Raw genomic sequence first — 70,086 nt, forward strand, 5'->3', positions numbered from 1 at the left:
CACAGGCAGGCAGCACCAGGCCTGGACATGGTGGGATTTTAACTGGACTATAAATTACATTTCCTGAGGAAGCCGGGCGCGGTGACGCACACTTGTAATCCCCGCGCTTGGGAGGCGGAGACAGGAGGAGCACACAGGTTCGAAGCCAGCCTCAGCTACTTAGTGAGGCTCTCGGCAACTTAGTGAGACCCTGTTTCCAAATAAACTATAAAATAGGTCTGGGAGTATAGCCCGGAGGTAGAAAAGCCCCTGGGTTCCACCCCCGGTACCACACACACACACACACACACACACACACACACACACACACAAACTTCCTGAGGAATTATAAAGGTAAGACTTGAAATTTCAAGACATAATAATGCTCAGTTGCGTATTAGTTGTATATTGTATTAAAGCAATGACTCACTTGTTGAGAAATGAAATTTAATTTTGCTGGCACTGGCAAAAATCTTCCTACTAAAGTAGTCATTGGTTTAGGGACATCTATAAAGAAGACAAATATAATTAATGGCACATATTGTTCCTTTTCCACTTTTCAGGTAAGAAAGTACAAAAATGTATATGGACTAACATATACAAAGTTACTTAAGCGTCTCCTGGTGTGTGGGGATTGGGCCTGGGGGCGTTTTTCACTGAGCTCCGCCTCTAGCCCTCTTTAATTTGTATATCTTAAATAGGGTCTTGCTAGGCTAAGCCTTTCAGGTCAAGGTGGTTTTGTCTTTTGTGTGTGCTTTTACTTGTGTCTTTTGCTGCTTTTTCGTCAGAAGCTACTTGCTCTGAGTCTAAGGGATAACTACTATGCTAATTTTGTTTTTTACTGCCCAAATTTCCAAACTGTGCCAAGGTACCCTGGGTGCCACAGAAAATTTACCGGGGTATCACTGGGTGTGTTATATTTTACTTATTTATTTACGTATTAGTACTAGGGATTGAACTTGGTGATTCCTCCTCCTAGCTACATCCCCAGCTCTTTTTATTTTGAAAGCAGGGTCTCATTAAGTTGTTGCTGGTTTTGCTAAGTTGCTGAGGCTGGACTTGAACCTGTGACTCTCTTGTCTCAGCCTCCCAAGTACTGAGATTGTAGGCATGTGCCACCACACTCGGCTGCATTATTATTATTATTATTATTATTATGAGGAGGAGGAGGAGGAGAAGATTGAATGCAAGGACATTCTACCCCTGAGCTATATTCCCTGCCCCAATTTTATTTTTTATTTTGAAATATGGTCTAAGTTGTAGAGGGCCTCACTAAGTAGCCGAGGGTGTCCATGAACCACAATCCTGGTCTCAGCCTCCCGAATGCTGGGATTACAAGTGTGCGCCACCATGCCCACCACATACTATATATATATATTTTGGTGGTACTGGGGTTCCTGGAAGCCCTTCTACCTCCAGGCTACACTCCCAGACCTATTTTTACATTTTTATTTGGAAACAGGGTCTCCTGAGCCAGCGCGTGCGGCTGGCTTTGAACCTGCGCGATCCCCCTGTCTCCGCCTCCCAAGCGGGGGGATGACAAGCGTGCGCCACCACGCCCACCACATACTATATATTTTTAAATGGGATCTCATTACGTGGCTGAGGCTGGCCTCAAACCTGTGATCCTCCTGTACAGGCCCCTCGCCCAGCACATGCCTGCCCTCGAGGACTCTGCGTCCTCAGAGCAGACTTCGGCAACAGGACGTGTTATTTTATGGCGATTTTCACTAGGTACACGGAGTAACCACGGAGACCCGGGAAGAGGCCACGATTATATGATGCAGAAACGGAACTGGGAAGCATTAGCTAAGCTTTCTTTGTAAATCTGTGTGTGTGTGTGTGTGTGTGGGGGGGGGGTACTGGGGATGGACCCCAGGGGCATTCTAACTCCGAGCCCTATTTTTTATTCTTTAATTTGAAACAGGATCTCCCTGAGTTGCGGAGGGCCTCACTAAGTAGCTGAGGCTGACCGTGAGCTGTGGTCCTCCTGTCTCCCAGATGCTGGGATGACAAGTGTGCGCCACCACACCTGGCCTTCTGCAAATCTTAAAGGCATTAGGATTTTGCCATAAGAACAAAGACCTCCTTGCCTGCAGAGAGCACTGAGGAGGCAACACTAGCCCACAGGAGATAAGACCCCAGAACCCGGGGCTTCCTGGGGTGAGGCCCACCCCAGCTCTTCTACTCAATATCATGTACAGAAATTAGCTGTGAAGATCTATTTTGGCCCAGTGTAGTGGTACATGTAATCCCAGTGCTTGGGAGGCTGAGACAGGAGGATCACAGGTTTGAGGCCAGACTCAGCAACCTAGTGAGGTCCTGTTGCAAAATAAACATTAAAAATGGCTGGGGCTGCCGGGCGTGGTGGCGCACGCTTGTAATCCCCGCGCTTGGGAGGCAGAGACAGGAGGATCGCGCAGGTTCGAAGCCAGCCGCGTGCGCTGGCTTAGGAGATCCTGTTTCCAAATAAAAATGTAAAAATAGGTCTGGGAGTGTAGCCCGGAGGTAGAAGGGCTTCCAGGAACCCCAGTACCACCAAAAAAAAAAAAAAAAAAAAAAATGGCTGGGGCTGCCAGGCGTGGTGGCGCACGCTTGTAATCCCTGCACTTAGGAGGCAGAGACAGGAGGATTTTGCAGGTTTGAAACCAGCCTCTCTGGCTTAAGAGATCCTGTTTCCAAATAAAATATAAAATAGGTCTGGGAGTGTAGCCCAGAGGCAGAAGGGTTCCATCCCCAGTACCACCCCAAAAAAAAAAAAAAAAAGGGCTGGGGCTATAGCTTGGAGGTAGGCTGTGCCTGGGTTCAATCTCCAGCACCGAAATAAACAAATAAATCTGTTCTGTGCCGTTTCTAGGTGCTGTGGGCCACAGACGGAGAGGCCACACTGCCTGCTTAGTCCCGACGGCCTCTGGCTCTCCCTCCGTGTACAGAGCCCACGCACACTCACCGACGCGCGTGTTACCATTTGCACGCGTGGACTCGTACCTGGCTGCAGGTAGCTGCTCTGGTCCTGATACTGAGGAGCCAGGTGAAGCGCCTTCAGCTCCCTGGGGCTCTCTATGCACAGCACCTGCGCGCCCCCTTTCAGCTGGCAGAGCACCTGCGGGAAGGCAAGGGCGCGCCGTCACCGCGGCGCCCAGAGCCAGACCACAGCGCCTAGCTCGCAGCTGCAGGGAAAGACGGGAGCAGGCCGGGCCGTCTCCCTCCACTGCTCCCGAAGCCCTCCTCCTCCGCGTGCGCTCGGGGCGGCCTGCCCTCTCCCCGTCTCGACCTGAGACTTGGGTAAGGACCGGGTACCACGCGGAGCTCCCTGAGCCCCGCCTCAACCCCGCGGTTCACGGATGGGGAGCAGGCTGCTCCCCAAACCCCGGCCCCACCTGGCCCTGATTCTGCCCAACACCCTCTCTGGCCGGGCCAAGACCACCTTCGGTCCTCCCTCTCTTTTTGTCAGGTACTCCTATTAGAATTAGCACCTGGCTGCTTTTCTGTCAAGTCCTTTTATTTTCTACAAATGTAGCTTAGAAAGGTTGACACAAGAAGATTCTAGAAGCCCCACGGCCCTCCCCAGGCCTGATCAGTGCCTCTGATCAGCGCTGTCTGGGTTCCGACACTGACCAGTGTTCGGAGCCAGGTAGCCCATCAGTCAGTCCCACGAACCACGCAAGTCCCAGCGGCGCTCAGGAGCGCCCGTGCCCTGCCAGGCCACGAGGCCGGGCACGGGCCCAGGGAGGCCGCGGCTCCGCCCGACAGCCTCAGTTCCCAGCGCGGCGTGCGGAGCACACAGGTCAGCGCTGGATTCTGGCTCCCAGTCTAGACAGGACGCCCAGGGGAGCGAAAGGCCCAGCGCCATGCCATCCAAGCGCCACCCGGGAGAGCTCAGAGCGGCTGCTCCAGTCCCAACATGGCTCCAGGCCAGGGGGTCTGAGCGTCCCCGTCCTGCGGGCCTGGTCCAGGGTCCAAGAGACACTCTGGGGCAGACCAGGGCACTGAGCTGCGGACGACGGCGGGCCGTCCTGTGTGCCACAGCTAAGGCAGATCCGTGGGGAGCTCGTGTTCAAGCGTTTGCGGGGCACCGTAGGCCTGGGCCTTAGGGTCAAGGCCCGTCCTAGAAAGCGCTATGGAGGGAAGACCAGGGTGGTTTGGACTCGAAGCACTTGTTATCGGGGTGCTGGAGCAGGACCCCTGACTCCCGCAGGCCGGCCTCACAGCGGGAGAACGGGAAGGCCGGCCACGCGGCTCGCAAGGGCTGCCTCTAGCACAGGGATGTCGCGCCCTCTGCCGCCTTCCCGGGGAAATGGGGATAAAGCCAGTGCCCGCGCAGGGCCTCGGACAGACACAGCTCCACCGTGCCTTCTGTGGTCACAGAAGCCGCAGCCCCGCTCCCACCCCATGCAAAGCACAGGGGCGCCGCCGTCCACGCCCGCGCCCGCCCTGGGCTCTGCGTGGACGGAGGTGGCCATGGCTATTCTCTTTAAGGAACACAGCGCTCCCTGACCCTGGCAGCCGCCGTCTAAGGTGGAGTGGGACTGAGGACCTTGGGGGCAGGGGCGGAGCTGGGACGACATACTTACCATCGGGCCCGCGTCCTTCTTGCGAGTGCAGCCAGGCGCGTCCTCCGCTTCTGGGGAGGACAGGAAGGTGCAGCAGGACTCCTGGGCGAGGGCGCCGGGGAACGCCGCCTCTTCGGGGCCCGCTCTCGAGCCGGCGCCGCCCGCGTCCTTTATCTCCATCTGGAAAGGCAAGGGGCTTCAGGGAGCTCCTGGGCAGCGGCCTTGCTTTCACACACTGCAGAACTGAGAACCGGGCTCTGGCCCCCAGGCCCCCTGCCCGGCGCTGCTAACACCAGAAGGGCCTCACCAGCCTCGCGGGGGCCCAGGGCCTGCCACAGAGCCACCCGCCTGGGAGCCGGGGGCTGGCGTGGATGCGGTGCTTGGTGCTTGTGCTGTTTCAAAAGTGGACGCTCAGCGGAGACCGAGGATCGCGGACAGCCTCGGCTACTTAGCGAGGCCCTGCGCAACTCATGAGGCCGTTTCACAAAAAGACTAAAAAATAGGGCTGGGGGTGTAGCTCGGAAGTACAATGCCCCTGGGTTCCAGCCCCAGTACCAAAAGAGAAAAAAAAAAAGTGGAGGCTCAGCAACTGAGGGTCCCGTGGCCCTGTCCCTGCTGCCCGGGGGGGGGGGGCAGCCTGTGCACCTGCCGCCCCCAGAGTGACCACCTCCATCACATGTCCTTGGAGCACGCTCGCTGGGTTGGGCTGAATGTTCCAGAAAAGCGTTTTATTTCAGCGAGAAGCCACATCCTGGGTGATGTCCTGGTATTATTCATAATGGGACGTATCACTGATGATGCGTTTAAAATAATATCCGTAATTAAACACCTGCCCTTCCTGATGTAATGGCCACAGTTAATATAGAGCGGTGACGGTAGGGGCCGTGCCCGGCTTTGCATGTGTGCAGTTCTGGGGACGGAACCCAGGGCGTTCTACCTCCGAGCTACAGCCTCAGCCCTATTTTGTTTTTATTTGGAAACAGGGTCTCACTATGTTGCCGAGGGCCTTGCTAAGTTGCTGAGGCTGGTCTCAAATCCGTAATCCTCCCATCTCAGCCTCCCAAGTCCTGGGATTGGATTACAAGCCTTTGCCACTCCGGCCAACAGAAATACAGAAATTTACATTTTTTTTTTGTGCTGGTGGCTTTGGGGAGCTGGCCGTGCACATTTCATTCAAGTTTAGACTTCTCTCTCTGGAACCAACAAATATTTGTATAACAAATATATAATTTCCTCAGCCCTGTGCAACTTAATCTCTGAGCTATTTATACTACAATAAAACCCACCTTTACAGAGCAAACCTAAGTGAAGGTCAGAGCACAGAATGAAGGGTTAGGAAGGTCAGCGATTCATCCCGAGCACTTACTGGGACAACGTCACTCCGCTTATGATAAGCAGCCCCTGCTCCCTTTCACTTTATTGGGGGAGGTCAAGGCACTATTGTGTGAGGCCAGCAACCTGTGAAGCCAGATCACGTCGAGAGAGAACACGACCGTCTTTAAGGATTCGGTCAGAGGGGCCTGGCTGGTGGCAAAACACAGCTGCTGACATCTGGCGCCATGTGCAAGTCGCTGAGGCTGGGCTGCAAGGACACAGGAGGCCTGGGGAGGCCCAGCCTCCGCCCACCTTTTCCTGTGCAAGAAAGAGCAGGTGGGACAGAAGAGAACCAGAGAGGCTGGATCTGGGCTCCCGCTGCCCGGCTCATGACACCCGGGTCTGGCTCCTGCACCTCAACACAGACTGAAAGACCTCCCAGAGGCCTACTCTGGGGCTTTAGGAAAAGCAACGTTTGCTGGCATGAGTAGCCAGGGCTCCAGGCTGGATCCTTCTGGAGGACCAGCACACATTTGTTTCCTTTGAAAAAAAAAACGGATTCTTTTAGAGCCAGGCGTGGCGGCGCGTACTTGTAATCCCAATACCTGGGAGGCTGACACGGGATCGCGGTTTGCGGCCAGCCTCAGCTACTTAGTGAGGTGCTATGCAACTTAGGGAGACCCTGTTTCAAAAGAAAAAAATTGGGCTGGGGGTGTAGCTCGGAGGTAGAATGCCCCTGGGTTCCATCCCCGGTACCACAAAATAAAATAAAAAAACAAAAACAAAAACCAAAAAACAGCTTCAGCAAAAAGAAAGCAGAAAATTACCATTGGTTCTGCATTGCTGAAGAGGGGAGTCAGATCAGTAAGAATGCACTCAGTGCATTCAGTGAGTTTCAAAAGAATAAAAAGACTAAAAATAGGGCGGGGGTGTAGCTCGGAGGCACAGTGCCCCTGGGTTCCATCCCCAGCACCGCAAAAAAAGAAAAAAAAAAAAAAGAAAAAAAAAGAATCAGCTCTGTCAGTTGCGCATGTAGAACTTGACATCAGGATGAGCGCTTCCCTGGAAGAACAGAGGTGCTCTGGAGGCACCAGTGACAGGGACCACCTATTTTTGGTCTTTTTACTTTATTGAAACTGAGTTGCAAGGACCTGCTAAGTAGCTGAGGCTGTCCAAGAACTGCGAGCCTCTGTCTCCGCCTCCCGATGCTGGGATTACAGGTGTGTGATAGCTTTGGCCAGCGCGGCCAAAGCTAATACATATAAAGAACCTAAGCTGGACCTGGGGTGAGGCTGTAGCCGAGCACTTCTCAGCCGCAGGATAAAACCCAAACAAAGCCTGGCATGGTGGCGCGTATCTAGAGTGAGTGCTTGGGAGGCCGAGATAGGAGATCTCAAGTTTGAGGTAAGTCTCAGCAACTACATGAGACCCTGCTTCAAAATAAAATAAAAAAGGAAAAAGGAAAAGGGCTGGGGGTGGAGCCCAGAGGAAGAACCACCCTTCCTGGGTTTTCCCGGGAATTCAAAAAGAAAGCAACAGTAACAGTAACAAGAAACAAGCACACAGAAAAAGTAAGCCAGGGACCTGAAGTCTCTGCACCCCCGTGTGAGCAGTGCGAGCCAGGACGGTCAACCTTGTGGCTTCCCTGTCTAGTAAGCGGACTGCACCAGGGGCCAGCTGGGACCCGGGACCCAGGACAGGAGTCTCTGCACGTCAGGGACCTGGGGGGTCCAGCTGGGACCCGGGACCCAGGACGCCAGTCTCCGCAGGTGGGGGCCTGGAGGGGGTCCAGCTGGGCTCCAGGACGCCATTCTCCGCAGGTGGGAGTCTGGGGGGGGGGGTCCAGCTGGGGCTCAGCCGCGCGTCTCCGCAGGTGGGGGCCTGGGGGGGGTCCAGCTGGGACCCAGGATGCCAGTCCCCGCAGGTGGGGACCTGGGGGGTCCAGCTAGGACCCAGGACGCCAGTCTCTGCAGGTGGGGGTCTGGGGGGGGCCAGCTGGGATCCAGGACGCCAGTCTCTGCAGGTGGGAGTCTGGGGGGGGGGGTCCAGCTGGGCCCCAGGACGCCAGTCTCCGCAGGTGGGGACCTGGGGGGTCCAGCTGGGACCCAGGACGCCAGTCCCCGCAGGTGGGGGCCTGGGGGGGGCCAGCTGGGATCCAGGACGCCAGTCTCTGCAGGTGGGAGTCTGGGGGGGGGGTCCAGCTGGGACCCAGGACGCCAGTCTCCGCAGGTGGGGACCTGGGGGGTCCAGCTGGGACCCAGGACGCCAGTCTCCGCAGGTGGGGGCCTGGGGGGGGTCCAGCTGGGCCCCAGGACGCCAGTCTCCGCAGGTGGGGGCCTGGGGGGGGTCCAGCTGGGCCCCAGGACGCCAGTCTCCGCAGGTGGGGGCCTGGGGGGGGTCCAGCTGGGCCCCAGGACGCCAGTCTCTGCAGGTGGGGACCTGGGGGGGTCCAGCTGGGCCCCAGGACGCCAGTCTCTGCAGGTGGGGGCCTGGGGGGGCCAGCTGGGATCCAGGACGCCAGTCTCTGCAGGTGGGAGTCTGGGGGGGGGGTCCAGCTGGGACCCAGGACGCCAGTCCCCGCAGGTGGGGGCCTGGGGGGGGTCCAGCTGGGCCCCAGGACGCCAGTCTCCGCAGGTGGGGGCCTGGGGGGGGTCCAGCTGGGCCCCAGGACGCCAGTCTCCGCAGGTGGGGGCCTGGGGGGGGGTCCAGCTGGGCCGGCCGCGCGTCCCCGCAGTGGGCGGGCGGGGGCCTGGGGGCGCTTACGGGGATCACGCGCACCCCGGCGCCCAGCGGCACGAGCGGCCGCAGCGCCGACAGCAGGTGCGCGCCGTAGGCGGGCGGCGCCTCGTCGGGGGGCCCGGGCGGGCCGGGGCGGGCGGCGTCCAGGTAGGCGTCGGGCAGCCCGGGCAGCGCGGCCCGCTCGGCGGCGGGGCTCAGGGCCAGGCCCTCCGGCGCGAACGCCCGCTCGGGGCAGAAGAGGTCGGCCACCATGTCGTCGTCGGGCCCGGGCAGCGCGCCGAGCAGGGCGCCCTCGTCCATGGCCGCCGCGGGCCCGGCCAGCGCCGTTGGCCGTTGGGACGGGGCGGGGCCTCGGCGCGGAACGGGGCGGGGCCAGGGCTCGTGGGCGGGGCCCGGGGCAGGCCGGCCCCGGTGGGCGGGGCTGGGGAGAGGCGGGCCCGAGCGCTGATTGGCGAGGCCTACGCCGCTGGGCGGGGCTTTGAGGAAGGGGTGGGCCCTGGACGCCAGGCCTTGGTTGGGTGGGCGGGGCTTCGGGGAGGCGGAGCCCAGGTTGGCCCAGGGCTCTCGGTGGGCGTGGCCCGCGTGGGAGGGCGGGGCCCGGAGCGGATGCCTGGGTGTAACCCAGGTAGAGGGTGTTGGAGCCGGCCAGGCCTCAGCCGCTGCTGGCTCGGGTGGGGAAACTGAGGCTCCCAGAGCGTCTGAAGCAACAACGCTAGACGGGCTCACTAGCTCGGCACCTGACCTCAGTTTTATGCTTTTGGTGCTGGGGATGGGGATGGAGCTCAGGGATATTCTACCTCCAAGCTACACCCTCAGACCTATTTTTATTTTGAAGCAGTCTCCCTAAATTGCTGAGTCTCGCTAACTTGTGAGGCTGGTCTCAAACCTGCGACCCTCCTGTCTCAGCCTCTCAGGTACTGGGACTAGAGGCGTGTGCTACCTCGCCCAGCCGTCAGTTTTTAAATACCTTTTTTTTTTTTTGCAGTGTGAATTTGCAGGTCGTGCCTACACACACACACTCCCCCAGTAGTGTGGACACGTGTACTCAGGGCCCGAGGCTTTTGCGCCCGCACATTCCAAATCTCTCGGCCATTTCCCATCTTTGGCGTAGGAGCTTGGTCCTTAGTCAAATATTATACACGAACTCAACAACTTAACATTGGCATTTGGGATTGGGGAAATTGGTCAAGCAATACCAGCCACATATAAAATTAAACTCTCAAAATTTGGGCGAGAATCAAGTTAGTTAGCCCGTCTTTCACAGATCCAGAGGTAATAGGCATTATCACGGCTTCCAGAGGGGAAGCCAGGTGTGTGGCACCCATCTGTACTCCCAGTACGCGAGGGGCAGGAGGGAGATTGCAGGTCTGAGACCTGCCTCAGCAACTCAGTGAGACTGTCAGCCGCCTGGCGAGACCCTTCCAAAACAAAACAAAATTTTAAAAAGGGCTGAGGGTGAGGCTCAGGGGTAGCATGCCCCTGGGTTCAGTCTCCAGTACCAGAAAGGAAGAGGGGTGTGGCCAGCTACCCCGCAGAGCTCAGAGCGCCCGGGCTGGGTGCCGGTGGTGCAGGCGCATACCCAGTGCTCAGCTATTGTTTTTGTGTGCAAACGTCTTGGTTAATGTTAAAAATATTAGCTCTCGGGGCTGAAAATATAGCTCAAATGGCAGAGCGCTTATCTAGCCTGCCTAAGGCCCTGAGTTTGAGCCCCAGCACCAATAACATACATACATAACATACATACATGCATAACGTACATGCATAACGTACATACATACATACCACACGTACACACATAACATACATGTGTACACCGCTTCCGAATCATAGTAAAACCAAGCCCGGCAATCCCACTGCTGGGTCTGCTGAGGGAGGAGGGTCACAGGCTGGAGGCCAGCCTCAGAAACGTAGTGAGACTGTTTCAAAATACTAAAAAGGGGCGAGTGTACCTTGGAGGCAGATTGCTCCTGGGTTCAATCCCTAGCACCAAAAAGAAAAAGAAAAAAGAAAAAGAAACGAAAACCTGCTAAGAAAATGAATTCATCACTCACTCAACACGCGTTTACTGGTCAACGACTGTGTCAGGCCCCGGGCAAAGGAACGGAGGAGTAACGACGTCGGGGGAACGCGGCCGCTCCTGCTTCGAGGCTTTCCTCTCCGCTGGACACGAGCGCCCGGCGGTGTCCTCCCGGCCTGGCCACGGCCGCCACCTGCTGCGTGACCCCTTCCTTAGTATAACAGAGCCGGCACAAACGAATGGCGTAGTAGACAGGGATTAATGTTTTATTAATGATACCCTACGTCCACACCATGCACTTCTAAGATTTACATCCAAAGAGCATACACCGTATTTACAGGCGCTGGACAGACTAAGGTAACGAGAGCCAACCCTGGCTACGTTAAGACAACTGCTTGTTCCAAGTTAAATTAAACGCATAATACTCTGGCCTCCGCCTTTTGACATGTACAATAAAAAGCCCCTCGTCCTCCTCTGAAGGGATATAAAATTGCATTGACAGCTGCACGGATTAGCCACGATTACATGTGAAAGATTGAAAACCTGAGAGCAACCCACGTGGGTCTGAGCGCCAACGCGTCTACGCTCGGCTTCAAGGGTAACGGATGGCAAATCTGACTGGTCAGTGGTCACTAGTGGGTTATTTAGGGGACTCTGAAAGAGGCTGCCACCGGCTGTAGCCTTTTAGCTGGAAGCCACACTCGCCTGGGAAGAGGGGACCACTGTCGCCCACATCCCCCTGTCTGTACTCTGCGGAAGACAGGGCAGGTGTTACAGTTGCGATTTCTTGTTTTTACACACACACATATATATATATATATAATCTTTTGTCTTTTGTTATCATTCCTTCTTGCTTTTTATTTTTGGTGCTAGTGGGGATTGAACCAGGGGGCATTTTATCTCTGAGCTACGCCCCCAGCCCTATTTTATTTTTATTTTGGAACAGGGTCTAAGTTGTGAAGAGCCTTGCTAAATTGCTGAGGCCGGCCTCCAGTCTCAGCCTCCCAAGTACGGGGATTACAGGCGCGCACCGCCACGCCTGGCTCCTTCTTACTTTTAAGAGGAAAAAGATCTTTGGCCCGTGAAGGTGGGATTTTTGCATGACAAAATACACAGAAATAAGACAGGCGTGTGACGTTCGGCGAGCACCCTTGTCTGCCCCAGTGGCTCGGCCGTTAGGAGGGAGGGGGTGAGTCCGGCATGGACGAAGCGGTCAGAAAAATAAATACACGATTTAAAAAACGGACAGCTCAGCTTGTCACCTCGGGCCGGAGGCGGCGGAACACCCCTCCACGGGGCTTCCGGTCTACGTCAAGTACTGAAGCTGTCTCAGTGCGGACTGGGTCTGTGCGGCGCTTCTCATAAAGGCACTCTTAGCTGGAGGAAGGCTGGGGGGCCTAGCACTGTCCGCTGGGGACACTGGGTGTTTCCATCAAGATGGCCCAGCCCACCCACTGTTTCCCGCCCCCATTTCCTGGGAGCAGCTCTACGCTCTGCCCAGGTAGGACGAGAAAGCAATCCTGTCCGGGCCCGGCCTGCGAGTCCTGCACTCGACGCGGCTGCCTGCCCCCTCCTCGAGTGCTGGTCCTTTCTGAGTGGGCAGGGTCTTGTTCTCACAGCAGCCCGAGGCGGACTGACATTTCCCCCTCAGCCAAGACTCCGGACATACAGATCGTGAACAACAATCAGATATGAGCGTGCATATGTGCACATGTATCTGATTGTCGTATCTCTTTTCCCCCTTTCTAACACACGTGCATTCCTTTTCTTTTCTTTTGGGACTGAGGATTAAACGCAGACACAGCCTATCTCTGAGCTCCACCCCCAGCCCTTTTTATTTTGAAACAGCGTCTCGCTAAGTTGTTGAGGGCCCAGGTGGCTGAGGCTGGCCTCGAACCCGTGACCCACCCATCTCAGCCTCTCAAGAGCTGGGATAGCAGGCGTGCGCCACCACGCCCCATCTTCACTTGTTCTTTTTCTGCCTGTTGGTGACAGCCAGCTGTGGCAAGGGGGTCCAGAGCTGCTGTCCTGTGAGGCGTCTGGCCTGCTCGGGGCGGGGAGATCGTAGCAAGTGCTTATATAGGGTCGTCCACGCCCAGTAAACTGAGAAGAGAACGACATTCCCACAATTCTAGCCAAAGACATCACAAACTGAATCTGTCCCATGGTCCCTAAACCCGAGCGCCTCTGGGCTTTAAGGCACTGGGGTTTGTAAGGTCAGGAATGCTAAAGCAGGCGGCGCAGGACTCGCTTCGAACGCGGAGACGCAAGTACACACCAGCGAGCCGGGCTTCGACGGGTGCCCGCGACAGAGCGGTCCCCGCATGGCGTCGCCGTGAGCACTACGCGGTGTCAGCTGTGACTGTCACCGCCGCCAACCTGAACGACTCCGTTCCCACGGGCGAGGAGGTGAAAGGCCCTGAAGTCCCAGGTCTGCGGCCGCCATGCGGACGCTGCCGTCTCCACCGCTGCGCGCGTGAGGTCGCAACCCCGCCAGCTGCTTCATTAACTCAACATGTTTTAATCCCTTAAAACTTACGAGGCAAGGCAAAGACTTCAGGGACCGGATCTGCGTTCCCGGAGGGGCCGTGCCGCGCATGCAGAGCCCTCCTCGGGAGACAGAAGCCACAGACCCTTTTTGGAAGGAAAACTTGTGCGTTCTCTAAGAGTAATTTTTTTCATCCCGAGCCATGGCCAGGATGGATCCTATTCTTCGTTTGGTTTGTACAGACGAGTCCGCCTTCCCTCGCAGTGGCGCCACGCGTGGCCTTTACTTCTTTTTGGAATTAGAAGTGAGGCTGAACAGGGTGAGAATGTCCACCATGGCTTGTTTCAGGTGCCTTCCGAATCGGTGGGAGTCCTGGGGTTTGGGAGCAGAGAGCGAGGCACGTGAGGGTGCGGGGACGCCACGGCCCCCCTCCGCCTCCCGGACCTTCATCCTGATGCTTCTCTAAGCTCTGAGGGCCGAAGGGCTGCCAGCACACCGCCAAATGGGCTGGGGATGAAGAGGCGCGGCGACGGCGTCCGGGGCGCCTGCAGCACCAGCTCTTCGCGGCCGCGCCTGCCTGCCAGCCAGTCCCTCTCTTGGCACTGAGATCTGGACCCGTGGCCGCCACGCCTCCAAGCTGTATGCCCCAATCCTTCTGTCATGTTTTATTTTGAAACAGGAGTTGCTAAGTTTGCCAGGGCTGGCTGGCCCCAAACCTGTGATCCTCCTGTGTCAGCCTCCCAAGTACTGGGATTCTAGGCATGCAACACACACACACACACACACACACACACACACACACACACACACACGCACGATAGCATTTAAAATTAGGTTAAGACCCAACACTTGGGAGGCTGGGACAGGAGGAGCGCATGTTCAAGCCAGCCTGAGCAACTTAATGAGACCCGTTTCAAAATAAAAGTACAAAGGAATGCTGGGCGTGGTGGCGCACACTTGTAATTCCCAGCGCTTGGGAGGCTGAGACAGGAGGATCGCACGGGTTCGAAGCCAGCCTCAGCTACTTAGTGAGGCTCTCAGCAACTTAGTGAGACCCTGTTTCCAAGTAAAATATTAAAAAAAAAAAGGGTCTGGGAGTATAGCCCGGAGGTAGAAAGTCTCTGGGTTCCACCCCCAGTACCACCAAAAAAAAAAAAAAAAAAAAAAAAAAAAAAGTACAAAGGACTATGGGTGTAATTCAGAGGCAAACAACCCTGGGTTCAATCCCTAGTGCCAAAATAAAGAAATCAAATTAGGCTAAGAGAATTTCAATGTTCTTTTATGCATGCCATTCAAAACAAATAAAAGTAGGTAAATGAACTGAAAATGTCTGTTAAAAGCTGGGCATGGTGGCACACGCTTGTCATCCCAGTACTTGGGAGGCTGAGACAGGAGGATCCCAGGTTTGGCCAGCCTCAGCTCCTGAGTGAGGCTCTTAGCAACCTAAGGAGACCCCGTTTCAAAATAAAGACATAAAGGCTAAAAAATATAGAGGGAATGCCCCATGGGTTCAACTGAATTCTGTTAAAGGCACGTTCCTGGTTAGGGAAGGAGTCTCTTTGCACACTTACCGTCTCAGGGCAGGAGTACTTGGAAGAAATATGGAAATGGATAAAGTTCTCTCCCACGATAATGTAGGACACGCCGTAGCCATCATCAGCCACCTGGAGAGCCAAGGACGTCCACGGTCACCAACGGGCACCGCGACCGCGGGAGGAGGGGCGCCCTGACACGGAGACGCAGCCCCCGCTGGGCAGGACTCGACACTTACCGGCCCGAAGCCGCCGCCGCTGGACACGAGGTGGGGGTTTCTCTCAAAGTCAAACAGTTCCACCTGCTGCTGAGGGGTCTGGCTGGTGGACAACCTCCAGGGCTCAGATAAGACCTGGGATGGCACAGGCAGATGTTCAGATGCCGCGTCCCCACGCTGGTCCTCACCGGCCCCCAGGACCACCCGAGGCCAGGCCAGGGAAGACCTGCTGGCCAACAGACGGACCCCAGGCGCCCGCGCTCCCGAGGCCCTCAGGAGGTGGGAGAGGGCCCCCCCGGGGGGGATTCTACCCGACACTGTCTCAGAGATGGAAGCAGACACGTTTCAGAATGGGACCATGGGAGGCTTAGACCTGCCTCATTTTCTGAGATTTTTTCAAGCTGGCTGTTAAATACAGCCACTATTAAAAATTAGAAAGTTCAGAGCCAGGTGTGGTGGCGCACGCTCGTAATCCCAGCATTCGGGAGGCAGAGACCAGAAGACTGAGGTTCACAGACAGCCTCAGCTACTTAGTGAGGCCCTCCCTCCACAACTTAGAATGAACCCGTTTCAAAACTAAAAAGACTAAAACAAAAATTAGGGCTGGGGGAAGCCGGGCGTGGTGGCGCACGCTTGTAATCCCCGCGCTTGGGAGGCTGAGACAGGAGGACCGCACAGGTTCGAAGCCAGCCTCAGCTACTTAGTGAGGCTCTCAGCAACTTAGTGAGACCCTGTTTCCAAATAATATATAAAATGGGTCTGGGAGTATAGCCCGGAGGTAGAAAGCCTCTGGGTTCCATCCCCAGTACCACCAAAACAAACAAACAAAAAATAGGGCTGGGGGTGTAGCTCGGAGGTACAATGCCCGGAGTTTTATCCCTGGTACTGCCAAAAAAGAAAAAGAAAAAAAAGAAAAAAAAATTAAAAGTCCAAACTTACAATTAAATACGCCAATTAAAATTATAATTGAAATCAAGATGGCGTGTGCTTGGAGCTCAGTGCTTCCTGTTTTCATACATTTGCTGCTGCCCCAGCCCCACCCTTTTCGTGTGATATTGGGGGTTAAACCCAGAGGCATTATGTCTCTGAGCTGCCTCCTGGCCTGATTTTTTTAAAAATAAAATCTAAGTTACTGACGCTGGCCTTGAATTTGTAATCCTCCTGACTTGCCCCACCCCAGGGATTACAGTGCTGGGTGTGCGCTACCAAGCCCAGCACTGCTGCCTTGGGGTTGTTTACATCTGTTAAGTCAGAACAGTAAATCTGATACCAAAGTGCTGCAGTTATTAAACTTCAGCTCAAATTATCCTTTTTTGTGTGGTACTGGGATTGAACCCAGGGCATTCTACCTCTCAGCTCCAGCTCCAGCCCTATCTTATTTGGGTACGTGCGTGCGTGCGTGCGTGCGTGTGTGTGTGTGTGTGTGTTGCTGGGGGGTGAACGCAAGGGTATTGTACCTCCAAGCCACACCCTCAGCCCTATTTTTATTTTTATGGAACAGGGTGTCACTAGGTTGATGAGAGTCTCGGTAGTAGCTGAGGCTGTCCTCCACCTGTGAGCCTCCTGTCTCAGCCTCCCACGTACTGGGATTACACGCGCGCGCCACACGCCCGGCTACGCTGTTTAGTGACAGCTTTGCCTGCAGCCAGTCCCTTTCTGCCCACGTGGAATTGGGAGGCTGAGCTAATCACTCGGAGCCCAGCCAATGAAACGGAGCGAGCGGCACCAGTGGGGGACTCACTTCCTTGAGGAAAGGGGAGTCCACGGCGAGGTATTTGGACACCACGTAGAGGCAGAAGAAGTGGCGATCGATGCCCGCGCCCGTCATGGCAAGGCGGTACAGGTGCTGGTGCTTCTCGGACGCCAGCTTGAATAACTTGAGCCTCTGCTCCACCTAGGCGACAGGGGGCAGGAGGACGCCATTGGGCACGTCCAGCGTGTGACACGGGCCCACTGCCCAGCGGAGGGTGATGGTAAATTCCTTCTAACCGACCAGACTGTCAAGAGTGCTCGTGCCAGGGGTGCCTGGCGAGATGCAACCCTACCAAGCAGCCAACCAATGGACCCTGCCCTGGATTTCTGCCACAAAAGGGCTGCAGGGGGCGCCGTGGGAGCCAGACTCCCGGGGCAGGGCTGCGGGGGCGCTCTGGGAACCTCATTCCCAGGGCAGGGCTGCAGGGGGTGCCGCGGGGGCCGCACTCCCAGGACAAGGCTGCAGGGGGCGCCATGGGAGCCAGACTCCCGGGGCAGGGCTGCAGGGGGCGCCGTGGGAGCCATATCCCCCACGTTCTCAGGGCCAGAGGTGAAGCTGTTTCTCAGTCCCCAGAGCACCTGAGTCTGGCCAATGATTCTGTAAAATGACACTTCCGGAGCTTTAGATCTGACCCAAGAGGGCCGCTTGTGTTCTTTTGGGCTCCGTGGTGCTGCGAGGGGAGTGGGCCGCACATGCCCTTTGAGTGGAGACGTGACTCGTCACGTGGGCCCGGCTGCCAGCTCACTCCGGGACAGGGTGCAGCCGCCCTCTGATCCCGAGTGCCTTCTGCTCGCGGAGCTGGACCCGTCCAAGAGGAAGCTGTCCAGACAGCGCGGGGCAGGGTGAGCCCCTGCGAGAGGAAGTCAGGGGTCTGGCCCGCCACCTGCCGGCCGGGGCTCGGCAGCCGGCTGAACCCCTCTTTCTGCACGAAGATGGACAGATGGTCCTTGCAGACAGCTCGGGTCCCACTGCGCGCCCGGGCCTGTGCTCCTCCGCCTCTCCGCTTACGCCCGTCCTCTGCCTGTGACGCTCAGATGGGGGATCTGGCGGCCCGTGACAGTCCCCACTCCCACCTTAGCACCTCCTGCCCCTGGGAGGGGAAGGAGACGGGTCTGATGACAGCGCCTGGGCCCGAGGGGGGCACATGGCACTGTGTCTCGGCGGATGGGTGGACGGACGGCACTCACCGTCTGGCTGGGGTCCATCATGGCCAGCACGAAGTTGCAGGACTCGGTGGTGCAGGAGCGCACGGTCTCCGTCCTCCCTTCTCGGAACAGCCGGGTCATGGAGGCCTCGTAGGTGAGGGAGAACTTGCCCATGTCCTGGGAGAAGAAAAGCGTCTCAGCGCGGGGCGGGGCAGGGCGGGGCGGAAGGAAGGCCGGAGGGGGCAGTGGGGAGCTGGCTCCCAAGGGCTGGGGAGAGGCGGGTGGGGCTCTGGGGTCCACTTCAAGATGTGGCTGAGGCTGGGCCCACCTCCCAAGCCAAGCCCACCTCGGCTGGCCTAGCCACAGGCCACCTAGGGGGGGGGGACGGTGTACGAGACTCATGAACGACGGTCAGAAAGGAGCTAGGGAGCCTGGCGGGTGGCGCACACCTGTAACCCTGGTGCTCGGGAGGCTGAGACAGGAGGATCGCAGGCTTGATGACAGCCCGGGCAAATCTGCGAGGCTCTTAGCAACTTGACCGAGACCGAGACCATGTCTTTAAGAATAAAACGGGGTCGGGGTTAGAGAAAAATAAAGAGGGACTAAGGGATTGGCAGGAGCTACTCCTTGTGTTTGGAGGCCGGGGAGAAAGGTCCAGGGGGAAGGAGCAGGTGCAGGGGGACAGCCTGCAGCTGGAGGGGCTGGCGGGCGTGGACGGCCCACAGCTGGAGGGGCATGGGGCTGGTGGGCGTGGACAGCCCACAGCTGGAGGGGCATGGGGCTGGCGGGTGTGGACGGCCCACAGCTGGAGGGGCATGGGGCTGGAGGCCGTGGACGGCCGTCCCTTGGGGACGCTCCTGCTCTCTGGGTGGAAGGGAAGACGGAGGAAGCGCTTGCAGGTGCTGTGGGCAGGTGGGCTCCCCAGCCGAGCGAGGTAAGCACAGGAAAGGCAGGGTGCAGGGGCGGGTGCAGCTGAGGGTCCCTGGAGTCGGGGACAAGAGGACCAGCACGGAAGTGGGGGGCACCTGAAACTGAGCCGGGGGTGGGCAGGGTCGTGGCAGGGCAAGGCTCCAGTGGCAGGAGCAGGTGGGGAGGACGGCGGCCGTGCTGGGAGCACAAGCACCGGCCCGTGTGCAGACGTCCTGGGCGGCGCAGTGGCCGCTAACCCGGCTCCGCGTCGGCTGGGTTCCGAGGAAGGCAGTCTATGGACCCAAGTTATTCCTGACAGACATATGCGGGCCTCAGGGGTGCCGGCCGCCCGGCCACCGAGCAAATCACGGTGCCTGGCGTCCCCGGAACGCGTTCCTGTGAGCCCTGTCAACGGGCCCTCCCTCTCCTGCGGCCAGTCCTTCTACCCAAAAGCACAGCTCTCTCCTTCCTCTAGAATGCTGGGCCTTCTGCAGAGTCCTCTGCTTTACAACCCGGGCCTGGGCCCCCCCCCCCCCCGCACTAGGGATTAAACCAAGGGGACTTGTACCTCTGAGCTACGCCTCCAACTCTATTTTATTTTGAAACAGGGTCTTGCTAAGTTGCTGAGGCTGACCTCAAACTGTGATCCTCCTGTCTCAGCCTCCCAAGTACTGAGTGTGTGCCACAGCGCCAAAACAGGTTTAAATAAAATTGGGTTTCTTTGTTGTCAGTGTGTGTGTGTGTGTGTGTGTGTGTGTGTGTGTGTGTGTGATCTTGTGGTATTGGGAATTGCACTCAGAGGCTGTCTACCTCTGAGTGCCACCCCCAGCCTTTTTTATTTTATTTTATTTTGAAACGGGGTCTTGCTAGGTAGCTGAGGCTGTCATCCGACCTGTGATCCTGTCTCAGCCTCCTGAGTCCTGGGACTAAGGCGTGCGCCCCCACGCCTGGCTGGGCCTTCATTTCTGGCCTCCGTTCCTTTTTCTAATCGTTTATGCTTGTTATTTGTGACAGACGTTGGTCTAGGTGTAATTCTGCCCGGGCCTGTTGACGCGCACGCGTCGTGGCTGTAAAGCGTTCCGCTCTGTCCATCTTCTGGACAGACAGAAACGCTTTTCCCGCGAGTATCCTGCCAGCGGCCTCGCGCATCCTCCCCGTCTCGCCTTTCGGAGCTGCCTCCATGGGCTCCCCTCGAGGCAACACCTTGAGGGCGTTTATCCTGTTAAGCAAAAAGCCCCCATGACTACCGCCCTCCAGGGCCTCAGGAATGCACGTGGAACCCGCGACAGCCTTTAGCACGGGTCAGGGGCGCTCTAGTGTCTCTGTGCCCTCGTGCTGTGCGGTGTACATCTGGTTTACTCGAGCTGGGCCCCCGCCCCGCAGTGCCTGCAGTAGGCCCCAACAGCAACTTTTCCAGGTGTTCGGCTTTTGGTTGTTGTTATTAGGGACGGAACCCAGGGGCATTCTACCTCCGAGCTACATCCCTACCCTGTTTTTTTATTCTTTATTTTGAAACAGGTCTCACTAAGTTTTGGAGGGCCTCACTAAGGAGCTGAGGCTGGCCGCGAACCTGCGATCCTTCTGTCTCAGCCGCCCAGATAGTGGGATTATAAGCATGTATGACCACGGCCGACTGTTATTTTGAGACTGAGTCTTAATTGCCGAGCCTGGCCTCAAACCTGCGATCCTCCTGTCTCAGCCTCCCAAGTACTGAAATTACAGGGGTGCGCCACCACCCCCGGCTTCGCCCTTCGTTTTGTGGAAGGGGGACGGCCAAGCCTGAGTGTTCGGTAATTGGTTTCCCTGAATATTTCCACCCTATCACAATCTAGGGTTTGGGATGGTAAGGTTTAAAGGGCCCTCCCCCTCCGCAGAACAACGGGGTCTCACTTTCCTTATCCCCCAAACCCCCCCTTCTCCTGGGACACACAGCACCCCGCTGCTTCCTGTGGGGCGTTCTGCTAACCTCACACCCAGCACCGCACAGACCTGCCAAGCCCACAGGACGCCGAGGCGGCCTCTCCCTCTCCCTGTCCCGGCCGGCCTCGGCCTCCCGCCCTGCCGGAGCGACCCACCTTGTAGTGCGCGAGCTGCAGGGCCAGCTGGATGAAGGCGTCGGGGCTCGTCCGGCATTTCTTGATCAGCCCTTTGCCGAAGGTGTCGAAGGGGAACGAGAAAATGTCCACGTCGTTGGCCAGGAGATTGGCGCTGCTCAGGGACGTCTCTATGACCTCCTGGCACTGGGGAGGGGGGGACAGTCGCGCTCAGCCAGGGGAGAGGTGCGCACGTGCGCTGGGGGGGCGCGGGCCTGTGGATGGAGCCCCCAGGCGCAAGGCCGCCACCCAGGAACCCAAGAGGTGGTGCTCGTGGTCCTCGAGAGTCGGCACAGGGCGCCTGCCCGCCCCGAGCGGCGGGCCGGGGTCCAGTGAGACCCTCAGGGGCACGTCCAACCATCGGGTTGGGGGGTTTGTGTTTTGGTCCCGGGAACTGAACCCGGGGGCATTCTACATTCAAGTTATACCCTTAGCCCCTTTTATTTATTTATTTACTTACTTATTTTTGCAGTACTGGGGATGGAACCCAGGGGTATTCTACCTCTGAGCTACGCCCCCAGCCCCTACTGAGTTTCCTTCCTTCTTTCCTTCCCTCTTTTGCAGGTCTGGGGATGGAACCCAGGGGGGCATTTGACCCTCAAGCTACACCTCCTGCCCTATTTTTAATTCTTTATTTTGAAACTGGGTCTCACTAAGTTGCGGAGCCCCTCACTAAGTAGCTGAGGCTGTCCGCGAACCGTGATCCTCCAGTCTCAGCCTCCCGAATGCTGGGATGACCAGCGCGCGCCCCCACGCCCGACTCCTACTCCCTTTTACTTCCTAAGGGGGGTCTTGCCAAGTGGCAGAGGCTGGCCTCGAACCTGTCATCTTCCTGTCTCAGCCTTCCAAGAGCCACGCTTTCAAATGTGGGCCACCCTACGTGGCCCCCAAATCACTTCCTGAGCCCCAGGACTTCCTGCCTGGGCCAGATAAGCTAGAACTAGAATTTACAAGCCTAAGATCCCCTCCTCAGCAGGGCGCGGTGGCAGATGCCTGCAATTGCCGTATGAGAGGCTAAGGCAGGAGGATCCAAGTTTGAGGCAGCCTCAGCAACTTAGTGAGAACTTGTTTCAAAATTTAAAAATAAAACAGGGCTGGGGTGTAGCTCAGAGGTAGAACCCCTACTGAGTTCAATCCTCGGTACCAAAAAGGAAATTCCTTCCAGCACGCTCCTCCTGACCAGCTGTGCTTGAGAACGTCTAAGGGGGGCGATAGTGGATTTGTTCTGAAAGTTGTAAGGAGCCAGGTGGGGCCCTGACTCCAGGCAATTTTGGTTTTTATTCTGCGTCGTGCAGAGTCTACAGAAGTCTGGCTGGGTCTGAGCAGGAATTTCAACAACCCTGGCCCACAGACACAAGCAGACCTCCTCCCTGGGCCCTCACGGCGCCCGCCTCTGCGGGCTTCCCCGGGGCTCGGGCCGCTTGGGAAGCGCCGCTGGGAAATGAGGTCTCAGTGCGGGGACGCGCTCCCCACCCGGGCAATGCCCCCGGGCCCTGGGGACCCACCTCCTGTGGGATGTCCCACTGCAGCCTGGCGGGGGAGGGGATGCTGGAGCTGGTGTCCCCTTTGCAGTGGCCGTCCTCCGTGTACCCCAGGTTGAAGTAGTCGGTGGCCATGACATACTGTGGAAAGTAAGCAGTGGAAGGTTAGCCAAACCCGGTCTCCCAGTCCACGCTCGGCGCAGAACACCCCGCACACCGGCAGTCATGCATTCCGGGGTGGACGCCAGCTGGGGGTCCCCTCATTCGTCCGATCCTGACACTGCCGGCTGAGGGCTGCAGTCCGCTTGGGGTGTCAGCTGCCAACCCCAAGAGGGATGTGATTTCTGACCAACCGGCTACAAGCTGGGGTTTAATTAACTCCCTCCCTGGGTTTGATTAATTTGGGGGCAGCCCACGGGGCTCAGGAAAACACCTGGGTTTGGGGTTTACTATAAATGGCGACGGAGGAGGCGGGGACACAGGAAGACACCCACAGGCGCCGCCCGGCACGGGGCCTGGCGCCCTCAAGGCGCCTCCGCAGGCCCAGCTGTCGGGGAGCCCGGGCCCTGTCCTTTGGGTTTATGGCGGCTCCGTGACGTAGGCACGAGTAACCACATCCCTGGCCACCGGTGAGCAGCGCGGCCTCCGGTCCCTCTGGCCTCCCGGGAGGCCGGGGTGGGATGGAAAGTCACTGCCCTGTAATCGGGCGGTGGTCGCCCCATGCCGAGCCCCTTCCTGAAGCTGCCCGGGGCTGCCGGCCATCGGTTTCAAATATAAAAGAATAAAACCGGGTAGGGGTCTCGTAGCTCAGAGGTAGAGTGCCCCCAGGGTTCCATCCCCTGTATCACACAGAAAGACTTGATTTAGAATTTTACTTTAATAGCTGTGAATACAGCTCTTGTGTTTAATTGCTTTTAATATGTAACCCCAGTCCCCGCTGGCGTCCGGAGCGCTGGGCTCCACCCACTGGCCCCTGGAGGCCCGGGCCACCGTCGGCTGGACGGCATCAGCTGCACACCACTTCTGACTGGCCACCTGCTCTCAGACTAAACCCCTTTATCCTCATCTTAGAGAATCTGTCCTAGTCAGGCGTGGGGGCGCACGCTTTTCATCCCAGTGCTTGGGAGGCTGAGACGGGAGGATCGCGGTTCGCGGACAGCCTCAGCTACTTAGTGAGGCTCTCAGCAACTCAGTGAGACCCGGTTTCAAAATTAAGAATAAAAAATAGGGCAGGGGGTGTAGCTCAGAGGTCAAATGCCCCTGGATTCCATCCCCAAGACCTGCAAGGAAGAAAGAACGAAAGAGAGAAAGAAAGAAAGGAAGAAAGAAAGGTCTAAAATGTCTAGCTCAAAGGCTTCCGGATCCACAGACAAGAGGGTGGGGTACAGGCTGAGCACCCCTAATTCCAAAATCCACCGTGCTCTAAAATCTGAAACTTCTGGAACACCCTGCTGGTGTGCAAAGAGCTTCAGACTCCAGAGCATTTGGGAGGGCGATTCTCAGACGAGGAATGCTCAGCTGGTGAGGTCCAGGCAAACATTCCCCAAATCTGAAAAACTGCACCCGAAACTCTTCCGGGCCCCAGCATTTGGGATTAAGGAGGCTGGCCCTTAGTCCATCGAGATGCCATTGCGAGCCAGGTGTGGTGGCCTGTCATCTCAATCCTCGGGAGGCCGAGGCAGGAGGCCTCAACAACTCAGTGAAACTTTCAGCAACCTGCCAAGACCCCATTCCAAAATAAAATATAAAAAAAAGAGCTGGGGGTGTAGCTTGGGAGTAAAATGTCTCTGAATTCAATCCTTAGTAACACACACACACACACACACACACACACACACACACACACACACACACGCTTTAAAAAGGAGAGCGCCTCACACGTTTACACCACTAATTCGACGCACACCCCGGCTCCGGGCACCGTACGGGACGGACCCAACCGTGCTGCTCCTCTGGGACGGAAGGCCCCAGTGCGCGCAATTTAGTGACTCGGCTCCGCGCGCAATGCTGACCCATGGTGCCAACTCATTTTACGGGTCGGGCAAACCCATGCCAGGCTCGAGTCGGCCCGGCGGGCTCGGGAGCAGGTGGCACGCTGTCCGCGGGCACCACGCCGGCTCACCTCCCACAGGTGTCCCACGATGGGCGCGTCCGCCCAGGAGTGCTCCGCGTTGATGCCCATCTTGCCGTTTTTGAAGATAACGAAGGTGAAGGACTTGTCGAACCACCTGCGGGGCGGCACGGTCAGGCGGCGGTGTTCAGAGCCCCCAAAACGACCCCAAGCCGCCCCTTCGGCCGAGCGCCCTGGGGACGAACCCAGAGGCAGCCGCCTCCAAGTTTCACCCCAGCCCGATTTTATTTTTTATTTTTTGGGCACAGAACTGGGGGATGAACCCAGAGCCATTCTACCTCTAAGCTCTAACCCCAGCCCTATTTTTTTATTCTTAATTTACTTATTTTTATTTTCTTTGGTACGGTGGATTGAACCCGGGGGCATTCTAACAGGGTCTCACTAAGTTGCAGACAGGCCAAGTAGCCGAGGCTGGCCGTGAGCCTGCGAGCCGCCTGTCTTAGTCGCCCGAGTACTAGGATTTCAAGCGTGCGCCACCACGTCCAGCTCTGACTTTATTTATTTGAAAACAGGGTCTCACTAAGTTGCCAAGGCTGGCTTTGAACTGCGATCCTCCTGTCTCCGCCTCCCAAGTGCTGGGATCACAGGCTTTGAGTGGGGGCCAAGGACTCTTTTGAGTGGGCCTCAGGTCCCAGACGGCTCCCGGTAAGTCATGATAAAAACAGAAAGGCCTGGAGGCCGAGACACGAAATCACAGGTTGGAGGCCAGCCGCGGCAATTCATCAAGGGTCTCAGAAACCCATTAAGACCTGTTCCAAAATAAAAAGAATGGCCGGGCGTGGCGGCGCACACTCGTCATCCCCGCGCTTGGGAGGCAGAGACGGGAGGATCGCGCAGGTTCGAAGCCAGCCGCGCGCGCTGGCTTAGGAGACCCTGTTTCCAAATAAAAATGTAAAAAAATAAAAAAATAGGTCTGGGAGTGTAGCCTGAAGGTAGAAGGGCTTCTAGGAACCTCAGTACCACCAAAAAAAAAAAAAAAATGTATGATAGGTCTGGGAGTGTAGCACAGAGGTAGAAGGGCTTCCAGAAACCCCAGTACCACCAAATTAATAATAATAATAATAATAATAATAATAATAATAATAATAATAAAAAGAAGTAGTAAATAAAATAAAAAAAAATATAAACCAGGTGTGGTGGCACACGCTTGTAATCCCAGCAGGAGGATCACGGTTCGTGGACAGTCTCAGCTACTTAGCGAGGCCCTTCGCAACTCAGTGAGACCCTGTTTCAAAAATAAAAAAACTAGCCGGGCGTGGCGGCGCACGCTTGTAATCCCCGCGCTTGGGAGGCTGAGACAGGAGGATCACACAGGTTCGAAGCCAGCCTCAGCTACTTAGTGAGGATATTAGCAACTCAGTGAGACCCTGTTTCCAAGTAAATTATAATAGGGCTGGGGGTGTAGCCCGGAGGTAGAAAGCCCCTGGGTTCCCTGCCCCAGTACCACCAAAAAAAAACTATAAAAAACTAAAACAAAAAATAGGGCTGGGTGTGTGGCTCAGAGATACAATGTCCCTGGGTTCCATCCCAAGTACTGCAAAGTAAATAAATAAAAATAACACAAATGAGAGTTAGCGTGGTGGCGTACGCTTGTAATCCCAGCATTTGGGAGGCTGAGACCAGAAGATCATGGTTCACAGACAGCCTCAGCTACTTAGTGAGGCCCTCTGCAACTCAGTGAGACCCGGTTTCAAAATATAAAGACTAAAAAATAGGGCCGGGGGTGTAGCTCGGAGGTGGAATGCCCCTGGGCTCCATCCCCAGTACCACACACACACACACAAAGAAAAAAATGATAAAAAATTTTTAAAAAGAATATAAAAGCCAGGTATGGTGGCGCACGCTTGTAATCCCCACACTTGGGAGGCAGAGGCAGGAGGATCGCGCAGGTTCGAAGCCAGCCGCGCTGGCTTAAGAGACCCATTTCCAAATATAAAAAAGTATAAAATAGGTCTGGGAGTGTAGCCCGGAGGTAGAAGAGCTTCCAGGAACCCCAGTACCACCAAAAAAAAAAAAAAAAAAAAAAAAAAAATATATATATATATATATATATATATATATACACACACACACACACATAACAGGGCTGGGGTGCAGCTCGGAGGTAGAGCGCCCCTGGGTTCCACCCCAGTTCCGTGATGATGAGATGATGATGATAATAATAAAGTAGAGCTGGGTATGTAGCTCTGAGATAGAATGCCTTGGACAGAGGGAGGGAGGGCAGAGGAGGAAGGCGGGTCGTCCCGCTGGCTGGCGCAGGGCGCTGCAGGGGAGCAGGCGGCGGCCGTAAGGGCTAAGCCCTCCCTCCGCGCGCCCGTGGACAGAGCCCTGGGCGCGGGGCAGGGCCCGGGGAGGCCGGCACCTGTCGAAGCATTTGCCGTGCAGGAGGGACTTGGCGTAGCTGTCCATGGACGCCTCCGGGTCCTCCTTTTTGTACCCCTGCTCCGTCTCGTCCAGCGTCACAAAGAACGCCGCCTTCTCGATGGCGTCCAGGGACTGCTTGTTCTTCCCACGCGCGAAATAGGTCTGGCGACACTTGGCCCAGGGCACTCTGCGGTAAGGAATCAGAGTTAAAGCGCTCGGAGCCGGGCACGGGGGCACTCAACTGCAATCCCAGTGCTCGGGAGGCTGAGACGAGAGGACGGCAGGATCGAGGTCAGCCTGAGGAGCTTAGCCAGGCCCTCCGCAACTTGGTGAGACCCTGCTTCAAAATAAAAAATAAAGCAGGAGCCGGGCGTGGTGGCGCACGCTTGTAATCCCCGCGCTTGGGAGGCTGAGACAGGGGGATCACGCAGGTTCAAAACCAGCCTCAGCTACTTAGTGAGGCGCTCAGCAGCTTAGTGAGACCATTTCCAATAAAATATATAAAAATATAGGCCTGGGAGTATAGCCCAGAGGTAAAAAGCCTCTGGGTTCCACCCCTAGTACCACACACACACACACACACACACACACACACACACACACACGCAAGCAGGGCGCGGTGGCGCACGCTTGTCATCCCAACCTTTGGGAGGCTGAGACTGGAGGATGGCCTCAGCTACTTAGCAAGTCCCTCTGCAACGCATTGCAACCCTGTTTCAAAAATAAAAAGACTAAAAAATAGGGCTGGGGGTATAGCTCGGAGGTAAAATGTCCCCAGTACTGCCGAAAAATAAAATAAAAATAAAGCCAGGGACGGTGGCACACGCCCGTAATGGCAGTACTTGGAAGGCTACGGCAGGAGGATCGCAGGCTCGAGGACGGCCTCAGCAACTTAGGAAGCCTCTCGTCAACCTAGCGAGACCGTATTTCAAAATAAAAATAAAATAGGGCTGGGGGTGTAGCTCAGAGGTAGGATGCCCCGGGCTCAATCCCCAGTGCCACCCCCCTGCGAAAAAAAACAAAGAAAAGAACAGGGTATAGAAGGCTCTCTCTGGACAGCGGGCACGAGGAGGCTTGTGAAGGGGACAGGTTGTCCGAGGGCAGGAACCGGAGCGCCGCAGGCCCAGCGGGCAGGGAAGTCACGGAGGGACACGGGCTTGTGGCCCCGAAAGACTGCGGTGAGGCTCCTGCGCCCGGGGCCCTCTGGACCCCGGCCTCTGTTCCGTGCGTGCCAACGTGTGCTCCCCTTAAACAGAAGCTCGAAGCGCGCTTCCTGGAGTTCGGTGAGACGCTCTCGCAAATTCGACTAGAACCGGGGCCTTGGTTTAAGTCTGTTCTCCTTTCTACATTAATAAAGTTTTGGGGTGGGGTGCTCAGGATTGAACCCAGGGGCGTTCTACCCCCAGCCCTATTTCATTCTGAAACAAGAGTCTCACCAAGTTGCTGGGGGCTTTTGCTTAATTGCCGAGGCTGACCTCAAACCTTCAATTCTCCAGTCTCAGCCTCCCAAGTTCTGAGATCACAGGAATACGCCGCCAAGCCCAGTTGTCCTACATTAATAAACCCACCACGCTGAGCGCCGTGGCGCACTCCCGGCATCCTAGTATTTGGGAGGCAGAGGCAGGGGGATCGCAGGTTCAAAGCCAGCCGCAGCCACTCAGCGAGGCTCTCAGCAACCTAATGAGACCCGGTTTCCAGAGAAGAAATAGAATTGGGCTGGGGGTTTAGCCTGAAGACAGAATGTTTCTAGGTCCAATCCCCAGTACCCCAAAAATAAATGAATAACTACGCCCCAGCCCTCTGAGAAAGCCGGAGGTCGTGTGAGCGCCGGCTCTGACGATGCGGTGACGCGGCCTGGGCCCAGCCCCGGGCGCCGCCGCACCTGTCTGCGGCCGTGAGGGCGGCCAGCTTGGCCTCCCCGGGCTGCGGCTCCGACGGGTCGTCCAGGATCTTCTGCATCTGCTGCTCCAGCTCGCGGGGCCTCAGCAGCCGCCCGCCGTGGTACACCCACACCTTGAAGTAGCGGCCGCGGTGGTACACCACGATGTGCCTGCTGTCCCTGGTGTGCTGGAGGGTGTCTGGCGGGGAGACAACACCGGGCACGGTCAGAGGGGAGGCCGGGACGGAGTCCCAACCCCCGACTCGGCGTCACCGCTGCATCACGAGCCCGTCTCCCAAGGCTTCGTTTTTTGTTTTATTTTTTGTTGCTGGGGATTGAACCAAGAAATCTCCTATCTCCAAGATACACTCTCTGCTCTATTTTATATTATTATTATTATTATTATTATTATTATTATTATTATTATTATTGTGGTACTGGGGATGGAACCCAGGGACACTTCTACCTCCGAGCTACACCCCAGTCCTATATTTTATTCTTATTTTGAAACAGAGTCTCATTGAGTCGCAAAGGGCCTCGCTAAGTAAGATCAACCTGTGATCCTCCTGTCTCAGCCTCCCAATGCTGATTACGAGCGTGCGCCACCAGGGCTGATTTATAGCCTTTATTTTTCAAACAAGGTCTCACTAAATTGCTGAGGCTGTCTTTAAACATGTGGTCCTCCTATCTCAGCCTCCCAAGTCCTGGGATTATAAGCATGTGCTGCCAGGCCCCGTCAGGGAGAAACTAAAAAGCAACCTAGCAGGACCAGGTTTCAAAACAAAGCTACAGTAGGGCTGAGAGTAGAGCTCAGAGGTAAAGCTGGGTTCAACCTCAAGTTCTATAAAAAAAAAAAAGACAAGTTTCTGGGTGTGTGATCCCAGTACTTGGGAGGCTGAGACAGGAACAGGTTCGAGGCCAACCCTCAGCAACCTCATGAGATCCTGTTTCTAAACAAAAATACAGCCGGGCGTGGTGGCACACACTTGTAATCTCAGTATTCGGAAGGCTGAGACTGGAGGACAGCGGTTCAAGGCCAGCCTCAGCTACTTAGGGAGACCCTGTTTCAAAATAAAATAAATAAATAAATAAATAAATAAAATAAAATAGGGGTGGGGATGTGGCTCAGAGGCAGGAAGCCCCTGAGTTCCATTCTCAGTACCACAAAATAAGTAAAACATAAAAATAAACAAATAAACAGTTTGGCACCAGGATAAGATAAAAAGGTGGGAAAAGAAAAGGGCCCAGAAGGAGCCCCACGCGTGCCTGAAGCCGGCCTTGGCTCTGCGGGGACAGCCGCGGCAGCCGCTGAGACGGTGAGCCAGCCCGGGCTCACCAAGTGTGAGCAGCGCCTCTGGACAGATTCAGGATCCTTGAATAAACAAAGCCAAATAGAAATGCTTTTAAAGAAAGTAGGAAGAGCTCCTTAAAGAAAGCCCAGAGGAAAGACTGATAAATCTGATTATTAGCAACTTCAATAGTAATGTATGTTGTTTATTTATTTATTTATTTATTTATTTTTGCGGTACCAGGGATAGAATCCAGGGCAATTGTACCTCCAAGCTATTTTTTAAGTCTTTTTTATTTTTGAAACTTAGTCTTACTTAGTTACAAAGGGCTTCACTAAGTAGCTGAGGCTGTCCACGAACAGCGATCCTCTGGTCTCTGCCTCCCGAATGCTGGGATTCCAAGCGTGCGCCACCACGCCCGGCTTAATGTACATTATTCTTAAAGACTGTGAAACAAACGTGCTCCAAAAAGGAGTCAACTGTGGACTAAGACAATGAACCTGGAGCCCTACCTGGCTGCTCAAAGCTGGATATTTAGCCGGGAATGGTGGCACATGCCTGTGATCCCAGTACTTGGGAGGCTGAGATAGGAGGACTAAGGTTCGAGGCCAGCCTCAGCAACTTTGCAAGACTTGGTCTCAAAATAAATAATCAAAAGGCCTGGAGGTGTAGCTTGGAGGCGAAATGCCCCTGGGTTGAATCTCTAATACGAAAAAAGAAAAGATAATTCTCAAAAAGAGATAATTCTCAAAAAGACAGCCCAACCGAAGAGAAATTAAAGTTTGGAAGTACGCCCAGGGTCGGGCGTAAGAGGAGGGGAGGACCCTCAGCAGCGGAGCCGTCCCTGCGCCCGAGCTCTGGGGAGGCCCCAGGTCAGCGTGGCCCTCGGCCCTCCTCGGCCATCTCCTCCCCGTGAGCAGGGGGACCGACGGACAGAGGCCGGACGGCGCTGCCTCCCCACGGGCCCACTCACCCGTCTCCTCCCCCGGGATGCGGGAGGTGTTGAACAGCCGCTCCCACTGCGCGGAGCAGAGCGGGACGGTGGAGCCCAGGAGGCGGATCTGTAACAAAAGCGGTGTCAGCTGGACAGGCTCACGGTCCGTAGGAAACAGGGCAGGCGCCGTGCCGCAGGGCTGTGTCCACGGCTCGCTCTGACTCAGTCCCGCTGTCCTGGGGGCACCTGCCGGGTCCTCCAGGGCACAAGTTCCTGCAGCTACAGCTAAGTAACACACGCGACCCATCAGCGACAGACTGACACGGAGACCAAAGGCCTTGCTCCTCTTGGACGGCTCGCCGCCTTCGAAAACAAGGCAGATTCCGGAGCTAACACATAATCCAGTGCACATCTATTTAGGATACCGGAGAATGAGACTTCAAAACAGTGATGCTGAGCTGGGCGCGGTGCGCCGGCCTGTGACCCCAGTACCTGGGACGCTGAGACTGGAGGATCCCAGGCTCAAGGCCAGCCCCACAATGGAGCAAGGCCCTCTGCAACTTAGCAAGACCCTGTTTTGGGTTAAACAATCAAATAGGGTTGGGGGCATGCCTCTGCAGTAGAATGCCTGTGGGTTCAATCACCAGTACCACACACATTAATAAAAATACTGGATGAGTGAAAAAAATAGTAACAGTGCATGCCAGGTACCGTGGCACACATCTGTAATCTAATACTGGGGAGGCTGACACAGGAGGTCAGCCTCAGAAATTTCGCAAGACCCCGTGTCAAAATCAAAAGGGCTGCCGGGCGTGGTGGCGCACGCTTGTAATCCCCGCGCTTGGGAGGCGGAGACAGGAGGATCGCGCAGGTTCGAAGCCAGCCGCGCGCGCTGGCTTAGGAGACCCTGTTTCCAAATAAAAATGTAAAAAGAGGTCTGGGAGTGTAGCCCAGAGGTAGAAGGGCTTCCAGGAACCCCAGTACCACCAAAAAAAAAATATAAAAAAAATCAAAAGGGTTGGGGTAGCAGAGCGTGGTGGCACACGCTCGTAATCCCAGTACTTGGGAGGCTGAGACGGGAGGATGGCAGGTTTGCGGCCAGCCTCAGCTACTGAGTGAGGCCCTCTGCAACTTAGTGAGACACGGTTTCAAAATAAAGAATAAAACATAGGAGCTGGAGTGTGTAGCTCAGAACAGGACGCCCCTGGACTCAGTCCCCAGTACTGCACGAAAAAAAGGCTGGGGTGGAGTTTGGAGGTAGAATGACTCCAGATTCAATCTCCAGTACCAAAAGAAAGAAAAGAAAAGAGAAAAATAAATCCATCCATACCATCCCACGTACTGTATAGCTTTCATAACTAAAAACTAGTTAGAATAACAGAGAGTCAGGGGCCACCACCGGGGTGGGGTTGCAAAGCGATAGACCTGTAGGGTGCAGCGGGACTCGCTCCCTCCTGTACCGATGGCCATGGGGTGTACGGAGCTCATCAAACTGTGCACTTTTTTGTGGTCCTGGGGGTGGAACCCAGAGGCTTTCTACCCCCGGGCTACACTCCCAGACCTATTTTCTATTTTATTTGGAAACAGGGTCCCACTAAATTGCCGAGAGCCTCACTCAGTGGCTGAGGCTGGCTTCGAACCTGCGATCCTCCTGTCTCCGCCTCCCTAGCCGGGGATGACAAGCGGGTGCCACCACGCCCAGCACTTTTAAAGCGGCTAAGCGGGGCGTGGAGGCGCATGCCCGTGATCTCAGTACCAGGGAGGCTAAGATGGGAGGATTGCAGGTTCACAGCCAGCCTCAGCAGCCTAGTGAGACCCTCTTTCAAAATAAAAATAAAATAAAATAGGGCTGGGGTTGTAGCTCAGAGGTAGAGTGTCCCGGGGCTGCATCCCCAGCACCAGGAAAACAAAAGCAAAAGCCAAACAAGCAGCTGGCGTACCGGCCTGATTTCCTCCCGGTCCACCTGGCGGCGGTACAGCAGGATGGCGTGGATGGTGTTGCCGGCTCTGGCCGCCTGGATGTGAGTCGGGGTGACGTAGACCATGTCCTGGGGAGGAAGGGCATGACGGTGTGTTCGGGAGAAGACGCGCTGGTGTCAAGAAGGGCTGAGCACCGCTTCCCGCTGCAGCGTGTGGACAGACACAGGCAGTGGGACCGGCTGCGCCACCGCCCCGGCCTGACCGCGCACCTGCCGCATTCGGTCCTTTGACTTTTTTCCCCCCCCGCAGGTCTGGGGATGGAACCCAGGGGCATTCGACCTCCGAGCTATATCCCCTGCCCTATTTTTTATTCTTTATTTTGAAACCGGGTCTCGCTGAGTTGCAGAGGGCCTCGCTAAGTAGCTGAGGCTGTCCACGAACCACGATCCTCCAGGTCTCAGCCTCCCGAATGCTGGGATGACAAGCATGCGCCACCACGCCCGGCTCCCGTTTGACTTTTTAATACTTTGAAGGGATGCAAGTCCCGGGTGTCCTTGGGCTACTAAAAGACGACAGTCATTTGCCCCAGGTGTCCTCACGGAATGCACAGGACGGAGAGCAGAAGTAAAGCTGACTTAGAGGACCAGACGACTGGCAGAAATTCTGAACAAGAAGTAGCCAAAGGTTAAAAGAATCTGAGGATCGCGAGTTCAAGGCCAACCTCACCAACTTAGCCAGACCCTGCTTCAAAAGATAAAAGAATTGTGTGTAGAGATCTGTGCCTGAGACTACGCTGTAAGATATTTATAAACGGCTCATTTCTCCACAGGAGGAGAAGACTGAGGGCTTCAGGTGTCAACATCCTGGGAGCCTCTGTGTGCAGGAGGTTAACTAGGACAGTCCCTAGGGCTAAGGACACCAGAGAGAAAGTTCTAGATACTACACTGACGATTTTTCTCTTGTTCTGTGACTATTTCAGAGGGGGAAAGAGAAAGGAAAATTTTGAAATGAGAGAGAAAAAAAAAAAAAAAGCCAGGTGTAGCCGGGCGTGGTGGTGCATGCTTATAAACACAGTACTTGGGAGGCTGAGACAGGAGGATCGGCGGGTTCGAAGCCAGCCTCAGCTACTTAGTGAGGCTCTCAGCAACTTAGTGAGACCCTGTTTCCAAATAAAATATAAAATAGGTCTGGGAGAGTAGCCCGGAGATAGAAAGCCTCTGGGTTTCATCGCCATCCCCCCCCACACACACACACAAAAGAGCCAGGTGTGGTGGTGCACACCTGTAATTCCAAAATTCAGAAGGCTGAGACAAGAGGATCCCAGCTTTTGGAACTTAGTGAGGCTCTCAGCAACTTACGGAGACCTTCTTTCTGAACAAAAAGTAGAGCCAGGCGTGGTGGCGTATACCTATAACCCCAGTACACGGGAGGCTAAGATAGGAGGATCACAGGTTTGAGGACAGCTTCAGAAGGTAGTGAGACGCATCAACCTAGCAAGATCCTGTTTCAAAATAATAATAAAGTAGGGCTGGGGGTACAGCTCAGAGGTAGATGCCCCTGGGTTCAATCACCAGTGCCAAATTAAAAAAATTAAAAATAAATAAGTAAAATAAGGCTAGGGATATAGTTCAGCGTTAGATGCCCTCTGGCCTCAAATCCTAGTACACACACACACCAAAAAATAAAAGTAAAATAGAGCTAGAGGTGTACCTTAGAGGTAGAATGCCTCTGGGCATTTTTTTAGTATCACTAAAAAAACAAAAATAGAGACAAGGAAAAGTGGGAGAAATATACGTAAAGAACAAGCCAGGCATGATGGCATACGTGTGCAATCCCAGTACTTGGGAGGCCGAAACAGGAGGATCTTAGGTTCGCGGCCAGCCTCCGCAACTTAGTGAGACCCTGTTTCAAAATAAAGAATAAAAAAGCAGGGATGTGGGTGTCGCTCAGAGGTAGAATGTCCCGGGGTTCAATCCCCCCGGTGCAACACACACAACAAAGAAAGCATAAAATGTGAAGAACAGAATGAAAAGGAGAGGAAGAATCTGATTACTCATTGAACAGCGACTGAGAAGTCATGCTAAGCAGCCTTGTTAAAAACCATCAACGTGTAAAAGCCACAGGCTGGGGACCGGAAAAGGACCCCCGCCGTGCGCAGCCCCTCGGCCTGGCGCTAGGGCACGGGGCACCCAGGGCCCGGGAGGGTGGAGCCGAGCCCGGCGGCATGCGCGCCTCCCGCGCTCGGGTCAGGCAGCGGCAGGAGCCCCAGGGCCGCAGCGGGGTCACGTCACGGCCCCGCGTGACGGACGCAGAGGTGTCACAGGGCTAGTCCTGCGGCCGCGAACCCGCCGCTGCCTTCCAGATGCCTCCGCGGCGGCCCCCGGGAGCACACGGGACCCGTGTGCGGCGGGCTCCCTCCCGGCAGCGCCCTCGAAGGCCCGCCCAGGCTGAGCCGTCCAGGGGGACTCACCATGGCGTAGTAGTTGCTGTTGACCATCAGGGGGCCTCGGCCCCGCAGGTAGACGTATTCCTCCCACCAGTCGCTCACCTGCAGGCGACAGGGCAGACCCGGGGCTGAGCAGGCCCCACGGCCCTTCTCTCCACGGCCCGCACCTCCCCGCAAGAGCTCTCAGCTCGACGGCTGTGGAGACGCGCGCTTGCGGCCCCGGCTTCTCGGAGGGCTAAGGCAGGAGAGTTGCAAGTTCAAAGCCAGCCTGGGCTACTTAGTGAGACCCTGTCTCGACATAAAATAAAAAGGGCCGGGGGTGCAGCTCAGTGGTAGAGCTCTCCTTGGGCTCCGTCCCTAGTACCCCTGAAAAAAACAAAAAACAAACAGAAAAAACAACTTCTCGTGTCAGCCAGAGCATGGCTAAGCCTCAACGATGACCCATGAGCCAAGACATTACCCTCTCCAGGACGAGTGTCCCAGTGTCACCCGAGAGCTCTTCCCCACAACACAATTACCTGTGCACATAGGGACCGCTGCTCTGTTACTGTGTGTGTGTGTGTGTGTGTGTGTGTGTGTGTGTGTGCGCGTGTGTGTGTGTGTGTGGTGCTGGGGATTCTACCTCCGAGCTATGCCCCCAGCTCTATTTTATTTTTTATTTTGGAACAGGGTCTCCTGTCTCGGCCTCCCAGGTACTGGGATTACCGACGAATATCACCACACCTGGCTCTTCCTTTTCTTACGGTACTGGGGATGGAACCCAAGAATATTCTACTTCTGAGCTACAATCCGGTCCTATTTTATTTTGAAACCGCGTCTCACTAAGTTGCTGAGGCTGGCCTTGAACCTGCGATCCTCCTGCCTCAGCCCCCCAAGCTCCATCTGGATAATGCCTAGCACCTTTGCTTCCATGTGAGTTGGTCTCCAAAACCCAGGTTCCCCTCCCTCGCTTCATCCCAGCAACATGTCTTCTTGCCGCCCCCACGCCCCGGCACGTGGACGCCTGGCTGGGCTGTGGCACAGGTGGTATCGCCGTGACGCTTCACTGAAGCCAGTGCCGAGACCCTGAGCCAAGCTCACCCTCAGGAGGAGATCACACTGTGCTGTCAAGCACCATCGGAACACAGTGCACAGCCGGGCGTGGTGGCGCACAATTGTAATCCCCGCGCTTGGGAGGCGGAGACAGGAGGATCGCGCAGGTTCGAAGCCAGCCGCGCGCGCTGGCTTAGGAGACCCTGTTTCCAAATAAAAAATGTAAAAATAGGTCTGGGAGTGTAGCCCGGAGGTAGAAGGGCTTCCAGGAACCCCAGTACCACAAAAAACAAAAACAAAAAACAAAAAAACAAAGCCAGCCTCAGCTGGTTTAAGAGACCCTGTTTCCAAGTAAAATATAAAATAGGTCTGGGAGTGTAGCCCGGAGGTAGAAGGCCCCTGGGTTCTACCCCCAGTACCACCAAAGGAAAAAGAAATAAAGAAAGAAAGAAATTAAGAAAGAAAGGAAGAAAGAAAGAGACGACCGGGATGTGCAGGCAGAGCCACCCAGGCCTGGGCCGCGATGCTCCTCCCTGGGGCCCGCCTGCCTTCCCACAGACCCATCGTCTATCTGCACAGGGGTCCTCCAGGGTGGCTGTGCTTAACCTAAACTCTAATTTCATTTCTGTTATCTCTGGTTCACAAAATTAGTACTTTCATATAGAAAAGCAATCTCATCGATAAGTTACGGGTAAGCCACTGCATGGTGAGACATGCCTGTCGTTCCAGCACTTGGGAGGCGGAGTCAGGAGGACCAAAGATTGGAGGCCAGCCTCAGCCATTTAGCAAGTCCGTTAGCAACTTTGTAAGACCCCGCTTCAAAATCAAAAAATAAAACAGGGCTGGGGGTTCAATCGCTAATACTACCCTCACACACAAAGGAAAGTTGTGTGTCCAGGTACTTACGTAATTAGTGGCCCACCAGGATTTTAACTTCAGATACCACTGCAGTTTGGGCCCCAGGTTGACAGCAAAGTCCTGGGCCAGCGCTGTCATCCGCTGGAAGTCACCCTCCTTCATGAGAGGCCTCACGGAGTCCAGGTACTGGGCAAGCGAAAGAAACGTCCAGTCGGACACACGCGTCCGAGCCGTCTCCTCGCCGGGGCGGCGGAGGAGTTAGGCCGGTCTTAGCCAGTGCGCAGGTGACCGCACTCGCGCGAACGCGGGACGGGCGCACGTCCCGAGAACCACGCTCGCCGCGTGGTTGGGTTTTTTCCTGTGGTGCTGGGGACCAGGGGCGTTCCACCTCCAAGCTCCACCCCCAGCCTGATTTTTTATTCTTTATTTTAAAACAAGGTCTCACTAAATAGTCGCGGAGGGCCTCACTAAGTAGCTGAGGCTGTTCGTGAACCGCCATCCTCCCGTCTCAGCCTCCCGAGCGCTGGGATGACAAGCGCGCCCACCGCGCCCGGCCACATTGCCTTGTTCTTAATCGCCCTAAAAAGTGTAGCCTGGAGGTAGAAGGCCCCTGGGTTTTATCTCTAGTATTGAAAAAAAGAAAAAGAAAAAAAAGTGCCCCAAACCCTCCACTGCCAGAAATTCACCAAGTAATTTCTCAGTATAAGAAAGATTTCACGAGTCTGTCTCGGGCCGGGCACCGCGGCGGGCACGCCTGCCGTCCAAGCACCTGGGAGCTACAGACAGGAGACTCGCATGAGGTCCCAAGCTCAATCCCCAGCACTGGGAAAATAAATTGGCATGCTCTGTGCAAAGCACCAAACAGAGCCGGGCGCGGTGGCGCACGCTCGTAATCTCAGCATTCGGGAGGCTGAGACGGGAGGATCGCGGTTCTCGGCCAGCCTCAACTATTTAGCGAGGCCCTTTGCAACTCAATGAAACCCTGTTTCAGAATAAAGAATAAAAATTAGGGCTGGGGTTGTAGCTCGGAGGTAGAATGCCTCTGGGTTCAATCCCCAGTACTGCAAAAGAAAAAAAAGAAAAAAAATATATATATTGAAACATTCTCCAAGTAGTTTGTCTAAGAAACATGACCTTTTTCCGCCTTTTCCTGGGGATTAACCCAAGGTCTCGCACGTGTTATGCAAACACTCAACCACTGAGCTATATCCCTGGCCCAAAACTAAAAATTGATAAAAAAAAAAAATTTTGACTTGCAATGAAGCCAGGTGTGGTGGTACAGACCTGTAATCGCAGTACTTGGGAGGCTGAGGCAGGAGGATCACAGGTTCAAGGCCAGCCTCAGCAACTCAGCGAGGCCCTGTTTCAAAGTTAAAAAGGTAAAAATAAAAAGCGCTGGGGGTATAGCTCAGGGGTAGAATGCCCCTGGGATCAATCTCTAGTACTGCAAACAGACAGACAGACAGACAGACAGACAAAAAGATCCAGTGATACATTAGAAACGATTATGCCAATCTTCCCAGGTGTATTTCCGAGCGCTAATTAGGAGAAACCCCAGATCGCCACTTGTATCAGAATTAGACACAGGCTGCATGCGGACGCTGCCGTACCTACCCTGCTCATGGTGTCTTTGATGGCTGGGACGGGCAGGCGGGGCAGAGCCGCCTGGAAGCTGTACAACATGGGTTTTCTTCGGCCAGAGAAGATCTTGACCATGCACTGCCGAGGAAAAGTTACGTCTCAAGACGAGGCCGCTCCGTGGCGCATCGCCGCCGGCGAGCCCTGGCGCTGCGCGCTCACTCCTGCTTCCCACAGGGAGGTCCAGGTGCCCGGCCCCGGGGCCAGGGCAGAGCACGGCGCCCGCGCTTTCTGGCCAGATGGCCTAGGCCTGGTGTAGGAGCTGGCCACCTCGTGGTGAGGGAGCGAGGGCGTTCCTGGGCCCGGGCTCGGGGGCGGTGGTGACTTACCAGCACCCAGGGGTGCTAAAACTCGGCTCAGAGACACCAGCCTAAGCTTACTTTGTGGAAAACCATCTCCGCTCCATGTAGGAGTCAAATTGTGCTGCTCTAGACATCAGAAAATAGCAGGAAATGGGTTTGGGAGAAAGTGGAGCCCGGGGCTGTGTGGCACCGCGGTGACCCCGGAGGCCCGTGGCCAGGTCGGCACGCCTCAGCGGCGCCACACGGCACAGGGCGGCCGCAGGTGCAGACGGGCTGCTCCGTCAGGGTCGACAAACCGACCACGTGCACTCAAATGACCAAGGAGGAGCCCAGAAGGAAGAGGCTTCAGGGGAAATCTCAGCATGCCTGGGTTCCTAAGAATCATTTAGGACTCTTCATAAATGGGTTACTGCCAGGCGTGGTGGCGCACGCTTGGAATCCCTCTACCTGGGAGGCTGAGACAAGAGGATCACACAGGTTCGAAGCCAGCCTCAGCTCCTTAGTGAGGCTCTCAGCAACCTAGTGAGACCCTGTTTCCAAATAAAGAATAAAAAATACACCTGGGGGTGTAGCTCGGAGGTAAGAATGCACCTGGGTTCAATCCTCAGTACTACAAAAAAATAAAAATAATAAATAAATAAATAAATAAATAATAAAAGCTGGGCACGGTGCAGTGCACTCTTGTAATCCCAGCATTTGGGAGGCTGAGACAGGAGGATCCTGGTTCATGGACAGCCTCAGTCACTTAGTGAGGCCCTCTGCAACTCAGTGAGACCCTGTTTCAAAATAAAGAATAAAAAATAGGTCTAGGGGTGTATGTAGCTTGGAGGTAGAATGCCATGGGGTTCAATCCTTAGTACTGCAAAAAAAAAAGAAAATAAATAAATATATAAAAAATAAAAGCCGGGCATGGTAGCGCACTCTTGTAATCCCAGCATCTAGGGGGCTGAGACAGGAGGATCCTGGTTCGTGGACAGACTCAACTACTTAGTGAGGCCCTTTGCAACTCAGTGAGACCCTGTTTCAAAATAAAGACTAAAAAATATAGGGCTGGGGGTGTAGCTAGGAGGTAGAATGTCCCTGGGTTCCATCCCCAGTACCAAAAAAGAAACAAAATAAATAAAACGTGGGTTAACAGAATTACTTTTCCTTTACAAAATGCCCAGCTCCAAAGACCCAGGTGGGTTTCCGAGAGCCAAGGAGAGCCAGAGTCTCCGCGGCTTGGTTGGCGGGCACAGCGGGGCCCGCTCCAGGCCCACAGGGGCTCACAGGGGCCGATCCCCACGGACGGCAGCCCATGAGGCCCAGAGACGAGCCCCGCCCTGGATGGTGGACTTTCCAGAAGATCTGAGCTCGTAAAAGCAATTAAATGATGCTGGGAGCCGGGCGTGGGGGCGCACGTCTGTAAGCCCAGCACTCGGGAGGCTGAGACAGGAGGATCACGGTTCCCAGACAGCCTCAGCGGCTTAGTGAGGTCCTCTGCAACTCAGTGAGACTCGGTTTTAAAATAAAAAATAAAACTTAGAGCTGGGGATGTAGCTCAAAAAAAAAAAAAAATGGTGCTGGGTACAGGGGCACATGCCCGTAGCCCTGGTTGTTGGGAGGCGAAGACAGGAGGATCTCAAGTCAGGGGCCAACCTCAGCAACTTAGGGAGGCCTCGACAGTTTAACGAGACCCCGTCTCAAAATAAAAAATAAACAGGGCTGGGGGTGGAGCTCAGAGGTAGAACGCCCCTGGGTTCCATCCCCAGTACAGCAAAACAGCAATTTGATTTAGACAAAGACCCACACACAGGGCGCCACCTTTAGCCCTCGGCGCAGGGCTCTTGGGCTGGGCCCACGCAGCTGGGGGACGCGGGGCAGGGGAGGGGGCTGCCAATCAGCTGATGGCGCAGCTGAGGAGAGTGCCAGGGCCTGGCCGCAGGGTGCTCAGAGGAGCTGCAAACCCCTGGGTGACGGCACCTCTGTCTGCAGGGCCACAGCTGCCAGCCTGGCATGTCTGAGTTCTCTGGATCACCTCTCCAGCAACCAGAGAAAGGGCCAAGCGTCAGAGGCGCAGGGGTCCTGGGGCGCCCCCACTAGGGACACGCGCTCACCATCCAGATCCTGGTGGCGCGGCCCATCTTGCCGTGCTCGGCGAACATCCAGCCGTGGTAGGAGAGGAGGGCCTTGAGGGAGTACCGCATCGTGAGGACGAGCGCCACCCAGAGGCCGGTGCCGAACAGCACGCCGCTCACGGCCTGCTTCGTCTGGCTGGACAGGTAGCCGCCGCTGGGGAGACAGACAGAGGACAGGTCCAGCGAGGTGCATCACAGGTCAAGCAGCAGCCCAGGGCAGAGAGGAGACAGGGTGCCCAGCCGTCTGCTCTGGCCGCATCAAGGGGAGAACTGAGGAGTCCAGAGATCCCGCACCCAGAGGCTCTCCTCCGGCTGCGAAATACGCCAGCCCGTGGCCAGGCGGTGGCGTGCGCCTGCGGTCCACCCTAATTGGGAGGCCGAGGAAGGAGGGCTGCAGGAGCCCAGGAGGAATTCGAGGCCAGCAGGGTGACGCGGTGAGACCACACCTCTTAAAAAAAATACACGGCCGGGCGTGGTGGCGCACACTTGTCATCCCAGCATTCGGGAGGCTGAGACGGGAGGATGGCAGGTTTGCGGCCAGCCTCAGCTACTTAGTGAGGCCCTCTGCAACTTAGTGAGACCCTGTTTCAAAATAAAGAATAAAAAATAGGGGCTGGGGTGTAGCTTGGAGGCCGAATGCCCCTGGGTACAACCCCCAGTGAAAAATAAATAATAAAAATGAAACAACCCGATCTGCCATTTTTTCTGCTCTTTCTGATATTCTTTTCTGCTTGAACGTACCTTCATGGGTTACACTTACTCATAAGAAATTCAAAACAAGCAAGACCTTGTTTAAAAAGGAAAAGTAAAAAGGGTCGGGGTGTCATTCGGAGGTAGAACACCATTGGCTTTAATTCTCAGCACCGCCACCAAAACAAAACAAAACAAAACTTGTGTGTGCCCGTGCCCTTGTGGTACCAGGGATGGTACCCAGGAGGAGTCTGCCTTTGAGCTGCACCCCAGCCCTATTTTATTCTTTTATTTTCAAACAGGAATTCACTATGTTGTGGAGGGTCTCAGCAAGTTGCTGAGGCTGTCCTCGAGCTTGCGATCCTCCTGTCTCTCCCTTCAAGTACTGGGAATACAAATGTGTGCCACCACCCCGGTTAAAATGTAATTACTTTATTTACGTATTTATTTATTTTTATAGTCCTGGGGACTAAAGCCAGAGGCGTGCTAATACTACGTTCCAGCCGCAGCCCTTTTTCATTTTGAGACAGGGTCTCACTAAGCTGCTGAGGCTCAATTCTTCTGCCCCTGCCTTCAGAACAGCTAGGATTACAGACATATGTCACTGTAGTGGGCAGTATGCCCAGGAGTGTGAGTGTGTGAGTGTGTGAGTGTGTGTGTGTGTGTGTGTGTGTGTCTGTTTAAACCCAGAGGCATTCACCTACGACCTATACCCCCAGCCCTTTAACATTTAAAAAAAAATTTTTTTCAAACAGGGTCTGGCTAAGTTGCTGAGGCTGGCCTTGAACTCGAAATCCTCCTATCTCAGCCTCCCAAGTGCTGAGATTAGAAGCGTGTACCACTGGCCTGGCTCAGAATTTTTTATTTATTTTTTTTTTATTTTTATTTTTTGATGGTACTGGGGTTCCTGGAAACCCTTCTACCTCCGGGCTACATTCCCAGACCTATTTATATACTTTTTTATTTGGAAACAGGGTCTCTTAAGCCAGCGCACGTGGCTGGCTTCGAACCTGCGCGATCCTCCTGCCTCCGCCTCCCAAGCGCGGGGATGACAAGTGTGCGCCACCACGCCCGGCTTCAGAATTTTTTATATATGCCTATCTGTACTTGGGACAGTCAAAAGCTTTCTTCTAAAGAACATGGTTCTTATGACGTTGTAGGAACAGATACAGAGACGGCCCCACACAGTACAGATGACTCTATGGCTTCAGCTCCATGGTGGAGGCCTCGCCTGTCATGCGTGGAGCCCTGGGTTCCAGCCCCAGCACAGGGAGGGAAGGAAGGAAGAAAGGAAGGAAGGAAGCCAGCCAGCCTTGCAGCTTAGGGATACTGGAGCTTCTCCCCAGGCGACGGCTCCAGAGCTGCCCTCGAGACTGGAAGAGGCTAACCCTTAGCCCGGCCTTTCTAAATTTGGGCCAAGGATGGCCCCATTTACCAAAATAGGCTCAAAGAAACAAATCTTATAAAGACCCAGATTATAAAAGCTTTAAATAGCCCGCACGCCTAAACAGAACCCAGTTGTGAGAGACAGCCACTGCAGAGAATAAATTAAGTCGGTGCTAAGCCCGGGCTGGAGGGCAGTCGGGGCCGCGGAGGGGAGCTGGCCGGGCCGCTGGCTCTCAGGACTGAAGACGGGGACAGCCCTGGCCCGGGCCACCACACCTGCCACCTGCGTGGTTTGGGTTTTGTTTTTACTTTAGGCGGTGCTAGGGATTAAACCTGGGGCATTTTACCACCGAGCTACACCCCCAGCTCTTTCTACTTTTTATTTTGAAACAGGGTCTCGCTAAGTTGCTGAGGCTGGCCTTGAACCTGCCAGTCTCCTGTCTTAGTCTCCCAAGTACTAGGATTACAGGTATGAGCCACCAAGCCTGGTTTGCCGTCTGGGTTTTTGTTTTGTTTTGTGGCACTGGGGATGGAACCCAGGGCCATTCTACCTCAGAGCTACACCCCCAGCCCTATTTTTTATTCTTTTTGAAACAGGGCCTAAGTTGCTGAGGGCCTATGTTTCTGAGGCTGGCCATGAATCTGTGAGCCTCCAATCTCAGCCTCCTGAGTACTGGGATTACAAGTGCGCACCACCATACCTGGCTTTTATTTTTATTTTAAAACAGGGTCTATGCCGGGCGTGGTGGCGCACGCTTGTAATCCCCGCACTTGGGAGGCTGAGACAGGAGGATCGTGCAAGTTCGAAGCCAGCCTCAGCTATTTAGTGAGGCTCTCAGCAACTTAGTGAGACCCTGTTTCCAAATAAAATATAAAATAGGTCTGGGAGCATAGCCTGGAGGTAGAAAGCCTCTGGGTTCCACCCCCAGTACCACAAAATAAATAAATAAATAAAACAGGGTCTAACTGGGTCGACGAGATTATCACTACTTGCTAAGACTGTCCTCAAACCTGCAGTCCTGTCTCAGCCTCCCAAGTAGTGGGATTACAAGCGTGTGCCATCAGCCTGGCTTTTATTCTTTATTTTGAAACAGGGTGTTACTCAGTAGCTGCGGCTGGCCAGGGCCTGGGATCGCTGTGCCTCCGCCTCCCGAGTCCTGGGAGGACACGTGTGCGCCACCACGCTTGGCCTTCCCACCTGCTTCTGATGACAAGGAGATAGCGGTTCCTGCCCCGCTTCTCAGTCCTGAGGCAGACAAGGAGGTTGGCGGACGCCCAGACCCGGCGTGCTTCCAGCAACATGCCTGGGAGTGTGTATTTCATCTCCTGCGGACACCTATAAGGGCATGAGCCAGAGTGCGGCCAGCACAAGGTCCCGAGGAAGTGGGTGTCCTCTCTGTCACCCCAAGCGTCCTGCTTGGGGAGCGGGGTGCAGAGGATCCTCTGTAAACCCTGGAAAATAAAGGTCCAGGAGTAGGGGCACCCACTCAAGTAGTCTTAAGAAGAATCACACTGCTCACGGCGTGGTGGGCACGCTGGCAATCCCAGCATTTGAGAGGCCGAGACAGGAGGACCTGGGTTCGCGGCCAGCCTCAGCTACTTAGTCCAGCCCTTTGCCACTCAGTGAGACCCTGTTTCAAAATAAAGACTAAAGCCGGGCATGGTGGCGCACGTTTGTAATCCCAGCGCTTGGGAGGCTGACAGGAGGATGGCACAGGTTCAAAGCCAACCTCAGCTACTTAGTGAGGCTCTCGGCAACTTAGTGAGACCCCGTTTCCAAAAAGTATTAAAAAAAAAAATAGGTCTGGGAGTACAGCCCGGAGGTAGAAAAGCCCCTGAGTTCCACCCCACTACCACCAAACTAAATAAATAAATAAATAAAGACTAAAAAATAGGGCTGGGGGTGCAGCTCAGAGGTAGAACGTCCCTGGGTTCCACCCCCAGTACCGCATAGCCACATGCTAAACTAAAGCCTCCCAGCGGTTTCAGTCACCAGAACTCAACCCAGTTGTCAGTTGTGTGTGTAGTTTTGCGCCACTTTTCAATTTTTTCTGGGTGCTGGGGCTGAACCAGGGCCCTCTCGCAGGCACCCAAGGCACCTCCCCGTGGGTGCCCAGCCTGTTCTCCAGAAGAAAGCGCCTGCAAATCGCAGGGGGCTCGCAGCGCGGACACGGAGGACGGGGAAGAGGGCCGGGTGGGAGGGGCAGCGAAGGCTCGGACGCCGGGCAGGACCGCAGCCCTGAGGCCCCTGGGAGCACGGTGCGGTGCGCAAGGACGGCAGGAAAACCCGCAGCTTCCCCGGCGGGGGCAGCTCGACGGCCCTACTCACGTCCTGTCCAGGGTCCGGCTGATCCTCGCGATCATCCCCAAGGAGGGGTCCACTCTGGTGTAGGTGGACGACACCACGCCCACCACCACGATGAGCCAGCTGGAGGGGCTCCCCGGAAACACGCCGGTGAGGACGCCATTCTAGAAACAGACAGGGCGGCCGTCAGCAGCGCCAACCCGCAGCACGCTGCGGCCCTGCTGCGCCCCGGCCGGGAGGAGGCGCCGGCTGCACCCACATGGGTGACGGGACCGCGCCACCGCTGCCGGTGACAGGCACAGCTGCCCAAGCACATCCGGCCCCTCCCCTTCCTCGACCTCCCCGCCGAAATCTCCCTGCCGCGTTTCCCCAAGAGCGTCCCAGGACACCGGGACGACTTCAGGTAACCCCGCGCCGTGCAGATTCTCAGGCTGCACCCGTCTGGCTCAGGACACCTGCAGGGGAGGACATCCCTGGGCCCCCCGACGTCCTGCCCAGCTGAGACCAAGTGCAGAGCGGTACAGGTCGGTGCTCCGCTTTGTAATCTGGTCTCTTCCCTTTCCTGTATGTTTGAAAACTTACAGTTCAAAAAAAATTTTAAACTCAGCCATCGGGGAGGCTGAGATAAGAGGATCGCAGGCTCGAGGCCAGCTTCGGCAATGTGGCGAGGACCCTCAGCAATTCAGCAAGACCCCGTTCCAAAATAAAAAAAGGGGGGGGGGGCTGGGAGTGTAGCTCAGAGCTAGAATGCCCAGTACAAAACACACAACCAAACAGGATTTGTCGAGAATTCCGTGAGCTAATATACATGTGAAGGGGTCCCACGGGCCTTAAGCGCTGAGGAACCGTGGATTCTGAGCCCCCTGCAGGTCTGAAAAGCTCCTTCACAGCGCGCAGGCGGGGAGACAGGGCGCAGGCGGGGAGACGGGGCGCAGGCGGCCACCTTGAATCGGATGAACTTCTTCTTCCAGGAGTGGAGGCCCGAGAGGCAGATCTGCTTGAGGGCTTCGTGGCTCAGCCGGAGGTCGATCCCGTCCGGGGTGACGGTGAACTGAAAGGCCACGGCTTGGTGCGCCTCTGCCATCTTGGGGGAGTCCCTGGAAGGGGAAGAGGAGAGGGAATCAGGGCATGGCACCAGGGGCCGGGCACATGCCTCCTGCCCGAGCGCCGGTCTTCTCCCCCACCCCCGCTCAGCTGCCTTAATGCTTTTCATTACGGCTCCTGTTTTTGGCGCCCTCGCCCATCGGGGCCTGGGTGATGCGGAGGCCCTTGGAACCCCGGCGTGCCGCAGCCCTGCACCTGCCCGCCACGCAGGACCCGGGCAGGACCGGGGCGCCACGCTGCGGGGGCCAAGGCCGTTCTGAGATGCCAGCTCCCTGGCTTCCCTAAGAGGACACGCAGGAAGTTCCGGAGCGGCTCACGGATCGGGCTGCGGCTTCCTCCTCAGGGGCCAACGCTGGTGCCCGTGGGCCCTGGTCATGGCGCCGAAGTGTGCCGCCCGGGCAGGCCGCTTCCGCACCGGCTCACCCTGGCCAGCCACAGGAAACTGCTCCCAGAGACCCCCGCGACAGCTCGGGGTGCAGGCCAGGCAGACAGACAGACAGACAGACAGACAGGAAATCTACCTGTGGTCTGTTCTTCAGTGTTGGGGAGGGGACCGGGGATTGGACCCAGCCGTGTTCCATATCCAAGCCCTCATTTTTTTTTATTTTATTTTGAAACAGGGTCTTTTTCTGTGGTGGTACTAGAGATTGAACCCAGGGGCATTGAGCCTCTGAGCTAAACCCCCAGCCCCAGTGTTTATTCTTTATTTGGAAACAGGGTCTCAGTAAGTTGCGGAGGGCCTCACTAAGTAGCTGAGGCTGGATGCGAACCTGTGATCCTCCTGTCTCGGCCTCCCAAGGACCGAGATTATAAGTATGCGCCACCACGCCCGGCTTGAAACAGCATCTTGCTAAGTTGCTGAGGGTCTGACTAAATTGCTGAGGCTGGCCTCAAACCTGTGATTCTCCTATCTCAGCCTCCCAAGTACTGGCATGTCAGGCATGGGCCACTGCACGGAGCCTAAATGGGTTTATGAGGGTAGACTGGGGTGGACGCCAGAGGCTTTCTACCTGAGTTGCAGACCTAGAACTTTTTATATTGTTTTGAAAGAGAGTCATACTAGGTTGCTGACAGTCTCACTATACTGCTGAGGTTGGTCTTGAATCTGTAATTCTCCTGTCTCGGCCTCCCAAGTACTGAGATTACAGGTGTGCGCCACCATGCCCAGCTGAATTTTCAAAATATATATTTGTATATAGTAATTTACATACTTACATATATACATATACATACATATGCATACACACATATATATATAAATATATAAAGAAAAAACTATCAAGAACCATAAAAGCCGGCGTGGGGGGCGCACGCTTGTAATCCCCACGCTTGGGAGGCTGAGACAGGAGGATCGCGCAGGTTTGAAGCCAGCCTCAGCTACTTAATGAGGCTCTCAGCAACTCAGTGAGACCCTGTTTCCAAATAAAGTATAAAATAGGTCTGGGAGTGTAGCCCGGAGGTAGAAGGCCTCTGGGTCCCACCCCAGTACCACCAAAAAAAAAAAAAAAAAAAAAAAAAACCCACCATAAAAAGGTAGGTGTGGTGACTCAGTCATTCTAGTACTTGGGAGGCTGAGACAGGAGGATCACAGGTTTGAGGACAGCCTCAGTAAACAGTGAGACTCTCATCAACCTAGCAAGAAATCCACAGTACCATAAAGAAAATTAGGGATGGGGGAGGTGCAGCTCTGAGGTAGAATGTCCCTGGGTTCAATCCCCAACACCAAAAAAAAAAAAAAAAAAAAAAAAAATCAGTAGCTATCAAGACTTCAAAGATGCCGGTCGCAGAAGTCCAGCTTGGCCGGGCGTGGTGGCGCACGCTTGTCATCCCCGCGCCTGGGAGGCGGAGACAGGAGGATCGCGCGGGTTCGTAGCCAGCCACACTGGTTTAAGAGACCCGGTTTCAAAAAAATATAAAATAGGTCTGGGAGTGTAGCCGGAGGTCGAAGGGCTTCCAGGAACCCCAGCTCGCTCAGCCTGGCTCGTCAGCACACAGCCACCGTCCCCCTGGCGGCCCCTGCAAGGCACCAACTTTCACCCACGTGTTCAATCAACAGGTCCTCGCTGGCTGCCTTCCAGGTGCCAGCCCAGGGCGGACCTGGCCCCGGGCACAGACAGGAAACAAACGGCAAGCAGATGCGCAATGCTCACGCCTGGGGTGCCGGGAAAGGGCTGCCAAGGGACTTCCCAGGAGACCCCGGCCGAGAGGCCAGCCGCCAAGGACAGGGACCAAGCCGGGCAGAGGGGCTGGAGCCGGGCGCGGTGGCGCTCACTCGTAACCCCAGCATCCGGGAGGCTGAGACAGGAGGATCACGTTTGAGGACAGCCTCAGCTACGTCGTCGTGAGGCCCTCTGCAATTTAGCGAGACCGTTTCAAAATAAAGGATAAAAAATAGGGCTGGAGGTGCAGCTCAGGGGTAGAATGCCCCTGGGTTCCACCTCCATTATCAAAAAAACAACAACAACAAAAAAAAAAACAGTGCGGGGCTGGGGCCAGAGAGTGGGAGGCCCAGGTCATGGGCTGGGCCCAAGAGGGGGCTTTAGGGGTGGCCACAGAGGCAGCTCGGGGGAGGTGGCTGCGCTCTGTGCCAAGGCAATGGAGAACCACCCCAGAGCTTCCTGGAAGGGGCAGCAGTTACTGCTTCCGCTCCAAAGTCCACCCTGGTGACTGCATGGCGTGTGTGTGTGGGGGGGCAAACAAGAAAAGTGCCAGGCGCAGTGACACACGCCTGGCATCCCAGAACACGGGAGGCTGAGACAGGAGGGTCACAGGTTTGAGGCCAGCCTCAGCAACTTAGACCCTGTTTCAAAATTAAGAGAAACAGCCAGGCGTGGTGGTGCACGCTTGTAATTCCAGTATTTGGGAGGCTGAGACAGGAGGATCGCAGGTTCACAGCCGGCCTCAGCATCTTGTGAGTCCTTCTGCAACTTAGTGAGACCCTGTTTCAAAGTAAAGAGTCAAAAAGAGGGCTGGAGAGCCCAGGCGTGGTGGCGCACATTTGTAACCCCAGCATTTGGGAGGCTGAGACAGGAGGATCGGGGTTTGCGTCCAGCCTCAGCTACTTAGCGAGGCCCTCTGCCACTTAGTGAGACCCTGTTTCAAAATAAAGAATAAAAATAGGGCTGGGGCTGTAGCTCGGAGGTCAAACGCTCCTGGCTTCCATCCCCAGACCCACGAAAGAAAGAAAGAAAGAAAGAAAGAAAGAAAGAAAGAAAGAAAGAAAGAAAGAAAGGGGAAAGGAAAGAAGGGCGGGCAGGCTGGGAGTGTAGCTTAGAAGTAGAAAGCCCCTGGGTTTCCATCCCAGTACTGCCAAAAAAAAAAAAAAAAAAAATTAGGGCTGGGGGTGTAACTCGAAGGTAGAATGTCCCTGGGTTCAATCCCCAGTACCACAAAAACAAACAAACAAAAAATAAATAAATAAAACTAAGAAACAAGACCAATGGTAGCTGAAGTCACAGGAGAGGGGCCAGGCCTGGCCCTGTGGTGACAGGCAGGACAATGGCCCACTCAAGCCGGGCTTCAGAGGTGTCCGGCTGGACCTGCTGATGAACGGGCCGCAGGCCGCTTCCCAGCCAGGGAGAGTCGGGGTGCGACTGAGAATCCTCCTGTGGACCCCGCATTGGAAATGTCACCAGGGTCGCCCGGTGGAGACGCGGGGACGGAGGGGGGGACACGGACCACACGGACCCAAAGGCCAGCCCACGGCCCACTTGGTGGAGCCTGAGCCGAGACCCCGACACGCAGCGCTCGGCACTGCTGGCAGGCACCAAGCCAGCCCGCGGCCAACTTTGAAGGCATGGATCGTGTGTGTGTGAGTGTGTGTGTGAGTGAGTGTGTGTGTGTGTGTGTGTGTGTGTGTTACAGAGGACTGAACCCAAGGGCATTCTACCTGCAAGCTAACACCCCAGCCCTACCTAACTGCGCTCCCACACACGATCGCTAGGTTGTTGAGAGTCTTAAGTTGCTGCAGCCTCGAACCCGCGATCCTCCTGTCCCCACCTCCCAAGCACGGGGAGGACAGGCGTGCGCCACAGCGCCTGGCTGAATCCCCGGTCTGAAAGCAACACCACCGCTAACAAGCAGCTGCCGCAGGGGAACGGCCAATGTTGGAAAGAACATCAAAGTGGACGGCTCTGACCCGGCTGGGCCTTACACCCCGCGCGGGCCGGCGCGGCCACTGGGCTACGCACTCTGTGCTGTTGTTTCTTTTTTTAAAGTTTTTATTTTTATTTTTTGTGGTACCGGGGAGGGAACCCAGCAGGGCCATTCTACCTCTGAGCTATATCCCACGTTGCTTTTTTTTTTTTCTTCTTAGTTTTTGAAACAGGGTCTGAGTGCAAAGGGCCTCACTAAGTAGCCGAGGTTACCCGCGAACAGCGATCCTCCTGACTCGGCCCCAAACGCTGGGATTACGGGCCTGCGCCGCCACGCCTAACTTTATTCTTTATTTTGAAACAGGGTCTCACGCAATTGCAAAAGGCCTCATTAAGTAGCTGAGGCTGCCCGCGAACCTCGATCCTCCTGTCTCAGCCTCCCCAACGCCACCCTGAACGCTGCCATCTCCTCTGTTGCTTCTTTTACTCGGGGACAAGTCTGGCTAAGTTTCCCAGGCTGGCCTTGAACTTGTGATCCTTCTGCCTCAGCCTCATTTACAGGCCGGCGCCACTGAGCCAGCTCCACTGAGCCAGCTCGCATTCTCAAGGCTACCCAGGTGACCTCCAGATCACCCCAAGCCTGTAAATCCTCCATTATCAGGAACAGAGCTCCAGATAAGGGGCTCTGCAGGCAGTCAAGGCCACCCTGGCCCCTCCCTGTCCATGGATCTCAAGGCCTATTTTAACTTTGTTTCAAAACAAGATCTTGCTAGGTTGTTGGGAGTCCTGTTAAGTTGCTGAAGCTGGAATCAAACTAAGCAGCCGAGGCTGCCCCCGAACCTGTGACCCTCCTATCTCAGCCCTCCATGTACTGGGGATTATAGGTGGGCGCCACCATGCCTGGCTCAAATGGACTGAACTTAAAGAAGGGGTTGCAGCCGGGCGTGGTGGCGCACGCTTGCAATTCCAGAATTTAGGAGGTGGAGACAGGAGGATCCTGGTTCAAGGCCAGCCTCAGCTACTTAGTGAGGCCCTCGGCAACTGCGTGAGACTGGTTCAAAATAAAGAATAAATAGGGCTAGGGGTGTAGCTTGGAGGTAGAATGCCCTTAGGTTCCATCCCCAGTACCAAAAAATAAAAAATAAAAAAAATAAGGGGTTGCTTATTTTGACAACTTCGGAGTACCTTCAAGAGTTCCGGCTGCCCCTGTAGCGGGCTATCTTTCTAGGTCTGCAGCAGCTGAGATGGGCTGTCCTAAACCGCCCTTGCCCAGGCAGGCGCTGGCGCCGGACAGCTGGGCCTGAGAATCACCCACGTGCAAATCCCTGCCTGCTCCCCGGCTTCCCTGGGCCCACGCTTAAAGACACAGTTGTCGGAGGGCCTACTGCCGCCAGCAGGACATGCCGGGCCACGCCTCGGGAGCGGCCACATCCCGCCCCACAGGGTGGGCGGGAAGCGAAAGCCTGTGCTGGGATTACCATGCCTGCAAGCCCAGGACTCGGGAGGCAGAGTCAGGAGGATCACAGGTTTGTGGGCAGCCTCGGTATCTTGGAGAGACTCAGTTTCAGGAATAAAAAAATAAAAAGCCCTGAAGGGGGTGGTAGCTCAGCAGTGGGATGCCCCCGGTCCAATCTTCGTGCCAAACCCGGTTGGTGGGAGGATGTCGAATGGCGCAGTCGTTTAGGAAAACAGCCTGTCAGGACCTCAAAGGTGAAACGCAGGGCTGCCCGTGACCCCGCGACGCGGGTTCATGGCCGGCCTCAGCTACCCAGCGAGGCCCTCCACTACTTAGTGAGACCCTGCTTCCAGATAAAGAATAAAAAATAGGGCTGGGGGCGTAGCTGGGAGGTAGAATGGCCCTGGGTTCCATTCCCAGTGCCACAAAATACATCCATACATGCATACATAAAACAAAACACTGCCTCACAACACTGGAGGGTGGATATTCACATTTACACACCAAAGCCTTCTCTGGATCCCCCTCCCCATGAGGGGTGGAAGCCAGGGGCAGTTTACCTCTGAGCTACACACCCTCACCCCTAGCCCTTTTTATTTTTTACTTGTTTTGAAACAAGGTCTTGCTGGTCACCAGGTAGTGGTATCACAGATGCATGCCTCACCTGAGGCCGAGGCGCCTGGCCCTTCTCAAGACGTGTAACCGGGCTGGGACAAGATGCCAGGCAGGCTCTTGCTCCTTCTTCTTATCTGCCAACCTCAGACAGGCGTCGTGGTGCCCGCGTTTGCCCGCCGACCTTGAGAGACAGAGACGACCAAACACTTTCAAGGTGCCATCCGTTACTGCAGTTTGTTTGTTTGTTTGTTTGCGGTTCTGGGGCTGGGACCCAGGAGCAGTCTACCTCTGATCTACACCCCCGGTCCTTTTTTTTTTTAACTTGGAATCAGGATCTTGCTTAAGTTGCTGAGGGGCTCGCTAAGTGGCTGAGGCTGGTTCCGAACCTGCCGTGTTTCTGTCCCAGCCTGTATAGAGGCTTTGCACAGCTCAGGCCCCAGGCTCTGTCTCTCCGCACAACCCTCTCACTCCATGGGGAGACAGCTGCCCCCCCAAACCAAGAGATAAATGAGTGTGGGCAGGGCTATCATCATGGAAATATCTGGCCAGCCACCAGCCCCGGGCCCGGCCGACCACGCCCACCGTGGAGAAAGGACATCCAGGCCGCCATGCGGCCCCAGCTGACTCAACCTGGCTCCAGCTGCCTCCCCCTGGGCAGGGAGCCCTGGCCCTTGCCCTGTGGGACTGCCACCTGCCACCTGCAAGTGGCTAGGGATGCAGCCCGGCGGCTCTGCCACCTGGAAACAGCAGCCACGGTGAGCCAAGACCTAGACCCAGCGGCTCAAGGAAGTCCGAGGGCCCTTCTCTGGTCCAGAGCCCGGCCTGGCGTTCCCAGGGCATCCAGGCCAGCAACCTGTTGCTTAACAGGAAACAGGAAGGAAGGGTAAACCATACAGCATCGGCTCCTTCCCTCCCAGGCCCTCAAGGGCAAAGGCCTTCCAGACTCGGCCTCCAAGGCCCCCGCTTGGGGGCCTCCACACCCTGCTTCCCAGCTGGCTGGCCCCCCTAAAACACCAAGATAAATCTCATCCTCAAAGCCAACCACGGGCAGCCCTGCAGCACGGGCCTCAGTGTCCAAGCTGCTGCACCGGAGCCCTGGGCTGCCGAGGACGGCCACCAGGCACGGGTCTCTCCAGGGGAGGACGCACGGGGAAGGCGTGGGGCGAGGGGACGCCATGGCGGAGGCAGGCCTTTGTTGGGTGGTGGTACTAGGGATTGAGCACAGGGTTCTCCCCAGGGTGATCAGAGTCGAGTCTCACTGCAGTGCTGAGGCTGGCCTCAAACCTACAATCCTCCTGTCTCAACTCCCAAGGCCTGGGGTGACGGCTGTGGCGCCACGCCGGGCTGCACCTGCCCCTTTTTAAATTAAAAATGAAGCCGGGCGTGGTGGTGCGCGCTTGTCATCCCAGCATTCGGGAGGCTGAGACCGGAGGATAGCAGTTCGTGGCCAGCCTCAGCTACTTAGCGAGGCCTCTGCAACTCAGCGAGACCCTGTTTCAAGATAAAGAATAAAAAAACCGGGCTGGGGGTGCAGCTTGGAGGTAGAGTGCCCCTGGGTTCCATCCCTGGTACTGCAAAATAAATAAGTAAGTAAGTAAATAAATAAATAATAATGGAGGCATCAGACACAAGCGCTTCACACGGTACAATTCTTTCCCACCCACATGTGAGTATCCATGAACTACCCACACCCCGAGTGTGTGTGCGCCGTGCACCTGCACCCACGCGTGCACGAGTGCCCCCGCCCCGGGTCTCCCAGCGCCTGCTCTGGCCCCGCTGCGCTGCACCAGGCCAGGAGAACCAGTGTGCCGCGTCCCTGCCGAGGCTCGGGGGGCTCGTCCCCACCTTTCTGTTGCCACAAGCAAGGGGAGCAGCGAGTGGCCGGCACGCGGCGGGCGGGTGTCCTCATCGTGAACGAGGTGGCGTCCCCGCTCTGCCCGCAGCCCGCTTCGTGTCCCGGAGCATCGCCCCCGCCAAAGCCCGGCCCGCAGCTCCACAGGCCGGGCTCCCGTGTCCCCAGCGTGGACCCAGGGTCTGGCAGCCCCAGCGGAGGCCTGCGATGCGGCCGTGCCCAGCCCCGGCTGCCTTCCTCTGCTGGGGCTGGGACATGTGCAGTTTCTCCCCGCTGGGGACAGGCCTGGCTCTGGCACCCTGCCTGTAGGCCCCTCCCTCCCGGCCCCAAGGCAGAGGCCTAGGGCGCCCATGTGCTGAACACCGTGGAGTCCCGGGCACGCCCTGACCAACCTGGTACTGTGGCCAGCCCGGCAGTCCAGCCTCGGGGCCGGCTGCGTCCAGATGCAGCCTCCTGCCCTGGCCGCCCCCCCACACCTTGGCCCTCCAGTGCCCCTCGCCCAGGTCCCCACGTGGCACACACTGACCCGCTGGTCTCCATGGACCAGCCCCACCACCGGCCGCACAAGCGGGGCCTGCCAGGCACCTGTGTGCCCCCCACGCCCAGACTCCATGCTGGTGGGCCCCCGGCCCGGCCCAGCCTTCAACTTCCACCGATGCACAGGAACCCGCATTTCAAAATTAACCTCGCCCTGCCCATAGGTCTGCACCCTCTTGCCCGCGCTCCTCCTGCTCGGCCAGCGGCCCGCCTGGCCAGGGCGCCAGCCCATGAGACCCGTCCTCCTGTCCTTCCACTCCACCCAGCTGAATCCCCACACAGAAGCCCGTGGAGCTATGGAGGCACGCTGGCCCCCATGTGACACTTGTCTCCAAGCCCATCGCTGCTGGGCACAGCCTGGCCCCCCCAAGCCTGGGAACTCCAAAGCCCCTGCACCCAGACGCCCCAGAGCCCCGCCAGGGGCTCCAGCGTGCGTCCCCCGTGGACAGCCTCTCAGCAGCGGCCCAGGGCACAGGGCAAGGTGTCCCTGGGAGCAAGGTCTATGGCGTGGCCCCAGGGGCCCAGCAGAGTGTGCACCTGTGCCCCAAGTCCCCGAGTGGCCCCCAGAGAGAACACGGAAGTGCTGGACAGAAGAACTCTCGGAGCCCGCCCGTGAGGAGGCCTCTGCCCCCACGGGCTCCGCCGCACCGTTGGGCAACTTTTCTAGGATGATTCCAGCTTTGGGGCCGGAATTCCAAGCCAGAAGAGTGGAGTAATAGCAGACGGCTCTGGGTAAACAGGCGGGCCGTTCCTCCCAGAAGCAGGTGTGGCTAGGTGGCACCTGGGCCCCCACGCCGCCCCTAAACCGTTCCTCCAGCAAGGCCACTTCTTGCCCGGTGTCCTCAGATTGCCTCTGAGCAAAGGCAGAGGTGGCTACTGTGGCGGCAAACCCCCCTCCCCACCCCCGGCGGCCAGAGAGACCCAGAGACACACCCCGCAGCTGCAGGCAGAAAACCCCCGGTCCCCAAGGCCCGGCGTCGGCGCCAGGGGCCTGCGGGCAGCTAGCTCTCGCTGCAGACACAGGCGCATTTTTGAGAAGCTGGCACGGAAGGCTGGGCCGGGCTCTCACCTCTGCCCCAACTGGACGGGAGCCCTGAGGATGGGCAGGGCTCTGCCACCTGGCGCCTACCCGCACGGATCAAGTAGAAACCTCCCGGCCTGGAGCCCCAGGGGCCCTGCATCCCCAGGCCCCTTTCCGCTTCCGTGTCTGCCAAGGGAGACTCACCGGGAGGTCTATGCAGAGTGCTTAAGCACCTTAAGGTAATCCTCTGGGAACACTACCAAGACGCAGGGTGAGTCGCCGGCCGAGAACCCCGACCTGCTCATCCCGGTTTCCACACTGCGCATCTCCCGTCCCGAGAGCACCTGTATCCCCGAATCTCCACCTCCGCCTCGGCCTGGCCCCGCGAGCCCCGCGCCCGGAGGCCGCCTGGCCCGCCAGCGTGTCCAGCCTCTCCTTCCTTCACAGCGAGGGAGACGCTGCCGCCCCCAGGGCCGCTCAGCTGGCCCGTCCACTCTCCCCAAGCAAGGCAGGGGTTCTGCCGGACACACGCAGCCGTTTACCTGAGCCTCCTGGGAAGCGCCCTCACCTCCCAGTTAATCTCCCCAAAGAAGCTGTAAGCTGCTTGGGGTCACGGGTGCCTGCTCCGTCCTCTGCGAGTCAGGAGGCCGCGGCAGACTGCATCTTTCCGGCTTGGGTCCGGTCGCCATTTTAACACCTTTGCTCGGTACCTCCCCGCAAGCCCTGGCCAATAAGCTGGCTGCCCCTGTCCTGGCTGGACTGTGCTCACACGGTTCCCTTTCTCAGTAATCAATTCCCTCACCAGAAACCTTTTACCTCCCGGGTCAACGGCCTGTGAACCGCAACTCTGGCCACGGAGCCCACTGCACAGGCCGGCCTCCCTCCAGGAAGAGCCTGGGCCTCTCGGGGCGGCCTCGCTGGCCTCCTTGGAGGCCCCGGGCAGGCGAGGGGCCCACCAGGCAAGGAGGAGAAGGGTCGGCGGCAGACACCAGGCACCGCCAGGACTCAGGATGCACCTAGGGAAACAGCGATGTGGAAACCGCCTCCGTCACATAAACCAAACAAGAAAACTCGCCGTGTGACAACCTGCTTCCAAGAAAAAGGTTTTCGAGGCAACTGAATTATGTAAATAAATGCTGGCCCTGCGGAAGTGTTTCAACACAGGCCCGCGGTCCACAGATGTGGGAGACAGATAGGCGGGAAGGTCGGCAGAGGGAAAAGCAGGCGGGCAGGGAGGGACGCCCACAGGGCGCACAGACTCACTGCGGCCTTTTTCACGGTGAAAATACAAATATTCAGCCAGGGGCCCACAATTACATGCCTGTAATCAATCCCAGGCATTCGGAAGGAAGCCTGAGGTGGGACGATGGTACAATTGAGGCCAGCCTGGCAACTCAGTAAGACACCTTCTCAAAATAATATTTTTTTTTTTTTTTTTTTTGCAGGTCTGGGGATGGAACCCAGGGGCATTTGACCTCCGAGCTGCACCCCTGCCCTATTTTTTATTCTTTATTTTGAAACCGGGTCTCACTGAGTTGCAGAGGAGCTCACTAAGTAGCTGAGGCTGTCCGCGAACCACGATCCTCCGGTCTCAGCCTCCCGAATGCTGGGATGACGAGCGTGCGCCACCGCGCCCGGCTCAAAATAAAATTGAAAGAGTTGGGCATAAAGCCGGGCGCGGTGGGCACGCTCGTCATCCCCGCGCTTGGGGGGCGGAGACAGGAGGATCGCACAGGTTCGAAGCCAGCCTCAGCTGGCTTAAGAGACCCTGTTTCCAAATAAAATATAAAATAGGTCTGGGAGTGTAGCCCGGAGGTAGAGGGCCCCTGGGTTCCATCCCCAGTACCACCAAAAAAAAAAAAAAAAAAAGCCACAGAACATCCCTGTACCAAACTACTTGGCATGCTGGAGAACGCCATGTTTTTTTTCTTTCCTGATGTATCTCATCCGAGCAGCATTAGCTCATTTCATGCCCACTACATACCAGGCTCAGGTGCCCCAGGTCGCGGCCAGCACGCAGCAGGGCGCCCAGCCCTGTCCTCCGGAAGGCAGGCGCCTCCTAGGCAGGCCGCGCGGCACCCCGAGGGCTCCTCGAGCTTCTCCAAGTGACAACACAGAACATGAGGTCACCCTCGTCGCCAACGACGCGGTCGCCGTCGCCAGTAAAACCGCACTTACTCCAGACGCGCTCTGTGCCAGCTCTGACATATTCCTCCGCTCTGGTCTTTCTGCTAAAATTGCGTAATTCTCAGGCAGCCAAGGGCGAGCTCTGGCTTCTGTTAAACCACCGAGCCAGCGGGCAGCTGCAAAGCCAGCTCCGGAGGAGGAAAGGCTCCCTGCAGGACGCGCTGGGCTGGGCTCCAGGAGCCAGGCAGGGGCTCCGGGAAGCCGGCCTCCTGCCCCAGGACGGCGCCTCCGGCCAGGACAGGTGAGCCCCGGCCCGCAGAGCCCAGGGCAGGTCTGCTTCTGGTGAAAGACAGGGTACTTCCCTCGGTGCCAGGGCTGGTGACTAAGCCCTGCTGGGCTAGACGAAGCCTGCTCCGGCCCCCAGCAGGCACCGGCCCCAACCTGTGGGAAACACATTTGTGCCACGCATGGGTGACCTGCCAGACGGCAAAGCTATCCTTCGGAGAAAGCACCAGAAAGGTTCCGGAAGCAGAATGGAGGCGCCAGGAAGTACAGGGGTTTCCCTAGCACGACATGCGGGTGCAGCACGGGTTATGACTCTTCCGTAGTTACGGGCAGGCAAAAATATGAACAATAAAGCCAGGCGTGGCGGCGCACGCTTGTGATCCCAGCATTCGGGAGGCTGAGACAGGAGGATCGCAGTTCAAGGACAGCCTCGGCTACTTAGTGAGGCCCCCTGCAACTCAGTGAGACCCTGTTTCAAAATAAATTAAAAAAAAAAATAAGGGCTGGGGGTGTAGTTCAGAGGTAGAATGCCCCTGGGTTCCATCCCCAGTACTGTGAAAAAAATTAGCAACAATAGCCCGGTGGGGTGGTGCACACACCTGTCATCTCAGGATTTGGGAGGCTGAGGTAGGAGGGTTGCAGGTTCAAGGACAGACTCAGCAACTCAGCGAAAACTTCAGCAACTCACTGAGACTCTATTAAAAATAATAATAACAGTAAGCCGGGCGTGGTGGCGCACGCTTGTAATCCCAGTGCTTGGGAGGCTGACAGGAGGATCGCGCAGGTTCAAAGCCAGCCTCAGCTACTTAGTGAGACCCTGTTTCCAAATAAAATATAAAATAAGTCTGGAAGTGTGGCCTGGAGGTAGAAAGCCCCTGGGTTTAATCCCCAGTACCACAAAAATAAAATAAAATAAAAATATATAAAAAGGGATTGAGGTATAGCTCAAAGATCACCCCTGGGTTTAATCCCCAGTACTAAAAAAATAAATAAATAAGCACACACACACACACACACACACACACACACACACACACGAGGGGGTGGGGCCAAGCAGCTGACCCACTTTATAACAATCTGCTCTGAGGACTAATCCAGCCTTAGGAGAACACTCCCCCCAGCACAGGCCTCTCCTCTGAACACTGCTACACCCAGACCACACTGGGAAATCACATTACGAAAGCGTGTGTCTGGACTTCACGGCTGAGTATTCACATCACCTTGAACGGACCACCGGTGAATTTCCTGCAGGGAAGAGACCGTAATCCAGCCCTCACAAGAACAGGGCCCCTGCGATGGGTCTGGTCAGGTTAAAAAAAAAAAAAGATCTGAGCCACTATGCTTTTTTTTTTTTTTTTTTTTTTTTTTTTTGCAGGTCTAGGGATGGAACCCAGGGGCATTCAACCTCTGAGCTACACCCCCTGCCCTACTTTTTTCTTTACTTTTAAACAGGGTCTCACTGAGTTGCAGAGGGCCTCGCTAAGTAGCTGAGGCTGGCCAGGAACTGCGATCCTCCAGTCTCAGCCTCCCGAATGCTGGGATGACAAGCGTGCGCCCCCATGCCCGGCTTTCTTCTTTATTTTGAAACAGGTCTCACTAAATTGCAGAGGGTCTCACTAAGTGACTGAGGCTGGCCGCGAACCTGTGATTCTTCTGTCTCAGCCTCCCAAGTACTGGGATTACAAGCGTGCGCCACCGCGCCCGGCTCTCCGGCATCTTTCTACAGCTCTTGTTCTGACCACTTGTTCTGCACGCCCCGTGAGCGCCTCCGCCGGCCACGCGCAGCTCCCCTCTGGGTGCCAGGGCTAAGCATAGGGAATAGTCACCGCGCTCCCGCCGGCGGTTGGAGACATTTGTGGGAACAACGTCTTGGTGTAGGAGACGCTGGGGTCTTGGGGTGGACACGGTCGGGCATCCTGTGCCAGGCGCTGGCGGCCCGGAGGCGAGGCTTCACACGGGTGCCCGGTGCCTGCTCCTTAACCCCGGCGGCCGGCGGCCTCAGAGGAGGGCACGGCTGCCTGGGCCGCTCCATACAATGGTGGTCCTGGGGATGGAACCCTTCTACCTCCGGGCTACACTCCCAGACCTATTTTATATTTTATTTGGAAACAGGGTCTCACTAAGTTGCCGAGAGCCTCACTAAGTAGCCGAGGCTGGCTTCGAACCTGCGCCATCCTCCTGTCTCTGCCTCCCAAGCGCGGGGATTACAAGCGTGCGCCACCGCGCCCGGCATTCTACCTCCAAGCTATACCCCAGCCCTACCTTTTATTCTTTATTTTGAAACAGGGTCTCACTGAGTTGCAAAAGGCCTCACCAAGTAGTAGCTGAGGCTGGCCTCGAACCCGCTCCTCCATTCTCAGCGTCCCAAATGCTGGGGTGAGCAGCGTGCGCCGCGGCGCCCGGCTTCAGTACCTTCCTGTCTCGCCTCTTATTAGAGCCTCATAAGTCGCGTCACTCGGAGCGGCAGGTGTCCGCTGGGCGCCGCTCGCGCTGGGCCTCGGATGCGGGGCCTGCGCCAAAGTGTCCCCCGGACGCTCCCTTGAAGCAATCTGCCGGGTCCTCTCCGGGAAGTTGCAACAGACCCCACAATACAAACACACATTCTTTTTTGTTTGTTTGTTTTGTTTTGTTTTTGGACTAGGGATTGAACCCAGGGGCGTTCTAGCTCCGAGCTATAGCCCCAGACCTTTTTACTCTGAATTGGTCTCACTGAGTTGCTGAGGCTGGCCACCAACCTGCGGTCCTCCTGTCTCAGCCTCCTCTCTGTGCGCACCGCCGTGCCCAACTACAACACGCATTCTTGACAAGGAAGAGAAAAACCAAACTTCTGGGTAGAAAAGCTTTTTCAGGGCGCTGAAGGCGCTGGCACTTGGAGAGTCAGGGGCGAGTGCTTGTACAAATGAAGAATCATAAAAGCCGAATTATAGCATATGACAACATCTCAAAATCAGGATTACTTTATGATTGGATATTTAGTGTGCTTATTTATTCATTTATTTTTGTGGGACTGGGGATTGAACCCAGGAATATTCTATCTTTCAGCCACACTCCCAGACCTATTTTTTTAAATTTGGAAACAGGGTCTTACTAAGTTGCTGGAAGCCTCCCCAAGTTGCTGAGACTGGCCTTGAACCTGAGATCCTCCTGTCTCAGCCTCCCAAGTCCTGGATGAGAGGTGTGCACCCCCATGTCCACTTTGTGTGGTTTTTTCTTTGATTTTTTTTTTGTTTGTTTGTTTGCAGTACCCAGAGGCATTCTACCTCCAAGCTACACCCCAGGCTGATTGTATTCATTATTTGGAAACAGGATCTCAGTAGGTTGTGGAGGGCCTCTGTTACCAAGGCTGGCTTTGAACCTGTGATCCTCTGGTCTCAGCCTCTGCCTGTGTCACCATGTCCCCAGCTCGGGTTTGCTTTAAATACGAACACGTACTGCCTTTTTTATTTGGAGGGAACACGTTTTAAAAGAGGGGGATCTGCAATTTGCCTCCCGCATGGGGCGTCCTCCCCACAGGGCCTCACATACACATGGTACGACCCAACAGCCACTGGACCCCAGAGGAAGCCGGTACTGAGGGGGCAGACGAGGCGGCCTCGGCAGGGCACGGTGGTGCACGCCTGTCATCCCAGGACTTGGGAGGCTACGACGGCAAGACCACAGGTTCAAGCCAGCCTTGGCATTTTGGTGAGGCCCTCGGCAACTCAGCAAGACTCTACTTCAAAATACAAAATAAAGGAGCCGGGCGTGGTGGCTCACGCTTATCCCCGCGCTCGGGAGGCGGAGACAGGAGGATCGCACAGGTTCGAAGCCAGCCTCAGCTACTGAGTGAGGCTCTCAGCAACTTAGTGAGACCCTGTTTCGAAAAAAAATATAAAAAATAGGCCCCGGAGGTAGAAAGCCTCTGGGTTCCACCCCCAGTACCACCCCCCAAAAAAAGAAGAAAGAAAAGAAAAGCAACCAGAGAGCCGGCTAGGGCCTTGGTTTGTAGGAAAACGAGATGCACTCTTAGGTCCTGCAGCCCAAGCGGGGTGTGCTGGGGGTAGACCCGACGCCCCTGCGTCCCTCCCGGAACCTTCCTGTGGAGCCCACGGAACACAGGGCGCCCAGGCCCCGCACGGGCGCAGAAGCCCGGCGGCTGTTCTCACCCGGCGCGGGCCAGCTCTCCTGTTTAGCATCATGTTTTTTGAACCTAACGTTTATACTTTTACAGGTGCAGTGTAATTACACGTCACAGAAGAATCAAAAGAATACAAAGGCGCCCACGCCCTCCTGGCGGTCTGTCTACACCGCTCGCACCCCCAGACCTGCTTGGAACCCTGGAGGAGAATCTGCTGGGGCCTCTCTCTGCACCTGAGCCCCCCACTCTCCTCCCCAGCCCCTTCCTCAATTTCGCCGTTTTCTCTCCTCGTTTACTCCGTCCCCCTTGCTTCCTCTATTCTCTCTGGCTTACACATATGAAAGAAAATACACAAGTCTCTTTCTTTTTTAAGTTTTTGGGGATGGAACCCAGGGGCCTCTACCTCCGGGGCCGCCCCCCCCAGCCCTACTTATCTTTTATTTGGAAACAGGGTGTCCCTAAGTTGCTGAGGCTGCCCTCAAAGCTGCGACCCTCCTGCCTCGGCCTCTCCAAGTTACTGGGATTACAGGTGGCCTGCGGTGGGCCCCATGGCGCCCGCTAAGGTCAACTCCCGGCTTCTGAGACTGGCTGATCGCACTCAGTTCCTTCTGTTTGAGGAAGGCGACATTAAGATCTCAGGAAGCAGAAGGGCAGGACTTAGCCCGGCGGCACGTGGGCATGGGGGTCAGGGGACAGGGAGACTCCTGGGGGAGTGCCTCCGCCTCCCAAGTAGCCGGGACTAGGGGGTGTCACACTTTAACCCCAGCTTGAGGAAAATGCCCTCTTTCTCTCCCTTTGACCTAAGAAGAGCTCTGCGAGCCAGGCCTGGGGGCACACACCTGCATCCTGAGTACTTAGGAGGCTGAGACAGGAGGATTGCAGGTTGGAAACCAGCCTCAGCAATCTACCAAGACCTGGTCTCAAAATAAAAAAAATTAAAAGGGGCTGGGGGCATAGCTTGGAGACGGAATGTCCCTGGATTCCATCCCTAGTACAAAAAAATAAATAAATAAAAAGATTAAAAAAAAAGAGCTGTGTTCAGCGATTAGGGAACAGGATGGAGCCGGGCCCTCTTGCCCCCCACCCCCAGCGGGGTAGGAACCTCCCTGGTGGGGGGTCCCTCACTGGGCTCGGCAGGGGATTTCTTTCATTATTAACTTTCAAAAACATTCCTGGAGGTAACAACAACGCCCATAAAAAGAAAGGCAAAGGTGAGCGTTGCTCAGAACCAGGCTGCCACGTTACTCAAACAGGGCACAAACAGGGCACGCTGGCCTCCGCGCCCTCCCGCACCGGGTTAAAGTTGAAGGTTACAGAGCAGCCCCGCTCCGAAATCAGCAAGCAAGGGCGCCGCTCCCTACTCGAGTTGGGTAATGGGTTATTATTGTTATTTTTAATGCCTGGAACGGCCTACACTGCAATGGTGGTGGAAATAGTGGTGGTTTCTGCAGAGGAACTGAGAGAAGGAGCCACGGTGCCTTTAAGTGTGTGTGTGTGTGTGTGTGTGTGTGTGTGTGTGTGTGTGTGTGTTGCTGGGGATGGAACCCAGGGGCTTTCTACCTCTGAGCTACAACCCAGCCCTAATTTTTATTCTTTTCTTTTGAAACAGGGTCTCACTGAGTTGCAGAGGGCCTCGCTAAGTAGCTGAGGCCGTCCGCGAACCGCGATCCTCCTGTCTCAGCCTCCCGATTGCTGGGATCACAAGCGTGCGCCACCACACCGGGCACTTTTTGGGGGATTGAGAGGAGGGTGCTGGAGATTGATCCCAGGGGCATTCTAGCGCTGAGCTACACTCCCAGCCCTTTTTATTTTGAAACTGGATCTCACTGAGTGACTTCGAGTCTCACTAAATTGTTGAGGCTAGCCTTAAATAAACCTGCAGTCCTCCTGTCTCTGCCGCCCAAGCACTGGGTTTACAGGAGTGTGCCACCACGCCCTGCTTCCTTTTTTTTTTTTTTTATGGTACTGGGGATGGAACCCAGGGGCATTCTACCTCCGAGCTACAACCTCGACCTTATTTTTTATTCTTTATTTTGAAGCCAGGTCTCAATAATGATGAGTTGCAAAGGGCCTCACTAAGTAGTAGCTCAGGCTGTCCTTGAACCGCGTGGACCTCCTGTCTCAGCCTCCCAAAGGCTGGGACTACAAGCGTGCACCACCGCTGAGGGCCTTGCTAGATTGCTGAGGCTGGCCTCGAGCCTGTGACCCTCCTGTCTTAGTCTCCCTAGCACTGGGACTATAGGCACAGCCCACCGCGCCCATCTTGTATCGTTTATTTTTAAAACAAGAAAGTCCTTGCAAAAAAAAAAAAAAAAAAAAAAACTCAACACCGAGACGGGCACAAAGCAGCCCGATACGAGTAGGAGAAAACCTCTTTTTTAAGCCTTGAATGCATGCAAAACCGCGCGCGCGCGCATTCTTTCTGTCCTTCTTGGAACTTAACGGGGCCCGGCTGGCCGTGCAGCCTGGCACCGGGGCGGCCCCGAGCACGCCATCGCGGGGCCCCCGTTCCTCCCGGGGGCCAGGTGGGGGTCCCGGCGGCCCCACCGCGCGGAGACGACGCGCCCCTCCAGCGGGGGCTGCCGAGGGTCGGGGTGCAGACGAGGCCGGCCGCCGCCCGCTTCCGCGCCCCGCCCGCCCCGCCCGCGGTCACGTGACGGCGGAGAAAAGTAGGGGAAAGGTCGGCGCGCCCCGCCCCCGCCCGGATCCGGTTCCACCGGCCGCCCCCGGGCTCGGGCGCCTGGTGAATGGGCTCCGGCCTCCCCCAGACCGGCGGCCGGCGGGGGGGGGCTCCGGCCCCTCGAGCGCAGTCCGGCGCACACTGAAAGGTCCCGGCGCCGAGCCCGCCGCTCGGACCTGACTCGGACCTGACGGCCCTGCGCGCTGCCCAGCCGGCCGAGGGCCGGGGCCCGAGGGCAGGCGGGCGGGGCGGGGTGCACCTGCGCGGCGGGGGGGGGGCGCTGCGCGACCCGCAGGCCGCCCCCGCTGGAGGTTTTGGAGGAAATAAACACGCTTGCCCATCTGGAAGGACCAGAAGCCGGACACCGGGGGGGCCCAAACTCGGCTGACCGACCCCGTCCCGAGGTTAACAAAGTGATTTTCGCTGTGCCCCGCGACTTCCTGCCGGCGCCCCTGACGTCTCCCGTCCCGGGTGGACATGACACCCCGCCCGAGTCTGACCTGGCACCCCGGGCAGCGCTGACCTCCCGGGGAGGCGGACGGACGGACGGACGCAGCGAGGGAGGATGCGCGTCCCGGTCCGCCCTCCCCGGGGCCGGACGCCGCGAGGTGCGGACCCACGGCCTCCCCGCCGAGCCAGGGCGCCGGGCGGGTCACGTGACGCCCCCACCCCCGGCCCGGGCGACCTTGGGCAGCCCCGGGCGCCCACCTGCGCGCCGCCCCGGGAGGGGGCGCCCCGGGCGTGTCCCGACGGCGGCCGGGCGGGGCGGGGCCGCGGGAGGCCGTGCGCCCCTCCCCAGGCCGCGCAGCCGACCCCAGACCCAATTCACTCCGCAGTGCGGCTGGGATGGGGAGGGGAGGGAGCACGAGCCCCGGTGGCCGGCAGGGCCCCTCGCGCGGACCCCAGACCCCATTCACTGCAGCCGGGCGGCAGGGTCGGGGCCGCTCGGTGCGGGGCCCGGGCGTCCGGCCGCCCCCCGCCCCGCCCCGCGGACCCCGGCCCGTGCGCATCCCCGCGCCCGCCCGCCCGGCCTTACCGAGTCGCGGCGGCGGCGGAGTGAGCGGGCGCCGGCGGGCGGGCGGGCAGCGCCCCGAGCCGAACGCCGATTGGCTGAGCCCCGGGGGGGCGGGCCGGGGGCGGGGACGAGTGGGCGGGGCGAGGAAACTGAGGCTCCGGGCGGCGTGCCCGGACGGATGCCCAGCCGGACGCCCGGCCTCCCCAGCCTCGGTTTCCCCGTCCATAAAATGGGCCCGCTCGTTAGGGCCATGCTCATGAAAGCGCCTCGCCCGTGCCCGGCTTATGCTCGCGGTTTACAGGCTTTGCCCCAAATCGCCCCGGGCTGATGCTCCGTGCCCGCCCCACCCTCTGTGCCCATGAGGAGCCGGCAGGGAGAAAGGATGCCCACCTCACCCCGACCACACAGCTAAGACGCTGACAGCCGAGGCCGGCCGTGGTGGCGCACGCTTGGAATCCCCGTACTTGGAAGGCTGAGACCGGAGGATCGCAGGTTCGCGGCCAGCCTCAGCTACTTATGAGCCCCCCCCCCCCGCCGCAACTTAGCGAGACCTTGTTTCAAAATAAAGAATAAAAAATCGGGCTGGGGGTGTAGCTCGGAGGTGCATGCCCCTGGGTTCCATCCCCAGTGCAACACACACACACACACACACACACACACACACACACACAAATAAAAATAAAAAATAAAATAGGGCTGGGGGTGTAGCTCAGGGGTAGACCTGCCCAGAGTTCGATCCCTAGAGCCGCAAAATAAAAAATAAATAACTAAAAAGAAGGAGGAGAGGTGAGCCCACCCCCTATCGGACCGTCCTCTGAGTGACAGCTGTGACCTGGGAGCGGCTGGCTGCGGGGTCAGCAGCGCAGGGGCTCATCCTCAAAAGACCCCCACGAAGACGCATCCTTCGTGAGTTCCGGGGGGATGGAGTCGAGCGATGGGGGCTGCGGTGCGGCTCTGAGGACGTCGTGCTTAACGTGTGCATTCCTGATTTCAATCCACTTCGCCAAATGACAGTTATTCTGATTATTCCAGCGTTAGGACATCCTGGGCGGCGGGGGTGCGGGCGGCCTGGCTGATGCCGGGCTTGGGGGGCTGGGGGCCAACGTCCAGGAGGCCCGGGGCAGGGGGCAGGGGGCTGAGCCGCCCCGTGTGAGCCCGACTTGGCCCTGCCTGCAGAGCTGCTTCATAAAGGCACCGGGATTTGGTTTTGCTTTTAATGGGCAGAGCCCAGGCACTCTGGGGCTCAGTCCGCCCTGGATTTGAAAGCCCGGCCCTGCCTTCCAGCTTTGTACGCGGGGCTTGGGGCCGAGGAGAGTTAAGAAGAGAAAATGAAAGTTCCCTGCTCCCGGCAGCGCCGCCCCTGGCCCGCCAGGCGGCCTCCCTCCCTCCCGGCCTTTGTTTTGGGCGAGGCCGGGCAGGCCTGGCCCTGTCTCTCCTCTGTCCACGGGCTCGCCGGGCATCTGCGCTCTGACCCGGCCGCTCAGCCTCCCCCGTGGTCTTCAGAGCCGCACCCTAGGACACTTGGCGACCCCCTCCCGCACCACTATAAACGCCAGCCTTCCTGAGCACGCTTCCTCCCGGAGAGCCCACCCCTGCCAGGGAAGCCGCCGGGCACGGGCCAGGCTCTGGCCACTCGCCCGAGCTGCCCCGGAAACGCGCTGACCAGGGCCCTGCGGATCCTTGCCAGCCCCAGAAGGGGCGAGGGATGGGCAGAATCCCTTCTCCTCATCCATGCACTTAGTGGTACCGGGGGTGGATCCCAGGGGCTTTCTACCTCCGGGCTACACTCCCAGACCTATTTTATATTTTATTTGGAAACAGGGTCTCACTGAGTTGCTGAGAGCCTCACTAAGTAGCTGAGGCTGGCTTCGAACCTGCGCGGTCCTCCTGTCTCCGCCTCCCGAGCGCTGGGATTGCAAGCGTGGGCCCCCAGCCCCGGCTCTCTCCTTTTAACCTGGAGGTCTGATGTCAGGGATTCCTTGGCCTCCCGGCTCTTGCTGCCCCCATTTCCCGGCCCCAGAGGCAGCTGCCGGACCGCCCGCCCTGCACCTGCCCTGGTCACTCCAGCGTCACCTCCCGGCCCGTCCTTCCCCCTGGGCCTTGGTGGCTTGCGCCCTGGAGCTGGACTCTCCAGCTCGCCCCAGACGCCCTTGGGTCCCCTCCTCGGACTCCAGGCTGGCAGCTCCCGGCCCAAGGTCACCCTTCCCTTTACTACAGCGCGCCCTGCCTGTTGGGGAGGCTCCCGCCCTGTGCCGCGCCCCCTGCCACCCCCCCACCCGAGGCAGGGCGGACTACGCTGGACGCCCGAGGGGCCCGGGCACCTGTGCGGGGCTGGGCGCCGGGGTCGGGAGCTCACGCCCGCCTGCAAGTCGTGGGGTGCCAGGGAGACCTCGTGGCGTCCCAGGACCGCGGCTCCCGGGGGTGGGGGTGGCCATTCATAAAGATCCAGAGAACTAGGATCCCGGGAGCTCCAGATCTAAGGGCCCTAGGGCCATAAAAGAATATCCCAGCGTTCTGAACCTAGAACAATCTTTTGCAGGCACAATCGGTTTTGCATTTTTCAAGTTTTTTTCCAAGTCTTAACTGAATCTGGTTTAGCGGCTGCCTGCCCTGAATTTTTTTTTTTTTTTTAAATAGTACTAGTGGTGGAACCCAGGGGCTTTTCTACCTCTGGGCTATACTCCCAGACCTATTTTATACTTTATGTGGTCTAAATTGCTGGGAGCCTCACTAAGTAGCTAAGGCTGGCTTCGAATCTGTGCAATCCTCCTGTCTCAGGCTCCCAAGCGCTGGGATTGCAAGCGTGCTCCACCAAGCCGGGCTCCCTGAACACTTTTTTAAAAATAAGGAGCCGGGCACGGTGGCACATGCTTGCAATCCCAGTACTTGGGAGGCTGAGACAGGATTGCTGGTTCGAGGCCAGCCTCGGCTACTTAATGAGGCTCTCAGCAACTTAGTGAGACCCTGTTTCAAATTAAAAAAAAAAATAAAAAAAGGGCAGGGGGTGTAGCTCAGAGGTCGAATGTCTCTGGGTTCCATCCCCAGACTCGCAAGAAGAAAAGACTAAGGAGGCGAGCCTGGGAGGCTGAGACAGGTGGATTGCAGATCTCAGCTACTTAGTGAGACCCTGTTTCAAAATAAAAAATAAAACATAGGGCTGGGGGTGTAGCCCAGAGGCAAAATGCCCCTGACTTCAACTTCAAGTCTCAGTACCACAGGAAAGGAAACTTTAAAAATATACATAATATTTTTATCACTAAAGTCATTGCTGGGTGTGTGTGTGTGTGTGTGTGTGTGTGTGTGTGTGTGTGTGTGTGTGTATTAAACCCAGGGGCAAGCCGGGCGTGGTGGCGCACGCCTGTAATCCTTGCGCTTGGGAGACAGAGACAGGAGGATGGCGCTGGTTCGAAGCCAGCCACACTGGCTTAGGAGACCCTGTTTCCAAAAATAAAAAAGGTCTGGGAGGTAGAAGGGCTTCCAGGAACCCCAGTACCACCAAAAATAAACAAACAAACAAACAAACAAACAAACCCAGGGGCATTCTACCTCCCAGCTACACCCCCAGCCCTATCTTTTATTATTTACTTTGAAACAGGGTCTCACTAAGTTGCAGAGGGCCTCACTAAGTAGTTGAGGCTGGCAGCAAACCTGTGATCCTCTTGTCTCAGCCT

The 70,086-nt window shown here is 56.6% G+C and overlaps 1 protein-coding gene across 1 annotated transcript; it reads right to left on the reverse strand.

Annotated features, from left to right (window-relative positions):
* Positions 1 to 13,372: 13,372 nt before the first annotated feature.
* On the reverse strand, positions 13,373 to 46,596 carry CPT1A (carnitine palmitoyltransferase 1A; the record flags this gene model as incomplete). The annotated part of the gene is made up of 18 exons (XM_080693644.1): positions 13,373 to 13,462; positions 14,662 to 14,754; positions 14,862 to 14,975; positions 16,582 to 16,734; positions 17,781 to 17,915; positions 20,723 to 20,887; positions 22,246 to 22,362; positions 24,344 to 24,449; positions 26,715 to 26,903; positions 28,599 to 28,794; positions 30,858 to 30,945; positions 32,759 to 32,866; positions 35,209 to 35,286; positions 37,123 to 37,260; positions 38,689 to 38,793; positions 41,111 to 41,285; positions 45,537 to 45,676; positions 46,456 to 46,596. The coding sequence occupies 18 exons, from the start codon at positions 46,594 to 46,596 to the stop codon at positions 13,373 to 13,375; spliced, it is 2,331 nt and encodes a 776-aa protein (XP_080549770.1).
* Between the last annotated feature and the right edge of the window lie 23,490 nt (positions 46,597 to 70,086).

Source organism: Muscardinus avellanarius, assembly GCF_963383645.1.
Source record: "Muscardinus avellanarius genome assembly, chromosome: 1".
Lineage (NCBI taxonomy): Eukaryota > Metazoa > Chordata > Mammalia > Rodentia > Gliridae > Muscardinus > Muscardinus avellanarius.